We start from the raw sequence: 72,089 nt of genomic DNA on the forward strand, positions 1-72,089 counted from the left end.
CGTCCTTTACTAATCTTGAGGATCATGTAGAATCTTAAGTGATAATCCTAAATTCCTACACTCTTCCCATATTTGTAAGGATTAAGTATGATTATTTTCATTTCATTTTGATTAGGTGGGGAAAAAAAATGACTTTATCTCTTTGATCAGTTGTCCCATTTGCTGTCTTTTGCATATTACCAGAGATATGTCTACTACTTAAGCAGTTATGTTTGCTATCTTTTGCATATTACCAGAGCTTGTTCCTGTACTATGGAAATTTATGAAGCAATGCCACGAGAATCAGAAGTGATCAGCCTTGTCTGGGCATTTAACATATCTGCCGGCAGATGCACCTAGCTGGCTATTACCTTTGTCAGTTTTCTGCCCTGTATATAAGTAAGAACTTTGCTTCGACGAATATTCTTTATCTTGATTTTCATGTAGTCGTCTAAATTGATTTGGTATATATGTGTATGAACATCCTTTTTTTATGGACCAGGCATATGCTTACGATAGTTGTTAATGGGGAGTTCTACGAGCAAGAGAAGCCACTGTCTTTAAAAGTTATCAAATGCTTGATTGTTATCTTTAAGGCAGGTAATATTTGTAGTTGTAGAATCTTTAGGTCAATGTATTTCAGAGAAAATGGCTCTCTACAGTATTTGATAGTCCTTTCCCCTTTTAGGTCACTATATATCATGGCAAGGTGAAAAAGAAAGCATTGTACTATTGTTATTTCTCATCTGAGGAGTTTTTGACCTATACTGTTGATCATTTGTTGGTAGTATATCACCAGTGAAGTTTACATTATGCTCAGTGGCCTTTTTATTTCCTGACGGGCTATAAAGATGGATGTCCAGTTGCCATTTAACATTTTGGTTGCTCATTTCTGTAGGCCTTATGGCAGCTCCTGTGGTTGAATCCTGTTGCTTCCCCAAATGTATCCAAGTCTACTGTTGATGTCTTTTCTCTTAAGAGGCACCCCTTGAATTTATTCAGCATAGAGTTAGCATTGTAGCTTCCAATCTTCTATCACAGGTATATGATCTCATCTTGGTAATTGTTGGTTTGCTTTTCATAGATGGAGTATTGCTTGCTTAGCAAAAAAAATGGATTTTTTTTTAAAATCTGTGAAGCCGCCAGACAGTATAACAGTTATTGGTTAACAAAAATTATAGAACAATTGCAATGTCACCTTCATGAACTGACTTTTGTCTTAAATTATGGTTTTTATGAGTAAGCTTCCTTTTTTCTTCATTTACCTTTTGGCCAGTACCTAGTGTGATAATGCAGTACAAGTAAAACATTCTTCAATAGCTGTCACGTTACTAGTTTCTTGCATTCCCATGAACTGTGACGGATGCCACATGAAATGAAGAAATGAGAAGGTATATTCTCCATGTGCTTAATTTTTGTAAAAGAGAATGACCCGGCCTAAGCAGGCCGGATGCTACCATTGAATTTTCTGATAGTTTTAAAAGTGTGATAAAGCTTGAATTAATGTTGTTCATGTGTTGGATATGTGTCTGAAGTGTGTCCGGAGCTTGTCCATGTCTTATACGTTTCCGACACCGACACTTTGATTTTGGCGAAGTTTTGCTGCTACGTAGGTTGCATATCATCGATATTATATAGAATGACATCAAAATCTAGGTTGGGTAGCTCGCTGGGTAGCTCGCTTAGTCACTCATGAGTCATGCCATAATTCGTTATATAACAACTTGGAGCAAAATCACATTCTTTTTTAAACCTTTCGTAGGCTTGACATGTTACATAATTGCTTCTTTTTTTTATTTTTTGCAATTTTGTACAGGTAAGGAGTTGGAGTTGCTTTTTGACAGTTTACCAAGATGGAGTTGAAGACTTTTTGGTAGATAAATGGAACACTTGTTTTGAGTTCTTTTTGTCATTGGACACACCATGGATATGGATGTTTTGTAGTTTCGGTAATGCTGTTAAGTTTGAAGTGGTCATTGTTGTAGGATGAATGTTTTGAAAGGTTGTAAAGTTGGATGATGAATGTTTGACTTATTGGATATTTAATTTGAATGATATTTTGCTTCTTCGCAATTTAAGTTTTGCTAAGTTGAATCATAAAATACAAAAAAATTTGAAACTTTGTAAGCTAGTGAAAACAATATTCTTATTTTTGGTGACAAAAGAGATTGTCACGGCTGTGTACTACCACTACGATAGGTTATTGGTGACACACAATTGGATGTCATGGTAGGTACTTTTGGTGACAACTTTTGTCACAGAAAAATCTCTATTCTATGACAGCATGGTGCTGTCATCATTACTTTCTGTGACATAATCACTTTTGTCGCAGAAAATCTCTCTTTCGTGACACCATATTGTTGTCACTGTTACTTTCAGTGACAATTGTGTCACGGAAAATTTGTCTTCGGTGACACCAAATTCTTGTCACTGTTAACAACATTCCGTGACAGCTACACAATTTTATCACCCTTGACTTTCAGTGTCATGGATACAATGACACCTCTCCTTGTGTCACCAAAGATAATAGGTGACAAAATTTAGACTTTTGGTGACATTTTTACATGTCACGAATGTGTTTTTTGTTGTAGTAAAGCCAATTATAATTGTATTGCTTCCATCAATGTCTTTCCATAATCTGATTCCTTCCTTTCACTTTGTTGAATTTCTTTAGACCAACTTTCAAACCGGGCATTGGAAGTTTATTCTTCGTTCAAAAGGCCCAAAAATGAGATCCATAGAAGGTAAGAATTTGGCAAGACGACTAAAACTCTTGCTAGAAGCTCGAAAACCTGGGATATTCACTTTTGTTATTTAATGGCCTACAACTTGTGGATTCAATTAATGCTCCTATCTTTACTTTTTGGAGTTATGTACAGATGAAACCATGACCCATTAATAGATGTATAGGAGGGATCGGTACGCTTGATTGATTGCTAAAGAAAAAAGAAAATACATTCAAAATGTGTCACGCCCTCGATTTTCAACTAAAATAATAATATGTTTTCTACAAACAAAAGTTTTTTTCTCAACTATATCTTCCTTTAAATGTCGTGTAAATCCAAACAGCCAATCAAGTCGCTTCTTCTTCTTCTTTCTAAATTTTTTTTTTACATAAAGTCTCCCAAACATTTACAATTAAACGGGTTTCATAATAGTCAAGGAGAAGAGTTTATACATGGCTTTACATATATTCTAAACAAAAGGGCACAACCTTCAATTGGGAGTAAAGTACACAACATGAATTGGACTAGTTGATGAATACTTCCTTAATGATACCAATGAAGCTCTCACGAGACGTCTCAATGTGCACTCCATGCAATCCAAGCTAAGTGTCATGACGAGTACCTGAAAGGATAGGGTGAGCTACACTAGCTCGTAGAGATATCCATACCTAAATTATATGCAGAAGTGAAGACAGATCCCAAAGAAAAACATTTTCCAAAATAAAAACATATTTGTTTTGCTAAAAGGTGGAACTCAAAATACCATACACATGCTAGAAAATATTTGACTCCATGTATCAATTTCTGACGTTCCCACGCACGCACACACACTCTAGTACTTGATACCTCAGTTCACCCTTGCTGCCAAATCAACCCTTACTTTTTTTCTTTTTTTTACCTAAAAATTAATCTGAGTTCTTTAATGAAAAGCATCATTTTCTCTCTTGTCTCAAATAACTAGCCAACCTCTCACCAAAAATACACACACTACGCATGTAAAGTTAGAATATGAATTAACAATGACACATCGAATAATACCGCACCTCGACACTAAGGAAACTCACCCGTAAATCCCAAATCCTTTTCATACACCACGACTCCATATTTTATAGTAAACAAATATAACTCCTCTAGCAGAGAATGACCATAACTCTTTGAATTTCCTCATAAGATTGGTCATTAACAGTTACCTACTACAACCCACTCACACACAAAAACTCAAAAACCTACTAATGAACTCCTTAAACCTCAAAGCTTTTGATATTTATTTCAGTATCACAAGTTCTATGGCCTAATAGATCACCTCTTGTTATCGATTGGTTTACCAATTAGCTACACATCTTACACCGATACCCTCCAAACCGTATTGTTGAATCATGCTGAAATCAATCTTCATAAGAGTCCAAACAAATAACCAAGTCCAGATTAAAACTTTAGGTAACAAACAAGGCTCCCGAATTTCATACCTATTCGACATGTTCAACAATGGTGGCAAGAGCAAATAAACACAGTCTAATCTAATCACATCAGCCAAAGTTCAAGACGACTATGAATAGTATTGCTGAAGTATAAACAAGATTTACTCCATTGAATCATCCAAAAATTTCAAGAGTCATTATACACATATCTACGGCCTTTATTAATTACCCAAACTCAATGGCGTCTTCAAAACTAGTAATCGAACTAACTAGCCACTAGTCTCACTTCCCAAAATAACGTATAATACACATCACCACCTAAAGATCCTAGAATTCACCTTGCAACTTGAAGACCAACTCCATGCCCTAACCCAAAATTTAGCACCACTGAATATTCCCTTGTCATTTCAAAACCATGTCTCTAAATTATCCCCAAAAGTAAGAGTTTTAATCTTTCGCAACAAATAAACTAAGAACCCCAAAACTACTAATGATCAAGTCGGTAACACTCCATATTTACTTTAAATGGCATGATAACAACTCTAATCACATGAGTTTACCCAAACAAATTTTCTCTTTAATTTCAAAACTTCCATAATTCCACAATAGCGATACCGTAATGCATTAAACTTTTAAATCAGTGCACTCTATAACTTCACTATCTAATCACCAAACAACTTTAATAATCCCCTTCCATAGACTCAAACCAACCAAAGCACTCACTTGCTGATACAACCATAGCCCAATGCACGTCAATACCAATCAAGTGACCGTACCCTTGCCAAAGCCTATCTATTTACTATCACACCCTCAAAACCAAATAGCTACTACTACGTTTAGAAAAACCCACTTTCAATGATCAACTACTCCCACTTTATATCCAGCTAGCCGTCCAAGTTTTTTTTTTTTTGGATTGAAGAGACGAATCATAGGAATCCTAACCATCAACGAGTTCATAGGGTATTCACCTAACAACCATGCATCAAGGAATTATGGGGTAGTTCCTCAAACAAGCATAATTATTTACCTGTCATAATAGAACATAGCCAAATCTCTACTAGGATCTCAACCATAGGGACAAAGGACCGATCAAACAACAACAATTCAAGTATATCCAGGATGTACTGAGTATTACAAGTAAGAAACTCTTAGCACCCTCACACAGTTAAACTAGCCCATCCTCAATACCAAATTGAAGCAATCCTCTAAGTTACATTCTTAAGTCAATATTCTCCAAGTAGTTACCACCAATAGTAATTCTTCAGATTCAATAACATGATAGTCCAACTCCATTCAATCATTGAAGTACTCATAAAATATGTTTAACGATCCCAATATCAAATAAAATCACTCTCTACATTCTTCTCCAATACCCTATCCAAAACCTACAGAAAAATAGTGTTACCGCAATTGTATCACCCAATGACTATTATCTCTGTAATACTATGTGGGAACCAATACACATCAAATAATAAAAGTTCTTACAAATGGCAGTAGGACTCTGGGAACTTGGACCTCCACTAAATGAACATGATACAAAATCAATGCAAAAGAATTTTTTTTTCTTTTTTTTTTAAACCAAGGCTCTGATACCACAATTGTCACACTCCAAAATGAGAAGTGACCGGTCATGAACCACAAGACCAAAGCTCGTAGAACATGCAGCCTAAAAAGAAAATAAATTAAATGCCAAAGCTTTGAATCACTGAGTAGATTTTATTCAAAATAGTATCAACCCAAAAGGTTCAGACAAAAGTATGGGGCACAAACATCCCACGAACCAAATAATTCCAAGTGATCCACCAATAATAAAAAGAATTCAATAACTGACAAATGTTTCAAATGCGGAAGCGATTAATAAAATAAAAATATGATGAGACATCCTAAGGAGGTCAAACTAAAAGAAGTCCCCGAGATGCTGCCAGAGTCCTTGCCTAAATGCTCAACTTGCCTGAAAAAGAAGTTGGAATAAATCCGTCAGCTGACTAGCTTAGTGAATGACGAAGCATGTATATTAGAATAAGGTACAGAAATAAGGATCAAAATAATTTACCATGTCAACATAATTTGGCATATGCGGTGAACAACAAAATAATCCATTAATCAAATTAACGATTCATCCGATAAGTCTTAATGGTGTTCTCAATCCAATCTCCAACAACAATGGAGAACCACAACCAAAATCAATAGTACCAAGTGCCAGTGAATAAATATCTCATAATTGGATCCAATATCGAATTATAGAGTCACCACGAGGAGGCAACCCGTGGAACTTTTCCCTAAGAACGATCCGGTCAATATCAATCGTTGAGCATTAGGGTCATCGGCCTAATCCGGTTTCTTCCCTAATGGCCAAAGTCACCCGTACACAGAAGATTAACTTCCCTGGACTTCCAAAATATGTTCCCATCAATATCCACAAAGTTCTCACCAAAAGATTATTCGAATAACAAATGGTTTCACCAATACCGCATGCCAATTTAATGTAATCCAATATATCAATATGTGTTTCCAATTTCAATCATAAATTTTCCAAAACAAGAATTTAAGAGACACGGGGAAGTTCGAAAATACGTAACATGCTTAACCCCTCACCTGAGTCCAAACGTACTGCAACGGAACAATGAAAAATAAGGCTAACCTGTGAAAAACGAATTACATAATTACTAGCTATATCAACTACATAGATAACTATATAAGCTAATCAGGTCTACCAATAAAGAAATAACTAAATAACTCTAGAACTAAAACCCAACCTTAGATTGTAACCAAACCAAACTTAAAATTTCCGACGTACACCACCTGCTTCTCATCCAATACATCCAAATCACATAATTTTCTGTATTATATAATCCTATAAGCAAAAGATGCCCTCACTCTTCACAACACTAGATCACACCTCAATTCAATTTCTTGCACCACCTCCACCAACCAAATCACCGCTTCGGCCATCACAACACACGCACAGCACAACTCTCTCTCTCTCTCTCCATCACGCCACACCCACAAATAAAACCCGTTGCACTATCTCAATACCAATGCTTGATCCATGTACCCGATTGTGTTTCAAAAGAAGACATGAGAGATGAATAATAATATTACCTCAAGTGAAACCAAAAGAAAATCTCCTTCCAAGTTTTGGCCGCCGCGTCTCTCTTGCCCCGTCTCTCTTGCTGCATCTCTCTCGCAACGTCATATGTTACCTAATTATTATAACCCTAGTCTCATATACTTATTCCCCGAACCACTACTAACCCACGTACTAATAATAGGACTAGGTAATAATTACAACAAGTAGCCCTAAGTTTCCTAATATTACGGTAGCACCATGAATATTTACAACATGCACGGAATAAATAAATAGAACTCGACCATAACACCCAATTTAATAAATAGCCGATATAATTAATTAAATAATTAAAAGTACTAGGCTGTAACATCCTTCCCCCCTTAAAATAAATTTCATCCTCGAAATTGCATACTAATCTCATGCATACAAATGCGGTTACTTCTCGCGCATCTACTCATGATGCTCCCATGTAACTTCTTCAACCGCGTGATTACATTACACCACAACACTTAACCAATAGAATCTTTTTTTTTTTTTTGCTTGCAAAACACCTTGTCCTTTAAATCAAGAATCTCAACGGGTTGCTCATCATAGGTTAAATCATTGCAAACATGGAGTGGCTCATAATCAATTACATGGGACGGGCTATGCATATACTTCCTCAATATCGACACATGAAAAACATTATGAACTTTAGCTAAAGTAGGCGGCAACGCCAAACGATAAGCTACCTCAGCAATCCTTTCCAAAATCTCAAATGACCCAATATAACGAAAACTCAACACCGGATAAATCCTTTCTATGGGGACACCTTAAGAAATACCATGTCGCCTATTGCAAACTCCAAATCCCTCCTGCGACTATCCACATCACTTTTCTATCTACTCTAAGCAGTTACAGACCTTTCTCAAAAATAGTGTTTTTTTTTTTATGTACAATTTCCAAGCGGGAGTTCCGAGCCCTTCCTCTTCTTTCTCTTTACCTCTCTCCATTTCTTTGAAGATAAGATTCTCATTTCTTCTTCCATTGCCGTGAAGCGGCGAAAACTTAAAATCCTATTGTCGTCGGGGACAACCTAAGATTTAAATTCTATTGCCGTGAGGTGGCGCCCGTCGAGAACGGCACAAGGTTTAAATTCCATTGCGGTGAGGGATTTCACTTGAGCTTTCTCTTTTATTAATTCCTTAATTTTCTTTCATCATCAGAGAGAAAGACTTCAGAATTCTATCAACTTGAAATGATGAGCAATTGTACCAAGTTTTCATTCCAGGAGAGAGAGAGAGAGAGAGAGAGAGAGAGAGAGAGAGAGAGAGAGAGAGAGAGAGAGAGAGAGAGAGAGAGTTCTTGTATGTCTGGGTGATTATTTCAGTATGGGTTGATCGAACTTTAATTAATACCATCCTAGGGTGTACATTGGCCGGATAAATTGCACTTCCATTCCCATCGATGTTTTCCCACCAAATAGCAGTTATTGCTTTAAGTAGGAGAATTTTGAAGAATAGCGTGCCAATTTGTATTTGTACATGTGAAGTGACATTGGGATACGACATGAAATGAAAACCTCATTTATCAAACAAATAGTTTATGTGCAAAAGGTACAGTGAATATGGTTGACGGTAATGCTTGACTATGTCTTTGAAAAGGGGCAAGGGGACAATGGTTCAATTAGAGGCAGGAAGGAAAACTGAATAATTATCTTACTTTCGTTTGGATTTCTATTTGGCAGTGACATTTGATGGCGGTAAGAGTCGGTATGATTTTGGCAGTTGGATCTCTCTGCACTAAAGTACTTTGTAGTGGAGTAGGTGGATGGGCTTGCGCTTTCGAACTTCCTCGTTGGTAACTGGAGTTCCATGGAGTAGATGAATGGTATGGTGAAGCATTTCCAGAAGTAATTTATTCTTCGGTGGCAAGTAGCTTCAGTTGACAAGGGGTGTCATTTACCAAGGGTTGCAACTTTCTCGTTGGCGGTAGTAATTTTTCTGTTCCAGAAGTTCGTTCGACATTGTGTCGTTTACCAAGGGGCACTTGGCAGTTGGGGATAAGGGAAGGGTTGTGGCCCGTAAGATATAGGACAGGAATTCGCAAAAATTCTTGAGGGCAATTGTGAAAACTAAAAAGTAGAAAACTTCTTCGTACTTTTAAAAGAAGTAGTATAGATAAACATCATCATCGACCTCCATGGTAGCCACCTCCATTGCTGGAAGTGGTTTCTCCTCCTCCATACCTTCCCTAAAGATAGCATCTTCCATCTTGTCCGGCGCCGCCCTGGAGTAGAACATAATTTTCGCACTAACCGCCTCGGTTCCTTTGCTCTCCGCCGGCTTCGATTTCCCCCAAACACTTGCGACAATGGTAACTGGGTTTCAAAACAGAGCAATCCCATTTCTATTCAGGAAAACTTCTAATTTTGAAAACTTTGAAAACAAAATGCAATTGGGTTTGATTCCCTCTGTACTAAATGGGTTTTAAAACACAGCAATCCCACGTTTTCAATTCTTAAACCTACCTAGTACCTAACCACCATCAACCGAGTGAAATGTGGAGGCTTCGGTAATTGTCCCGGTAATATAACCGGACCACCATCAACCGAGTCCTCATATTGACATGGGCCTGTGTATATCTTTCTGTTTACTCGCTCGGCGTCAAGTCTCCTGTTTACACTTCGGTTAGTTACCGAGGTGTGCATTCCGTTTGGGTCTTTTGGCAGAATGCAGCATAGCAGGAGGGGACCATGAACGATACGTGGCGAAAAGGATCATCTGCCCATGTGCTTCATAACCGTCTTATCCCGTGGCATCATCTATGATGTCACCAAGGGCGGTTACCTAAGCGTGACCTCCACGCACTGGCTTGGAGCCCAAGTTAACCTAGGTCTATAAATACAAAGGGATATTCATCTTTGAGAGGTATGCCATCTTCCCCTAACCCTAGACCTAAAAGCAACTCTCCTTACATCTAACTTGATCGTCGGAGGGTCACAAGGCTATTCCAGCCTTAGTGACTTGTTGCAGGTCCAGCGGCGGAGGAACGGAGCAGCGGAAGTGAAGTACTAGTTCAGGCGAAGGTCCCTCCTCCTAAATCGAACCCCTACAATTGGCGACTCCGCTGGGGACCTAGCCATCCTTTCAACTTTCACTTCCCCCCATCTGCTCCGTTAAAACATCCAGAATCAAACATGGTGGAGATCGACGACGCACATCACGGTGGTACCGCCCACGGGCTCGGTTCCCTCGTGGACCACAGCCTGGCTTCTGGAGGAGCGGCGGCCCATGGAAAGAACCACATATCCATCAGAGTTGGCGCCGGAGCGTCAGCTCCAGACGCAGGCCCATCCTCCGAGCTCCACTCCTACATCCGCCATCTCGAGCGCAAAATCGATGATCTCACGACGGTTGTAGACCGCGACAGACACGTCCGAGACGAGTTGGCAGAGATCAAACACCTCCTCATCTCCCCATCTCATTCCTCCGGGAGCCGCGGCGGAAGAACAAACCGTCGCACCCCCCCACGCAGTCACGAAGCCGGTCACCTGCTAGAGCACAGATCCCGTCCTTCAGTCAAGGATCGTCTTGAGTCACCAAGACCGGTGGACACACGAGCCCCAAAAGAAACATCGCGCAGGGACCGTTCTCGCTCTCCTGCGCAACTTCGAAGGAGGCCATCGGCCTTTGACAGGCTCGGTGGTGGGACCGTCTCTGCCTCCTCCACCCACTCCGTCCTTGTGGGCAGGACAGGCCGGGAATCTACCCCTAGCCTCACAAGGGCATCCAGGGGAGATGACGGCCTTGTCGAGATCCAGACTAGAGGATACCGGGAGCGCCTGAAGGGCCCCCGAGCCAGAAGTCCCATCGTCTCGCACCCCGGCGGCGCAAACAGCAGGAGCCCGGTCACCGAGCGCCTCGAGGCTTCCGCTCGGGATAGCTACCGACATCATCGCCAGGAGCATTTTCCCAGAAAATCGGTTAGTATCGATCCAAAGAGAAAGGAGCACGAACGATTGGACAAACTCGTCCCCAAGAAGCGTACAGCGACTGAGCGTCCAGACAGCCCCGACCGTTCGATCCGACCTCATCGCGATGCGCGACTTGCACGACTCTCGACCTCTCCATTCACAAGAGAGATCGACTCGGTTACCCCCCCCAAAGGATTCTCCCAACCCAAGTTCGCAAAATATGACGGCAAGACCGAGGCGTACACTCATCTGGTCCAGTATAAAACCGTCATGTCTCTATTTCTTCGGAATGAACCCTCGGACGATGCTTTCCTGTGCAAAGTGTTTCCAGCAAGCCTCGGCAACCTGGGCCTCACCTGGTTCAATCAACTCCCGGCTCGGTCAATCTCCTCGTTCGATTCCCTCTATGACGCCTTCATGGCACGGTTCGTAACGAGCAACAAGCACGAGAAGGAGATCGACTCCCTCTTAGCCCTCCGTAAGAGGAACGACGAAACGCTTCGGCAGTACGCCGGCCGTTATTGGGAGTTGTTCAATGAGATAGAAGGTTGCGACGGTGTCATCTCTGCCTGAGGATTCAAGCTCGGTCTCACATCCCAGGACGAGCAAGTCTACGACGACCTCGCTCGCCATAAGCCGAACTCTATGACGGACCTTATGACTCGAATCGAGAACTGGTGTCAGCTCATCGAGTCCAAGGCAGAGAGAGGCATCGGGAAGCCTACAAGTTCAAAAGCGTTGAACACTTCGGTATCCATACCGGCCTCCGCACCTATTTCAACCCCGAAGAAACAGGTCAACACGATCAAGCAGTCGCCGAGGAGGGGGCCGAAGCCAAGTGACTTCAACGCCGAAAAGACCGTCTTCACCATTCCCATCTACCGGATCATTGATCAAGTGAAGGATCAGCCCTTCTTCTCCTTCCCCAATCAAAAGCTCGGAACCGAAAATGGGAAAATCAAGAATCCCATCGTTCGATGCAGCTACCATAGCGAGCAAGGTCACTTCACCACAGCATGCAAGCCCTTCAAGGCCTACTTGGAACAGCTTGTTGCTGGTGGCCACCTCGGCAACTTCATCGATCACGAGAAGACGACGGCTCGGACACAGAGGACCGAATCACATACCGAGGAAGAGGTACAGACAATCAACGTCATACACGGTCCCTTGAACCCCGAAGCCGCCCGGGTCATCCGGGCAGAATTGAATGAAGCCTCCTCCTCCAAGCAGGTCATGCTAGTTGGCCCCGAACCGAAGCGCCCCAGAACCGACGACGGCTCCAAATGGACGATAACGTTTACCGAGAAGGATCTCGACCGCATCCAGCTTCCCCACAACGACGCCCTCGTGGTCACGCTCCGCATCGGAAATTTCAACGTCCGTCGCGTCCTCGTAGACCAGGGCAGCTCTGCCGAAGTCATGTACTACTCCCTTTTCAAGGATCTGAAGATTCCCGAGACCGACCTCCGTCCTTCCGAAGTTCCCCTTATCGGCTTCAACGGAGCTCCTGTCTGGCCCATCGGTATGATCACTCTTCCTGTCCGTGCCGGCTCGGTAACGCTTGAAATAGACTTTGTGGTGGTCGACGTCCCTGGCCCTTACAACGCCATTGTTGGTCGAACCTGGCTGCATAGGCTTAAAGCGATTGCCTCCACTTATCACCAAGTGGTACATTTCATCGGCACTAACGGGCACCAGGAAGACCTGTACGGAGACCAGACCGCAGCCAAGCAGTGCTACGTCAACGCTGTCCGAAGCACCAAACAGACCGCCAGGGTGAATCTCATTGAAGCACCAGAAGCCCCAGTTTTGGAGGACGTCGGCAGATCCCCCGACGACAAAACCGTCGAAGATGTGGCCACAATCCCAATCACCGAGGACGGCTCCCGCTTCTTCCTTGTCAGTTCCTCACTTAGTGACACTGATCGGAATGAGACGGTAGCTTTTCTCAACCGAAACATTGAAGTGTTCGCCTGGACTCCCTACGAGATGCCGGGGCTCGACCCCTCTTTCATCTGCCACGAGCTCAACATCGACAAAGCCAAGCGACCGGTCGTACAGAAAGCACGACGGTCCTCTCCCATTCACTCCAAGGCCGTCATTGAAGAAGTCAACCGACTCCTAAACGCTGGGGCAATCAGAGAGGTCCAGTACCCCAAGTGGTTGGCTAACACCGTCGTAGTCAAGAAGAAGAATGGCAAATGGCGTGTCTGCGTCGACTACTCCAACCTTAACGATGCCTGCCCGAAGGACTTCTTTCCTCTTCCCCGAATCGACCAGCTTGTCGACGCCACCTCTGGTCACGAGCGACTCAGCTTTTTTGATGCGTACCGGGACTACCACCAGATCGCCATGAGCGAAGGCGATATCGAGAACACCGCCTTCATTACCCCCCACGGGATCTTCGGTTACCTCGTAATGCCCTTCGGTTTGAAAAATGCCGGAGCAACCTTCCAGCGAATGATAACCAAGATGTTCGAGCAATTACTGGGAGACACTATGCTGGCATACATTGACGACATGGTGGTTAAAAGTCTTCGCGCCGGTGATCATCTAACTCACCTTGCCGAAGTCTTTGAGATACTCAAGCGCCACAAACTCCGCCTCAATGCCGAGAAATGCGTATTCGGCGTCAGCTCCGGCAAATTTCTCGGCCATCTCGTCTCCCGGCGCGGTATTGAGGCCGACCCTTCCCAAATTCAAGCAATTGATCAGCTCTCGGCTCCCCACAACAAGCGCGATGTTCAGCGTCTAACCGGGATGGCTGCTGCTCTGAATCGGTTTATAAGTCGCTCCTCGGACAAATGTCAGCCATTTTTCGCTCTACTAAAAGGCAGCCGACGAAGCTTCAACTGGACAGAAGAATGTGACCAAGCCCTCCAGCAACTAAAGGAGTATCTTTCCACGGCTCCACTCCTCGTCACTGCAAGGGACCAGGAAGACCTGTTCCTCTATCTAGCTGTCTCCCCGCACGCCGTCAGCTCGGTGCTCGTCCGACAGGAGGGTCGGGAGCACCAGCCAATCTACTACTCCAGCAAAACCATGACTCCCGCCGAGACGCGCTACCTCCCCCTGGAGAAGCTCGTGCTCGCCCTAATCTCAGCCTCCCGAAAGCTTGCCCCGTACTTCCAGTCTCATCGCATCATCATCCTGACCGAGTTCCCCCTCAAATCTCTTCTCCGAAAGGCCGATCTCTCCAACCGAATTTCACAATGGGCCGTTGAGATTGCCAATTTCGAAATCCACTTTCAGCCTCGGACAGCAATAAAGGCTCAGGTTCTGGCTGACTTCATCGCAGAGCTTACACCGCCCAACGTATCTGCTTCGGCACCCCCACCGAGCACCGAAGCAGTACTCCAGGCCAACCCTAGCACAGCTTGGCAACTCTTTCACGGAGATGTATGGAAAATGTACGTCGATGGCGCATCCAACAGCCGAGGCGCAGGTGCGGGCGTCGTTCTTCTCTCACCCTCCGGTGTCTTGCACGAAAGCTCCTTCTCCATCAATTTCCCAGCCTCTAACAACGAGGCCGAATATGAGGCGTTGATCTCCGGACTCAAGACTGCCGAAGCCATTGGCATCGAAGAGCTCGTCGTTTACAGCGACTCCCAGTTGGTGGTTAACCAACTCTCTGAAGAATACGAAGCTCGGGATGACCGCATGCGTACCTACCTAAGCGCCGCAGTCTAGCTCATTCAACGCTTTAAAGCAATCAGAGTCGAGCATATTTCAAGGGAACAGAACGCCCACGCCGACGCCCTGGCAGGTCTCGCTTCGGCATTCTCATGCACTGGGCACCGATCCATTTCCTTCAATTCTATTGACAAGCCCAGTTTTGAACTCGAAGACCTACAGAAGGAAGTACTCAACATAGAGCTCGGTCCGAGCTGGATGGATGAAATCGTCCTTTACCTAAGGGAAGACTCCCTTCCCACCGACAAAAAGGACGCCCACCGACTCCGCAACAAAGCTGCCCTCTTCTGGCTCAATCCCAACGGCAAGCTTTACCGAAGATCGTTTACCGGGCCGTACTTATTGGTTGCACACCCACATCAAGTTCCGGGCATTATCGAAGAGCTTCACGCCGGTGACAGCGGTTGTCACTCCGGTGGACGATCGCTCGCCCACCGAGCCCTCACTCAGGGATATTGGTGGCCGACAATGAAGAAGGACGCTGAAGAGTTCGTCAAGCGTTGCAAAAAGTGCCAGATGTTCGCTCCCATTATCCATCAGCCGGCCCGGGACCTGAGCCCTCTCACCAGCCCCTGGCCCTTCTCCCAATGGGGCATGGATATCGTTGGAAAGCTCCCAGTCGCTCCGGGTGGATTCAAGTTCCTTTTAACCGCAACAAATTATTTCTCGAAATGGGTCGAGGCCGAGCCCCTGGTAACCATCGAAGAAACAGACGTCATCCGCTTTGTGTGGCGCAACATCATCTCACGCTTCGGTGTGCCGTTCGCCATAATTACTGACAATGGAGGGCAGTTTACAGGACAGAAGTACCGGGCTCTGCTTGACGAATACGGTATCAAATGGGACACGTCCACTCCGGCTTACCCCCAGGGCAACGGACAGGCTGAGGCGGCAAACAAAGCAATTTCATCCGGGCTAAAGCGACGACTCGAGTCACGGCGAGGAAAGTGGGCCGAAGAGCTGCCCAGGGTACTCTGGGGCTACCGTACGACGCCTCGGCGATCAACCGGTCGCACACCTTTTTCCTTGGCATTCGGAATGGAGGCAGTCATCCCACTCCAAGTCGGACTCCCAACAATGAGAACAGAAAATTTTGATGAATCGGTCAACAACACCACCATTGCTTCGGACCTCGATTTAGCCGAAGAAGAGCGGGACAACGCAAGGATAAAGCTCGCTTCATACCAACAGGAGGTTGCAAAGGGTTACAACCGAAGCGTGCGCCTCCGGTCGTTTAAACCTGACGATCTCGTTTGGAAAAAAGTGGTGGAGAAGTCCAAAAAGTGAAAGCTAATGCCCAATTGGGAGGGTCCTTACCGAGTTCTCAAGCACCTCGGTTCGGGAAATTACAAATTGGAGAAACTGGATGGTTCCCCCATTGCTAAGTCATGGAACGCCAACAATTTGAAGAAGTTCTACGGATAGTGCTCGGCTACCGAAGCCCATTTTGTCCTTATTACGTTGCATTTTCTTTTAAGAAAGTTTTGAGGGCAATCTGCTTATGTATTGATTGTTTAAATGAGAATCCTCTTTGGCACTATTCGTACATTGTTTAAATTACTTATACTTGGTCTATTCTTGCCCGGACCATTTTATACCGACTTCAGGGATATTGTTCTCCCATAGGTGATACCCTCAGAGAAAAATTCCCACCAAGTCGCCCGGGCCTCTTCGGTCGTCTAAATTTCTGGTCACTCGCTGTAAGGATACTCGGCCTTTTTCTCCGAGCCCCTAACACCGACCCATCAGAAATTTCTCTCTGTTCGGACTCGCCGCGTTACTAACCTATGGCAACAGCCGTACCACTTCGTGACCTCGGCCTACGTCCCTAGCAGTAATACCATCCCGCGTCTGCTCGATAAGCTCATTTCTATTAATAAGCAGGGGCGTGCAATGTCAAAAATTCATTAAAAAAGTTGCTTCTGATTCGATCCCTACCGACCCTCCTACTCGCTGGGGCTTCGGACCGAGTCACCTTTTCTTGATTAATCATCTTTTTATGCTTGGAAAAACGATTCGGTTAACGCTTCGGTTAAACTTGTTTCTACAAACTTTTCAAGTCCCACCGAAGCAGGGGCATTATAACCTAAGGAGCAAACCAATCAAACAAGCATTTCAAAGATAAAAACATTCAAGAAAAGAAGAGCATTCATTCACGAACAATAAACAAAAAGGGTACTGCTTCAAGTATCAAACGATTACAATCCCTGGAACGGCAAACTCCAAATGTCCGGAGCCGTCCAGTAAACCGACCATTCAGGCAAAAATTAAAGTACTTTTTCAGAGCTACGAAATATAAAGTTCCTATGCTTCATCAGGGAACAGGGGCGCTAAGGTCAGCTGGCTCCTCGGTCGCTTGGGGCTCCTGGTTCGGCACCTGCTCGCTTTCCTCCTCCGGTAGCACGAGCTCTTCAGGAGGGGGCTCAGGCACGGTTCGAAGCTCCGAACCCTCTGGCAGAGTAAGCTTGCTTATTAAGGCCTCGTGGCCGTACCGAAGTCCGTCCAAGAACCGATCTCTGAAAAGCTCGGCTTCTATCTCCCGGACCTGCTTCTTATATTCCACTCCGGCAGCATCCCAGCCTTCATCGTAGCCTTTGTTCCGTGCAAACTCGACCTCCCGAGCTCCAGCAGCCCTCAATGTGTCAGCATCCTCCTCAGCTTTTTTGGCCCTCCCTTCGGCAAGTACCCGCTCCCGGTCGCACCGCTGAAAGTCGGCTAGGTAGAGGTCACAAGTCTCCCTCGCCACTTTCAAGTCGTCCTCTCTCTGAGCAAGAGTCTTCCTCAGCAGCTCCATCTCCTGCTCTCGTGCCTGGCATTGTTCGTTCACAGCGAGCACCCGAGCGCCGGCCTACCAACACAATTAAAATTGATCAAAATTCCAACAAAACGATCAAAGGAGTAAGAAGAAACTTTCAGAAGTAACTTACTTTCAGAAGTGCCTGCGCTATCTCTCCTGTCAGATCCACGGTGCACCCCTCAACAGCCCGGGCATCCTTCGGAAGAATACACGACCGAAGCAGCCCAAACGCCGTCCCAATGTTAGAAGACGCGCTATCGGCGTGATGAATTAGGCGCCCCGAGTAGTGACGAACCTCGGGGGCCCAGGGGACCTCCCTCGCCGGAACACGAGTCCCCGTTTCGGTTCCTCCCCGGCTCTCCACATCTCCTTCATCTCCTCGGGTCCCCGTTTCTTCTATCAAGATCGGTTCCCCGCCCCTTCCTCGTCCGAAGCTTTCCTCCTCGGTCCGAGCCCTCTTCTCCGGAGGCTCCTGAGGAGAAACAGGGATCACCCTCGAAGCTCCAGCCCCCGGCGAGCCTATCCTGACGCCGGCACCCCGTCCTCGTGGCCTTTGGCGCCGAAGGTTGAGCACTTCTCTTCCACGGCCGCTCATCTCTCCACTAAGTCCCGTCCTTTCTGGGGTCTCCCGGTCGATTTCTTCTCGGATCACGCCTCGGGGACCAGAATCACCAACTTCGTCTTCTGTCGCCCCAGCTCCTCCTCTCCTACCTTCTCCTCTTCCTTGGCTTCTCCCTCGGCCACGTCCTCGTCCCCCTCGAGAGACTCCTTGCTGCCTCGGCTTCTTTTTCAAATAGCCGGTATAAGTCGGTTTGTATCCGAGCAGTTCAGGTGCATACCGACTCGTGATAGGAATGGCGTAAGCAGCTGTTATTTGCGCTCGGTTAGCCCTTGCCCGAAGCTCTGCAACGATTCCCTCGGCTGAAAGATAGAGAATGGAAGAATCAGTATACAATGAGGAAAGAAAAATGTGCAAACATAATAAAGCTAAGAAGATGCTTCTACCGACCAGGAGCCCCGGTTTCGAACTGAACTGTGGTGGCTGTGTCCGCGCTCTCCCTGGGCCCAAACATAAAATTCCCAGTGACCGACACATAAATACTCGCCCACTCTTCCGAGTCAGGAAGATGGTCGATAAGGAAGGTGTCGTATCCCGTCCTACAGGAGAGGTAGTGACGGTCGCTCTCCCAGTTAACTCCAACGAGGTATACACCGAAAAGCTCCTCGAGTCCGAACGTGAGGTTATATTGTCTCCTCAGCTCTATAATGCTCGTGATGATCCGGTAGGAGTTCACCGTCAGCTGAGAAGACGTGAGGGAGAGAGCTCGGAGAACCCTTCGGACAAACTGATGAAGGGGGAATCTAACGCCCCCCTCTGTGATAGCCATCAAGGGGAATATGAGTGCTCCCTCCCGGTGAGGAAGGTCCTTGGGATCGCTGTTCGGTAAAATGCGAACATCAACGTCATGAGGTACGCTATATACCCTCTTGAATTCAGCATAAGAAGCCGAGGAGCCGTCAAAGTACTGATTTCGGTATGGGCATGGCCTCATCGCCCTCCTGCGTCCCCGTACCTCCTCGGGGGCATCCGCGAACGGACCCGGACCTTGGTTCGAGGTACTTGGGGCCTCCATCTCTTGAGAATCAAATGTCGTCACCTCACGAGGAGCTCTCGAGGGTTCAAATGGTTCAACGCAGTCGATTGGAGTTCGGAAGAACGCCCTCTCCCGAAGTGTCTGGCGAATGTCCTCGGGAATTTCGATAGGAGAAGAGCCTGAACTACCGGAACTGTCCGAAGAGAGCTCGATGACCATTCGCTTCTGCCTAACCAAGGAAAGGAATGCAAAAAACCCGTTAGCTATGTGCTCAGGGAAAAATCAATGTCTAACGCTCGATGCGGAATGGTCATCGCTCCTCGGAGTCCTCGGACAATCGTTTCCTATGAAGGTGCTTCCCTCTCGGAAGAATTTCTAAAGATCAAAAAGCCCTTTCCCTTGAGATCAAGATGAGTCTAGGTCTCGGGATGAGTTTTGGCCTCGGGATGAATCTAGGTCTCGGGATGAGTTTAGACCTCGGTAATAGCGTGAACAACGCTGGAGAAGCCCAGCGCCGCCTTGAACCAGACGGTGGCGAGCGGTTGCTCAGCCGTAACAAGTGCAAGAAAACGACGAAAAAACTCAAAAACAATGATCAAAACATGAAGAATAAAGCAAGGAGGTCGACATACCTCAAGTTTGTGCAAGATCTCCCAACCAAAACGATCGAAATCTCGATTGAAAGCTGGAAATATACGGCGGCGGCGGTTCGACTTCAAAAGCAGAAGAAAGGGTGACGATCTCACCTCTGTCTCTCCTATTTATATTGGTAAAGATGGAAAGCTGCGCGGGAAACGAAGCGTCGTGCATTGAGCCGTTAGATCATCGACATGTGTTATCATCGAACGGCTAGTATCAAGGATTCTGCACCGAGGACAGGCGCCGGATATTCAGGCCTTAGGCATGTTGACGCGTGTCACCGAAGCGACGTTTCATACCAATCAACTGGCATGGCACGTGCCGAGGCAGCTTTTTGATTCTGAGATCTCGGCAACAGTTGACACGTGGCTCTTCTCTGGCGCGGGTTGAACGAAATCTACCGAAGCAACTTCACCCTTCGGTTATTCTCTAAAAAGAAAGACCAAGGCCTGATGTCTCATACGATAGGATCAAGACCCTGAAGCAGAGGTGCAACGCTCCAGGGACTTGAGGGGCTATTGTGGAGGCTTCGGTAATTGTCCCGGTAATATAACCGGACCACCATCAACCGAGTCCTCATATTGACATGGGCCTGTGTATATCTTTCTGTTTACTCGCTCGGCGTCAAGTCTCCTGTTTACACTTCGGTTAGTTACCGAGGTGTGCATTCCGTTTGGGTCTTTTGGCAGAATGCAGCATAGCAGGAGGGGACCATGAACGATACGTGGCGAAAAGGATCATCTGCCCATGTGCTTCATAACCGTCTTATCCCGTGGCATCATCTATGATGTCACCAAGGGCGGTTACCTAAGCGTGACCTCCACGCACTGGCTTGGAGCCCAAGTTAACCTAGGTCTATAAATACAAAGGGATATTCATCTTTGAGAGGTATGCCATCTTCCCCTAACCCTAGACCTAAAAGCAACTCTCCTTACATCTAACTTGATCGTCGGAGGGTCACAAGGCTATTCCAGCCTTAGTGACTTGTTGCAGGTCCAGCGGCGGAGGAACGGAGCAGCGGAAGTGAAGTACTAGTTCAGGCGAAGGTCCCTCCTCCTAAATCGAACCCCTACATGAAACAACCCACATAGCACAATTTTGTAGATCATTCTAGATGCAGAATATTCTAGAAATACTCCAAATTTTCACATATTATTCATAGTTGGAAAGAAATACAAGTTTAGGAGACAAATCCAATCGTATATCTAATCCGAGCAATCAAACAGACGCCGATATCTTATTGACATAGCACCTACAATGTATACAAGGTGGAAAAATAAGTGTATAAAAAAGATGATTCTTATTTGAACTACCGAGTCTTATGGGTACCTAATGATTGAAACAGGAATTCGATCATCATAAAGGCAAAATGGAGGAAGCAATTTCAAACAGCATAATTAACATATTGAATGCTATACTGATAATTATTGTAGGGCAATTTCAAACAGCATAATTAACATATTGAATGCTATGCTTGGGAGCCAAATTACATAACAGATTTGAATTTTTTATGCTAACTTCTGAGGTATCTGATATAAAGTTAAACAAAGAAAGAAAAAAAGAGCCGAATTTTGCCTTCTCAGATATGACTGATTCTCATTCCTCTTGGCATTTACATTTACTAAATGTGTACCTTACTCCAGAAGAGCACGTTCGGTACCAGCAATTTCTTTAATTGTCCGATTACATTCGGGACCTTAATGCTGAAGTTGTCGTTTGGGGAGATTTTAATGATATTTTGTCTCTGGAGGAAAAACGGGGAGGTATGTAACTAGTAGATTGAACATGTGTAATTAATTGTGTAACTGGTTCTCAGAGGATTCACACAGTTTTAATTTTGGTTATGAGTGTTGTAAACGTGGAAAATTTGAAGTGTTGAGCGAACCCTCTTCTGGGTTGCATGCACGCGATTATGTCTAATATGAAGAAAGACATCAACACTATCTTCAAAATGTAATACCAGATGAACTACGCTATAGGAGTTCCATTTCCAATATACCTACTAGATTGCAAAAAAATAAATAATAAACCAATATATATAGCTGTAACCTGGCTAATTCATTAACAATCGTGAAATGTAAGCATTAGGAGATCATACCTGAAAATGCTATCAATGTTTGTTACTTTCTTCTTGACACTATGTCTGTAACCATTCTCCTCAATCTTATCACGTTTTTAGGCTTTTCTCTTTCAGCAAGTCTTACAAAGAATTTAGATCTACCAATTAAGAACATCAGAGATCCCAGAAAGAGTCCAAGTGTCATTCCACACCCATAACCTATCACCACAATTTTCCAAAAAGATGCATCAATATCTGAATCATCTTCCTCCTGTTCTAACACCGCCGGCTGTACTTTTGTTCGATTATTGTCTTCACATTCCTTCGACAATGGCAACCCACATAATCCTGAATTCCCAACATATCAAACATTCTCAAATGTATTAAATTGTTGACCCCGGAGTATGGGTCCATGGAGACGGTTCCATGAAAGATTCAAGAATGCAAGAAACGGCAAACTTGTTAATCGGCTCGGAATTCTTCCGGTGAGCTGGTTAGAGGAAATGTCTAATGATTCAAGGATTTCCAAATCTCCCAAAGACGATGGAATATGGCCAGTGAGACTATTATGAGAAAAATTAAGCACTATGAGAGAATTGAGCTTTCCAATGACATTTGGAATCTCTCCACTGAAATTGTTCGATGAAAAACCGATTGTTGTGAAGATAGTTAAAATTCTTAGCAGTTCTCCCTCAAGCCCCTTTATTGTCACGATGATAGAGTAATGATAGTAACTATTCACATCACTCATGTAGTTTTTCCCCGGCATAGTTTTGTTCTTCGTAGCTTGGAAATATTCGAAATATGTCACTGGCAAATGGCCATTGAACTCATTGTAGGACAATTCAACGATTCGAAGCTTAGGAAAGGGAAATTTACTCTTTGAAGTATTTATGGGACCATGAAATCGGTTGGATCGTACGACAAGAACTTGCAACTCAAGAAGAGTCTCCAACCAATATGGAAATGTGTCGTTAATCTTGTTGTTTCCAACGTTTAGAACTTCCAAGCTTGTACAATCTGCTAATGATCTTGGCAGTGGTCCTTCAAGTTGATTTCCACTCAAATCAAGACTTCGTAATTGGTTTGCCTTTGCAAATGCCAAGGGAAGGGTCCCCGTAAATCCATTGGAACGTAGATTCAACACCGAGAGAACACTATTAAAATTTTCCAAACATTGTGGAACCGCACCACTCAATTTGTTGCGAGACAAATCAAGAATCCGAAGGGAACTCGCATTGCAAATTAAGGAAGGAATTTGTCTACTAAGATTGTTGTTTGAGATGAAAAAGATTTATATGAAGGGAGGTGGAATGGGAAGTGGTCCGTGAAGTAAATTGGAACGAAGATCAAGAGTTATTAGTCCCTCCCAGGGAAGTTGCTTCATGTTCGTTGAGAAAGTTGTGAGAAAGATTCAAATACTCCAGTGAAGCCTTCCCAATTAACCCAACCCAATTTGGAACCTGTCCATGAATTCTATTGCTAGAAAGATCCAGCACTACAAGATTCTCTAAGGTTCTTAAGAAATAAGGGAACACCTCGATGTTGCAAGATGACATTTTGAAATACCTAAGGTTGGGAAGGGTATTGTTGACATGGCTTCTAGCAACCACCGATAGATTAGTGTTGGAGAGATCAAGGGCCTCAACATTTTTTGGTTTTTGCAGGTCCACAACACCGCTCAGATCATTTGATGCAAGAAAGAGTCTGGTTAGATTTACAAGAGTTGAAATTGACTTTGGAATGGGGCCACGAAGTTTATTATTACTCAAGTCAATGGAGTCCAAAGGTAAATCATGCTGGAACTTAGGAATTTGGCCGGTTAAACGATTGGAGCTCAGGTCTACAGCTTCCAACGATGGAAGAGTAAACAACCATGGAGGTATTACCCCACTGAAATAATTACTAGATAGTCCCAGACTTTGTAGGTTTTGAAGACCACTTAAATTGGAGGGGATCGGACCTTTGAGCTGATTATATGATATATGTAGAGTAACAAGTTGTTTCAAATTCGCAACCCAGAGTGGAAATTTGCCTTTAAGGTTGTTGACGGAAAGTTTCAACTCAGTGAGTTGCTTAAGATTTGAAAGAGTATATGGGACTTCACCATTTAAATCATTCACCGATAAATCTACTTTATGGATCTGAATAAGGTTCCCTAGAGATTTAGGAATGGAACCTCGTAATTTGCACTTGCTGCTGGTCAAGGAGGTCAAAGACTTGAGATGGCCAATTGAATCAGGCAGTTCTCCAGACAAATTCGTAGAAGAAAGATCCAACTCCCTTAGAGAACTACCACTACGCCAAAATGATTCTGGCAAATTGATATCAAGATCAATGTTGCCCCTTAATAAAAGCCTCTGCAAGTTTGGAAGGTGGTAAACGCTTTCAGGCAAGTTCCTTTGTAATTCGGTCCATGACAGGTCTAGAGCTGTTAAAGAAGTAAAATTTGTCACGGAATCAGGTAAACCAGAAGATATATGTAGCCCAACAAGGACAAGTTCTTGTAACTGGGTCAGGTTTTTTAGGAGAATTTTGAAATTGAGCGGTTCAATTCTCATCAGTCATAATAAAGAAAGGTCAAGTGAAGTCAGTTTGGACAGGTGGGAGATTTCAGAAGGGATTGGAAACAATAGACCTACTCCAAATGAAGCGGATAGGTTTAGATGTGTCAAACTCGTCAAGTTGCCAAATGAAGGGGGAATGTAGGCGGGAATAAAACTATTCCAAGCGAGAGTGAGCCGTTGGAGGTGAGAGAGCTGGAAAAGGCTGCTATATGGATGGATTGTGCCAAGAGCTGGCTACAACTAAGGTCAAGCCCAATCACGTGACCTGTCAACGCATCGTAGGTGACCCTATCCCGAGAACAACAATCAGTAGCGTTACCCTTCTGATAAGTAGAATAGACCTAAGGAGCTCAGCACTACGAGAACTACAAACCTGGGGAGTATAAGCTAACCTCACCAGGGCCTCTCTAGGAACCTACCTGGAACAAAGCCAGGATTTGCCAGCTCTGCCCTTCAGACGAAGTAGGCAAAAGGTCCAAGGATCAGCTCCGGCCCCTAGCTATAACAAGGAGGATAATATCCATAATATTATCCATGGAATATACTTATTCCAATAAAGATACCACGCAAAGAAACCTAAATCCTAAGGGGTAAAGGAATGCTGACTGTAAGATGAGCATAAAATGCCAATAATATACATGATCAAAGATGGGTAAAGATTCCTAGCTAACGCAGGACGCCAATGGATTCCTAGCTAAGGCAGGACTTCACATTCCTCAAAGAGGTAAATCCGGAATCTACGAGATATAGTCCTGCAAGGACTCAACCTCCTATCAAAATGTCTATAAATATGACACTAGAACTCCAACAAAAAGGTACGCAACATATGAATTGAGAATCTCAGTTCTCTCACCACATAGCAAGTACTCTACTGACTTAGGTATCGGAGGGTGGTTGGCACGCCACCACACCGGTGACTCGAGCTCTTGCCTTGTTTTGCAGGTTCAAGTCGGAGCTGAAGACAAAGCTAATTGATCAGCTGGAGCCGTCTGTGGGAAACGAATCCATCATTCACATGTATAAGCATTTCGGACGTTATGAATTTTTCCCCAGTACTGCTTGGATTTGTTAGAAATTGGATTCACCCAGGCCGCTATGAACGACCGAAATCAACCTGAGTCGAGTAATGAATTATTCAATTAGGTTTTTGTGAGTTGACCTGAGTCTTTTGCACAAATGGACCAAATTCTAGAAACTCTAATTTATTTTTATTTTTTAGAAACTCAACTATTCGAGCCTTTTTAGTAAATTCTTTTTGTTTTTTTTTTGCAACTTTGACATTAACTCATCAAAAATCAAACTATTGTAGACTTGGATGCAAAATTGCAAATCATGATGCAACTTAACCATCCTTACATTGTAGCATAAAACCACTAATAGTCCATATACAAAATCATAAACCACCACTAATTTAAGTATCGGAGTACGTTCTCATGTCGCATGTCAGTATCGATATTAAAAGGGGGTATGAGTTTCCGTAATTTATTAATCGATATTAAAAGGGGTATGAGTTTCCGTAATTCTGAGACTTTAATGAGGCTCTTCTTGCTTGGCAAGGTTGGAGATTACTTATGAACCCTCAAGCATAAAGGGCAAGGCTCTTGAAGGGCACTAATGCTTCATGAGCTTGGACGAGCACTCTTCACGGCATAGATCTCCTCTCCAAAGGCCTTAGGTAGCCCGTGCAAAATGGTCAAGACGTTTGGTTTTCGATCGCAAGATAAAATGGATGCAATTCATTCCTAAATTTTTCTCTCCCTGTTAAATAAACAGAGAGTCATAGAGAGCTCGGTCCATGTTCAGCTTGAGTCACTCGACCCTGCAGCCAAAGAGTAGCCAAAGAGACGACGAGTGAAATTTCAGTTTTTGAATCATGCATATATATCTCAAGCATCTGTGTCATGGAAACCGTACACAAGTGGCTCTCTATGATTGCCCATGGAGTTATGCTAGCAATCAATGGTGAACGGATTCAACGGAATAGGATGAAACAAATGGACATAACAAAACTAGGGTTGGCAATGTCGAGACACGGCTGGGTATCACAATCTCTGTCCTCAATCCCGGAATCTATCTCCCATCCCTGTACCCAACCTGATTGTTGATGGTGAATTATTAGTACCCTCCATCTCCGCCCCAAAACTTGTTTATCAAAAGTAAAATCCACAAAACTGTGGAAAGAGCATACGAAAGGAATACATTCTGCTAAATTGTTGATGACCAAACAACCACTAGCTAGTCACCTAAGCCAACACCCACTCTAGTTTATAGTTTATACTACGAGAAGTTTTAAAACAAAAATATGAAATGTGGCTCAGACTCGTCATTTTCTTGCTCATCTTCTCATCCATTACTCCAACATTATCTCAAGTAGCCATAAGAGTTTTCTCCATCTTTCACTGCCACGGGAATATTAGAGAGAGAAAGAAAAACATGTTCGTTGCAATCGCAAAAGCCCCATAATTCAATAGACTTACAGTACCATTTGGTTTACTAATACCACCTATCCAACGTATTGCATTCTCACATTCCGTGCGATTGGTCGTACGTACAATGGATGTAATTCCTCCACTAATTATTGCAATCAAATGTCGGAAATGCAAGTTTATGAGCTTCGTGATCCAATCATATATCTAATTAGAGAAATCAAACAGGTCCGATATATTATTGGCATAGCATCTAAAACTAATCAAGGGGAAAAAAAAAAGTGTAGAACAATGTCCTAAGTGAACAACTATTAAGTCTTCCGGTTATCTACTGAGAGAAACAAGAATTTGGACAATACAGTTATTAACTAATTCAACAATAATGAAATGTAAAAGCATTAGCAAATCTCCTGAATCTTGTCACCTTCTTAGGCATTTCTATTTCAGCAAATCTCACGAAGAATTTAGGTCTACCAATTAAAAACATGAGAGATCCCAGAAAAAGTCTGGCCCTAGTGTCATTCCATACGCTTACCCTATCACCACAATTTTCCAAGTAAATCCATCAAAATCTGAATCATCTTCCCCTTGTAACACTGGTGGCTGTACTTTCGTTCGATTATCTTCACATTTCTTCGACAATGGCAACCCACATAATCCTACGTTCCCAGTATATGAACTATTGTCAAATGTATCAAATTGCAAACCCTGGGGTATGGGTCCATGGAGACGGTTCCACGAAAGGTTCAGAACCACAAAAAATTGTCAAACTTGCATGTTAATTAGATTGGAATTCTCCCGGTAAGGTGGTTAGAGGAGATGTCTAATAATTCAATCCCTTGTCAAGTCTCCCAAAGATTCTAGAATATGGCCTATAAGGCTATTACAAGAAAAATTAAGCACCACAAGGGGATCGAGCTTCTCAACGGCATTCGGAATTTGTGCATTTGAATCTGTCAACAAAAATTGTTGGACGAAAGGTCGATTGTTTTTAAGATAGTCAAAATTCTCGAGAATACAATCTCTCTCCCCTTTGTTGTCACTATCACAGAATCGGGATAGTAACTACTCTTACCACTCATGTAATATTGTTCGTAAGGCCTGGTATTGTTTTTCATTGCTAGGAAATATTCAAAATACCTCCCTGGCAAATGGCCTATGAACCCATTGCCAGAAAGGTCAAGAATTAGAACCCTAGGAAAAGAAAATTCACTCATCATAGTGTTTATGGGACCATGAAATCGGTTGGATCGCATGACAAGAACCTGCAACTCTTGAAGAGTTCCCAACCAATATGGAAATGTGTCATTAATCTTGTTGTTTTCGACGTTTAGAATCTCCAAGCTTGTACATGCAGGTTGTCAAAGTTCGAGGCAATAGTCCTTCAAATTGATTTCCACTCAAATCAAGACTTTGTAATTTTTGTTTGGCTTTGCAAATGCCAAGGGAAGGGTTCCCGTAAATCCATTAGAGCGCAGATTCAACACCGAGAGAACACTACTAAAATTTCCCAAACATTGTAGAGCCGTACCGCTCAATTTGTTGTCAGACAATTCAAGAATCACAAGGGAACTCACATTGCAAATCAATGAAGGAATCTCTCCACTAAGATTATTGTTTGAGATAAAAAAAAAGAAAGTATTGTATCAGCGGGGGTGGAATGGGAAGTGGTCCTTGAAGCAAATTGGAACGAAGATTCAAATATGACAGTAAACCCTTCCTGATGAACCCAACCCACTTTGGAATCTGTCCACGAATTGAATTCTGCTGTCAAAAAGATCTAGCTTTTCAAGATTCTCTAAGGCTCTTAAGAAATTGGGAAACACCTTGATGTTGCAAGATAAGAGATAGATATTCCTTAGGTTGGGAAGAGTATTGTTGACATTGCTTCTAGCGACCACTGATAGATTAGTGTTGGAAAGATCAAGGTACTCAACATTTTCGAGTGTTTGAAGATCCATAATACCACTTAGATCATTTGATGCAAGATATATAGAGCCCAGTTAGATTTACCAGAGTTGAAATTGACTGCGGAATGGGGCCACGAAGTTTATTGTCACTCAAGTCAATGGTGTCCAATTGTAAATGATCGTGGAATTCAGGAATTTGACCAGTTAAATTATTGAAACTCAAATCTATATTTATCAATGACGGAAGAGTAAACAACCATGGAGGTATTACCCCACTAAGAGAGTTGTCATACAAGTGGAGCACTCGTAGTTTTTAAAGACCACTTAAATTGAATGGGATGGGATGGGACCCGTGAGCTGATTAGTAGACTTGAGATAACCAATTGAATCAGGCAAGTTCCCAAGCAATCCGGTCGATGATAGATCTAGAGTTGTTAAAGAAGACAAATTCGTCAAGGAATCGGGTAAACTTGAATATATATCATCCCCGAAGGATGTCACCAGGTCATGTTTGTAAGGAAAATTTTAAAATGGTCATGTTTGTAAGGAAAATTTTAAAATGGAGCAGTTCAAATCTCAGTGGAGAAGAAGAAAAATCAAGTGAAATCAATATAGAGAGGTAGGAGATTTCAGATGGAAATGAACCTGAAAAAACAGAATCTGATAAGTTTAGATGTGTCAAACTTGCCAAGCTGCCAAATGCATATGAAATGCGAGAGTACCGAAAGTGATTGTGAGCCAGATTAAGCCGTTGTAGATGAAAGAGTTGGAAAAGGCTCCTATTGGGATGGATTTCGCCATAGAGCCGGCTACAACTGAGATCAAGCCCAATCACGTGACCCCATCCGAATTGCAACAATCAGTTGCATTCTCATCCCAAGAGAGGGTCTTATTTTTTTACAAGATTTGGGTCAATCTTTACATCACATGATCTCTTCATCTTGAAGAGAAGAATTGAAAAAGTTTGAAAGTCCATATAGGATGGCAGCCTTTCTCGATTATCACTTTTCGGATTATAACTTTCATCAACACAAACAATAAGATGTAAAAAATTTATATAAAGCACCCAAAAATACTGTGACAAAATGTCAGGAAAAATTAGGCCGTATACTTCCTCTATTTTGATGATTTCTATGCACTGGGAAATGCTTCAATATGATCATTGTATGGAATGTATGTTATCCTAGTGCAAATTCTGTATATTTGATGGAAGTGGATAAAAATAGAGGAAATAAATAGTCGCTTCAAGGCATGTCAATGATATTCGCTCCAACCTATTCAACTGAATTTGGTTTGCATGCATCAAGATAACAGCAAATTCGCCTCCAGAATACATTGAAGCCTAGTCCTGATTGATTATTTGTCCAACTGTATTGTGCACCAATGATGAAGAACCAGAACACCTTCGGATTTTTCAAGCTGCCAAGAACTAGAATAAGGGAAAAAGTTTTAGCGAGAGAGACCGATTAATTGTGTTATGTCTATTCCAATTGTCGTCTTTATTTACTTGGCCCCAACAGTCACACCTATGGATGTCGATCATTCATTAAGTTGTCAACTAGTTCTTCTGCTTTGCGTATGTATTTTTTTGTTTTGAAAAAAAGAAAAAGAAATATTCGATCTGTATTGCTATGTATACCTATGCTTTATTCGAATATTCAGCAAGTACAGATTTGAATGGAAGGTCACAGTTTTCTATCATTGGAAAAGCAATGAGATATAAAATGAGTAAAAGCGAAAGAACGAGGAAGTGTTTGTTTCTAAACAGGGGTCCAATACCTCACTAGCCACTACCTGTTTGATAAAAAGCCACAGTGGAAACCATTCATTGAACCCTTTAGAATCATCCATTGAACCCTTTAGATCTTAGGGAATTTTTCAAAAAATGATGTCTTAACAGTTTCGTAATAGCCAAGTTCATTGGGTGGAGCAAAACGCATGTTTCATTTAGTTCGCTTGGGAAGAGCAAAACGCATGTCCATTGGGGGCCTCACATTTAAGGAAAATGTAGTTTGCTATAACCCACAAATTATAGTAACAATAACAATACAGTTTGGAACACCTCATCATAAGCACAACTATAAATCACTCTGCACTTAAGAATTTTCATATCAGCCTCTCAATCAAACCTATGGCGGGGTATAAAAAAGAAGAAAAAAGCAACGTCGACTTGACCATTAAGATTACATAATTTTTTGTGTCATCCTGCATTTAAGAAAAGAGGTGTTTTGAAACTTCATTCTGTTATTGAATGTAGAGACTTAAAACGCAAAATTGAGCTAGAGTGCCATACTGCATTAATAAGCACAAATAAATCAACCCGCGCTTAAGGATTTTCATATGGATCTTTTATCAAACACGTGGTGGGGTATAAAAATTGCACAAACACAATTCAAATGGTACTCGAAAATGTAGCTTTCTATTTCGTTGTAAAAAACAGAGCAAATTAAAATAGAAGAAGAAGAAAGCAACAGTTATGCAAACGCCTATGCTGGTGAATACTCTCAAATTCCTTTGATTTTTACGTAAACTCTCTCTTGGTGCACAATCTGAAAGTACTACAATTTGTGAAGATGATAATCCCCTCCAACGATTTAGCCTCACATTGCATGGAGTCAATTGAACGCAACAAGATGGAATCAACTCGAAGAGAAAGAGACTTACCGTCACACTAGCAAGGATGTCGGAGTGAGTCGTCGCCGGAATGAGGTCGTTGAACCAGAACAAGCAGGGGGGAGAGAGGTGAGAGGGAGGGAGAGAGAGTCAGACGAGAGAACGTCGGTTTTTGTAGAATTCCTTGACAGGGAGAGGGAGAAAGATGGGTACTTGGTTAATTGATAGACTGGTTTATTCAGTTTCAAACCAACTGTTAAAAATTATGGTGCATACCGGTACATAATCTAGTAATTGGTGTGTACCATAGGTCTCCCAGTATGGTTTTCCTTTTGGTCAAAGCTTAAAGGTGCTTTCATTGATACGAAATCATACATTAATAACGGGTGGCCGCCCCAAGGAGAGAGGAAAGCAACCACAAATGATGCCTAAACTCATAAACAAGGGAAGTGCTACAATACACACCCCTTATTTGGGTGTGTATCATATGCACCCTCGTTGAAATACACTAAAATGTTATGATTCCCAAAATGTTATGAATGTATTATTCAAAAGTTACGAATCATATGATGAAAAGTTACGAATTTTTAGTATAAAAGTTACGATACGAAATAAAATGTTATGAATGATCGGTCCTACAAATAATTTTTTTATGAGGTGGCACAATATGAACCACACAATAGGTGCATATGGTACACACCTTAAAGGGGTGTGTATTGAAGACTTTCCCCATTAACAAACATTCAAGACCTCACACAAGACTCAGCTCCGACCTTGAAAAGCCATCAAAGCGATGTAGAAAACCCCCCACAAAAAAGAGAAGTCCCAAAAAAGCGAAGAAAACCAACAAAAACAGCAAACAAAAACTAAAGCAAAACCTGTAAGAAAAAAATAGATCAACACGCCTAAGTCCAACCGCCCAAAAACGCCGATCAAGACTATCACTGCCACTGCCACCACTGCCACAAGGGCGGCCAAGATACAACAAAGACCACGGAACAGAACCTTGATCACCACAGCATGCACACCCCACTGTACAACACCATCTCTACCTCCATCCGATCCCCATATGTTGATGAGGTCTCATTTTCTCGATTTATAGAAAGACAAGTTGATATTGAGAGGAAAATTGAGAGTTGTCTATCTACTTCAATATGACTACACTTTCTAAAGTCTCAACACGCTTTAAGGTAGACATTTTCATTCATTTCAAATGCACTTTCACATATTTCACAATATCCACACACTCAACAAATACAACCTAGAGAAAATGTTTGAAACCAAATCATTACTAGATGAAAACGAAGCAAAAAAAAAAAACCACAAACAACATCAGACCAGAAGGGTACACCACAATCGAAGCAAAATCACGAATAACCACTAGCTAGCTACACAAACACCCACTCTACTACAAGAAGTTCTCCAACAATAACATGAAATGCAACCCAAACTCATCATTTTCTTGCCCATATATCTTCCCATCCTATATTCCAATGATATGTCATGTAGCAACAAAGCTTCCTTCCTAGCTTGTACCTGCAACGGGAATTTACGAGGGTGAAAAAAATACATAAGTACGAATGCCGGTTAAACTTGATGACATGTGACGAGCCCATTTGATTCGGCCAGCTTATGATGATGAGGGTAATTACTAATACCACTTGTCCTAGTTTTGTAAACACAACTTTTGTGGGATTGGGTTTGATTCCTCTACGAATTGCAGCAATCCATGCCACGATCGAAGTGTAAGGAATTTTTAACCAAAGCAATCAAATATGATCTAACGTCTTATTGACATAATACCAACCAGGTGAAAAATAAGTTGACAAGTACAGTTTATTCGTTGTAAACTGCTGCAAGTCTTGTTTTTCACGAGCAAGCAATAATATTAAGTGGACTTGAATCAATATGAAGGCAAAATGGATGAACCAAATTCAATCCACATATTGGAATGGGATAGCAACAGATTTCCTAATTGAGAAGTCATGAAATGAAAGAGCGTTAACATGCAGCTCATACCTGACAATGCGATCAATGTTTGCTAGTTTCTTCTAACCACTATGTCTGCAACCGTTCTCCTCAATCTTATCACCTTCTTAGGCAACTTTCTTTCAGCAAGTTTGACAAAGAATCTAGGTCTACCAATTAAGAACATGAGAGATCCTAGAAAGAGTCCCAGTGTCATTCCACACCCATACCCTATCACCACAATTTTCCAAGTAAATCCATCCAAACCTGAATCATCTTCCTCATGTTGGAACACCGGTGGCTGTACTTGTGTTTGATTATCTCCACATCCCTTCGACAATGGAAACCCACATAATCCTAAGTTCCCAGCATATGAACCATTCTCAAATGTATTAAATTGTCGACCATAGGGTATGGGTCCATGGAGATGGTTGAACGAAAGGTTCAAGACTGCAAGAAATGTCAAACTTGTTAATTGGCTTGGAATTCTGCCGGTGAGGTGGTTAGAAGAGATGTCTAACGATTCAAGGCTCGTCAAGTCTCCCAAAGCTTCAGGAATATAGCCTGTAAGACTGTTATGAGAAAAATTAAGCACTTTGAGGGAATAGAGCTTTCCAACTACATTTGGAATTTCTCCACTAAAATTGTTGGATGAAAAGTCGATTGTTGTGAAGATAGTCAAAATTCTCACCAATTCGATCTCAAGCCCCTTTATTGTCACTTCGATAGAATCATGATAATAACTACTCTCCCCACTCATGTATTGTTTGTCCGGCATAGTTTTGTTCTTCATAGCTTGGAAATTTTCGAAGTACCTCGTTGGCAAATGGCCAGTGAACTCATTATAGGAGAGGTCAACAATTCGAAGCTTAGGAAAGGAAAATTCACTCATTATAGTGTTTATTGGACCATGAAATTGGTTGGATCGTACGACAAGAACCTGTAACTCAGGAAGAATCCCCAACCAATTTGGAAATGTATCATTAACCTTGTTGTTTCCGACGTTTAGAACTTCCAAGCTTCTACAATTTACCAAAGATCTTGGAAGTGGTCCTTCAAAATGATTTTCACTCAAATCAAGACTTCGTAACTGGCTGGGCTTTTCAAATGTCAAGGGAAGGGTTCCCTTAAATCCATTGGAGCGCAGACTTAACACCTCGAGAAAACTACTAGAATTACCCAAACATTGTGGAACCTCACCGCTCAATTTATTATGAGACAAATCAAGCATTTGAAGGGAACTCGCATTGCAAACCGATGAAGAAATCTCTCCATAAAGACTATTGTTTGACATCAAAAAGTACAGTATAGAGGGGGGTGGAATGAGAAGTGGTCCTTGAAGCAAATTGGAACGAAGATCAAGAGTATTTAGGTGTTCCCAAGGAAGTTTGTTTATGCCTGTTAGAAAGTTGTGTGAAAGATTCAAATACAGCAATGAAGCCTTTCCGATGAACCCAACCCAATTTGGAATCTGTCCATGAATTCTGTTTTGAGAAAGATCTAGCTCTACAAGATTCTCTGAGGCTCTTAAGAAATAAGGGAACACCTCGATGTTGCAAGATGACATACGGAAATTCCTAAGGTTAGGAAGGGTATTGTTGCCATTGCTTCTGGCGACCGCACTCAGATCATTTGATGCAAGATAAAGCTCGGCCAGATTTACAAGAGTGGAAATTGACTGTGGAATGGGGCCACGAAGTTTATTGTCACTCAAGTCAATGGTGTCCAATGGTAAACGATGCTGGAACTCAGGAATTTGACCAGTTAAATGATTGGAACTCAAGTCTAAATGTTCCAATGACATAAGAGTAAACAAGGATGGAGGTATTACCCCACTGAGAGAGTTCTTATTTAAGTAGAGTTCCCTTAGGTTTTGAAGACCACTTAAATTGAAGGGAATGGGACCCGTGAAATTGTTATCCCCTATATGTAACTTCTCCAGCATTGGGAACTCAAGAAAAGCAAGAATTCTGCCTCCAAGGTCGTTGGAGTCAAGTATTAAATGAGTGAGTTGCTTGAGATTTGAGATAGTAGATGGGACTTCACCAGTAAAATCATTTCCCGTTAAGTCTAGTTCACGGATCTGCGTAAGGTTCCCAAGAGATTTAGGAATGGAACCCCATAATTTGCACCGGGAGAGAATCAAGTAATTCAAAGACTTGAGAAAACCAATTGAATCAGGTAGTTTTCCAGATAAACTTGTCCTGGAGAGATACAAGGATTTCAAAGAATTGAGATAGCCAATTGAATCTGGTAGTTCTCCAGATAAACTCGTCGACGAGAGATCCAAGGATTTCAAAGACTTGAGATAGCCAATTGAATCAGGTAGTTCTCCAGATAAACTCGTCCACGAGAGATCCAAGGATTTCAAAGACTTGAGATGGCCAATTGAATCAGGTAATTCTCCAAACAATTTGGTTTCAGAAAGATCCAACACCCATAGAGAACCACCACTACCCCAAGTTGATTTTGGTAAGTTGATATCAAGATTCAAGTTGTCACATAAAACAAGTTTCTGCAAGTTTGGAAAGTGGAAAACACCATCTGGTAAATTCCCTGACAATTCGGTCGATGACAGGTCTAGAGCTGTTAAAGAAGTCAAATTCAACAAGGAATCGGGTGAACCAAAAGATATATTTACCCCATGAAGGACAAGTTCTTGTAATCGGGTCACGTTTTTCAAGAGAATTTTGAAATGGAGCGGATCAAGTCTTAGTCGCGCGCGCGGCTCAAGTCTTAGTAGCGACTTAAATCTTAGTCGCCCTATAACTCTTAGTTGTGGATTAAGTCTTAGTCGAATAGAAGACAGATCAAGTGAAATCAATTTGGACAGGAGGGAGAGTTCAGATGAGATTGAACCTAAAAAACCAGACTTGGATAGGTTGAGGTGCGTCAAACTTGCAAAGCTGCCAAATGCATATGAAATGCGCGAGTAGTTGAAGTCATTGTGAGCCAGATTGAGCCGTTGGAGGTGAGAAAGCTGGAAAAGGCTGCTATTGGGTTGGATTGTACCATAGAGCTGGCTACAACTGAGATCAAGCCCAACCACGTGACCAGTCAACTCATCGCACGTGACCCCGTCCCAATTGCAACAATCAGTTGCATTCTCATCCCAAGACAGGGTCTTTGGATATGAAGGAATACCGGCCCGATCGCAACGCGAAGAAGCATTGCTGTTTATGTCAAACAAATGCTTAAATTGAAGCAGTGCAGACCTCTGGTCATGACGACACAAAGGGTGTGCAGAAGAAGCAAAAGAAGAAAGAGGTGACGATGAAGAAGCAGCAACTTGATATTCCAAGAAATAGAGAAGGAATGGAAATAGCCAAGTTAATGCCCCCATTCTTTTAAAATCAAGAGAGAAACAACGGAAGAGAGAGAAGAATGATCAGTGGATTTTGGTGATGATGGGAGTGCTCATGCTCAACCCTTTTAATACAGGATGCTAGCTGCAATTACATCTTGTAGCTTAATTGCATAAGAATCCCTTTTTGACTTAGACGACTTTGAAGCAAGATTATCGGTACCGTTCCGTACTGGACGGTACATACCGTTTTTTACTGAATCTGGTACCCTACACCTCTAATTCCGTTCCAGCTCAAATACCGGTCGGTAACGGCCGGTACCAGCCAATACCGGACGGTTCTGGAGATACTAGTCAGTACCGGCCAATACCGGATAGTAACGGACTACTTTTAAATTTATTTTTTTCTTCAAGTACCGGGCAAATACCGGAATATATATATATTTTAAAAAGTGTATATTATACTATAAATTCTTTTAGGTAGGAAAATAACACTAATAGCGATCAATCCGAAACGGTACCCGATATCTCACCGGTACCGGTACGTACCGTACTAGTAAAAAAATCGATACTCTAGCAGGTACGGTATTCAAAACCTTGCTTTGAAGTTGATCACAATAACCAATTGATCACCACATTCGGAACCTGATGGAAATGAAAAAAGATTTTTATCAATCGCAGTACACAACATATCCAAAGGAAAGATAATGGAGGACACATCGGGGGCGGGGGCAAAAAGGATGAGTGTAATGACCGCTCCAGCTGACCTGCTAACTGTTCGTTTAATCACGCTGTTCAAAAAATTAACTTCAAGTTATACAATAGCTGCTCGGCCTTACATTATATTCCACATCAACTTCCAAGGAATAACCGATATGGGACTATTAGATATTTTAGATATTTTGACACTTTTCAGAGTTGTCCAAAACCTCCATTGGTGTCTTTGTTATATCAACTCCGTTTGATTGTAATATATGGGTAGGTTTGGAGGGGGGTAATTAACCATTATACTCCGTTTGTTACCCACGTACTTTGCCTTGCTCCTTCTCTATTTCTTCCTTCTCTCTCTCACAACACTTCTAGCTAGCTAAGGACAAAGAATTCAATGCACAAAATTCTTTGAAAATTCTGTGAATAAAAGCAACTGACAAAGAATTCAATGCACAAAATTCTCTTGATTTGAAGCAGCATTCGTTGCCAAAAGATCATTGACATTCACATCCGTGTACCAATAAGTTATTGGGAAAGTCTTCAATACACACCCCTCTAAGGTATAACTCTTTAGCAATAGATTCGTAACATTTTGAAAATTATAATATTTTAATGTGTTTCAATGAGGATGCATATGATACATATCCAAATAAGGGATGTGTATTGTAGCACTTCCCTAAGTTATTTGAAGACTATGAAACATGTGTCCTAGAGGGCAAGACATTATTGCAGTACTCGTTGTAACCATCCCACTTATTTTTTCTTCCCGCAAAATTTCAGAAGAAAGAAAAACATTAAAACAGCATTAGAGAATCACTTTCAACTCTGTCTCTCCATTTTTTATTTGGTCAGAACCATATCTATATGGATATATTAATTGTCTACGTTCTACCATAATGACATATATGTTATATTATAGGCTCAAAATGACCTTTGGAATACAATTTAATGTTAAACGTATATGTTAGATATTTGAAATATATATTGAAAAGTGTGTGGCTAACACCTTGCTAATCCTTGTTAATGTATATATATACAATATTGGCAATTGGTCGAAGCTTGTATTGACCTGGGTTCAAAATGCAGCAGGAGCAAGAAACTAGGATTTTTTTCCCATATGAAAATGTCTATTGGGACGAAAAAATTTGTCACCGATTCCTTATATTGGCAACATAATTTTTTTTCACTAATGGATCACCTTTGGTATTGAATTTTGTCGTCGATTCATCGCTAGAAGTAATAATTGGCAACATAAAAATTCGTTGTCAAAAAGCATTAATAGGCGAGAGAAAAAATTTCATCACAAATTATTCATTTTTTGCGACGAAATATTTCGTCATCAAAAGGCACTATTGATGACAAAACATGTTTCTTAATAATATTTTATATTCTTTATAACAAAGTGCTCTGGCATTACCCCTCATTGACTCAGACTTCCAAGTCAAGACAATATGTGGAAAATTCTTGGCCACGGAAAAAGATATTTTCATCACTTCCATCAGGGACCAGCTCCCCTCCACACTTCATTCCTCCATATTCCTCCAAACTCTAAAATTTTTACCATATCTTGAGCCCAGAACTCTGATCTGAATTATTCATCTAGTAGAACACACAAAAATATATGAGTTTACAAAATATGAGTGTGATTTGATGCTTATAGACGCACAAACACATGGAAATTAAGCTGTCATGCAAAATGAAAGGTAAATATATTCTAAAATTTAACCTTACATTTTACAAGATTAACGGTTCAGATCATAATTTTGGTCTTGAAGCAATTACCTGTGGTATGCCACGTGTTTTGATTGGTAATACTGCATACCCATATATAACTATTATATTGATAAACTAGGAAACAAAATGACGTCTAGTTTGTTATTATTAGTATGGAACATTACTCCAAAAGCACTCAATATATAATCCCTCCATGTTTAGGGTCTTTCCCAACAGTACATCCAAAGTATGGTGGTTGTCCATGTCATGTTTGGTTCTTTTCCGAAGGGGTATGTCTAATTGATTGTCATCCATGTCTATTACTGGCAAATTTATGACTAATAAATAATGTACTTTAGGCAAAAAAGATTTCAAATTTTATCTTCAAATTAAAGAACTCGGTATTATCTACTAACGTGCGGAAAAAAGTTCCAATTTAGTTTCTTACCAAATTTAATGCATCACATAGCAATGCGTTTTGCGGAGCAAACAAATATAAATTGTATCCCCTCTGTCCAATATTGCTTATTGGATAACTCTTGTTTTTATTGACAATTAGGTATTCCAGTCAACTTTTGCCCACCAGGTGTTCGGAGAAGGAAACAAACAATTAAATACAACGAAATTATTCTCATAATAAGCAATATTGTAGAAAATGTTACACTTTTTCATTGAGGAAAATGGATTGTGAAACTATATACTCTAAGAAAATTAAGGCCACAAATTAGTCTGACAAGAAAGAGGTATATTTTTTCCCCCTCATGCATGGAAAGAGAGAAATGCATACCGTGTTGTATGGAGTGGACTTAGTCTTACTATTGAACTTATATGTCATGCATTTATATTCTAAGATAAGAAAATAGAGACCACAAATTAGTCTGACAAGAAAGAGATTTTTTTTCTCTCATGGAAAGCGAGAAATACATACCGTGTTGTTTGGGGTGGATTGTGGACCCTGTATGAATCATTCACATGCACGTATACATTTTTGGACGTCTCTGTTTTGTTAATTTTTTTCCTAGTACCGTTTGGCTTTGTTGGAGATTGGATTCAAGCAGGCAGCTGTGAACGACCAGAATTAACCCGAGAGTCGAGCAATGAATTATTGAATTAGGTTTTTGTGAGTTGACTTGGGTCTTTTCTGAGCACCAGCACAAATGGGCCATATTCTGGATCTGAAAAATTGAGTCAAGCCGTTCATTTTGTTTGGTTTGTCACGCAAGTGTATAAAATCACACTAATTAGACATCGATATAGGCATGATTGAACCTTGTTTGTCTTGAAATTTTTTTAAAGACTATTATGCATTTGAGACAAAACTTCAAGATAATCAATCATGTGTCGTTCGTGCCTCTACCTTGTCTCGGATCAAAGTGATTTTTGGCACGGCTATTGCGAATTGGAGATGGGCTCATTTAGGCATCGTAGCAGGTCCCCCAGTTAGAATCTTAGTAGCTTGATTTTTTTTGGACACAGAATTCTAACTTGGGGACACCATTTCCACAATTTAGCTTCTTCAAAACGACAAAATAGCTGTTAGATTTCTTGAAGGGTTTCAACCTAAAATCAATCGACAATAGGTGAAGTAGCCTCTAGATTTTATTTATTCCAAACTTGGGCGGTTTAGATAAATGATATGAGATAAAGTCTAACACTCCCCCTCACATGTAGCCCGGATGCAAGTGGAGGTACGAACTGAAAAGACCATGAGATTTGACTCATATCCTATTACATCTCCAAATCCTCCACAAGATTACATATCCTATTACATCTCCAAATCCTACATACAAATGTTTATGGTGACACCAATTGTTCATCTAGCGATCGACATAGTTAAGGCAGAGAAGAAAAGTGGTGATCAACTGTATATCTAGCGATCGACAGAAGTTAGTGGTGATCGCCACTTTTAAAAGTTGCAATCAGTTAGTGAACATAATGAGTGTAATCAAGCTTAGAAAGGGGTTTTGAAAGATGTTCCAACAACTTGGGTTTACAACTATTCAAGCGGGAATTTGTACTCTTAGCGAAATACGTCACGACAGCATGTTCATCATCAGAAAATATCCATAGTAGATCTTAAATACTTGTTAAACTAAATTAGGATGTCTATACAATGTCTATTTCAATAGCGATGTTTGTTCATTTGACCATAATAGTTATAGCTTTTGATTTTGTCATGTCTATTCATTTGAACCAAATAGACACACCTTTCGATTTAAACCTTTTCACAAATAATAGCATTTAATACTCATTAGATATTTTTGAAATGTTCCGACATGATATGAATATTTGTGGTCTGACATATGAATTTTTAAGACTCGTGGTATGAGATTTTTACGGTTAAAACAAAGTAAATTTGTCTGAAATTTTTATGGCCCTACATATAAATTTTTGCACTCCAATTTCTGAATTTTGGTAGTCCTATTCATAAATGTTGACGGTCCAAAAGTTGTCGAATTTTTGTGGTCTGACTTACTATTTTCATGGTGTTTGAGTACAATTTGTTGTGGTGAAGGATTTGAAATTACCAAGTTAATGCCCCATAATTTGTCATAATGAAAAGAAATAGAAAAAGAGAAAAGAGAAAAAGAATAAAGATATTTTCGACAATTCCACCGGGAAAATTTTAAGTGCTGGGTGGGTATCACGTGGTATCCACTCAGCGCATCTGAGCCATTAATTTCATTTTTGGGCGGCTCGAATTTGGAAAGAGAAAAAGAAGAGAGAAAGTGTTGGTGTGAGAGAAGAGAGACTAGGGTTTCAATTCGAGCCGTCCAAAGATATATTGGACGGCCCGAATATGCTGAACGGATACCACGTAGAATATACCCACCGGACACCGAAATTTTTTCTCATTCCTCTAGGGATCATGTCAGCTCCCCTCCATACTCCATCCCTCCGTACTCCTCCAAACTCCGAATTTTTACCATATCCTGAGCCCAAAACTACTATGATTTGAAGTATTCCTTTAGTAGATCGAACATGCAAATATGTAAGAGTTAAAAAAATATTTGTGTGATTTGATGTTAATAGACGTGTAGACACATGAAAAATTGTCATTCAAAATGAACAGTAAATATATTCTATAGTTTAACCTTACAACTTACGAGATGTAAGATTCAGATCATATATATATATATATATATATATATATATATATATATATATATATATATATTGTTTTTCTCTTGAAGCGATTACATGTGGTACTCCATGTACATGTATTGTGATTGGTAAATACTGCTTACCCATAACTTCTGAATTGAAAGACTAGCTAGCTAGGAAACAAAATGGCATCTAGACAAGATATAAGTATATTTTTGTTTTCCACATGGAAGGAGAGAAATGCATACCGTGTTGTTTGGGGTGGACTTTGACTTAATTACAATTGAACTTCTATATCATGCATTTATATTCTCAGAAGATAAAGGCCACAAAAGCCAGACAAGATAGAAGTATATTTTTCTGGAATTAAGGAGAGAAATGCATACAGTGGTGTTTGGGGTAGACTCTGACTTCCAATTTAACTTCTATATCGTGCATATATAGGTCCCCTTTGTCTAATTTTAACCGGACATTTTGGCACAGTATTTTTGGTTGTTTTTTTTTTGGTCAAAGTTTAGAAGTGTTTTCATTAATACGAAAACCATACATAAAAAATGGGTAGCCACTCCGGAGGAAAGCAACAACAAAGGAGGCCTAAACTCACAAACGACTATCCAAGACTTCACACAGAAAAGTCTCGTCTCCGACCACGAAAAGCCATCAAGACGACATAGAAAACCCACCACAAAATCACCCTCTAGGTTTGAGAAAAAATCTCACGTAGGGAAAGAAAATCAACAAAAAATAGCAAATAAAAACTAAACCAAAACCTCAAACAGCATGTCTACACCCAAAAACTTTGATCAAGACCTTCACTGCCACCGCCACCACTGCGACAAGGGCAGCCGAGACACAGTAAAGACCATAGAACGGAACCTTGATCACCACAGCAACCACACCCCACCATACAGCACCACCAACTGCTATCTCCGTCCCAAGAGACTACGCCCTCATCAGGGTGCGAGCTTCTACGACACCTAGAACGACAAGAAGAGCACACAAGCAGACTGCTCTGACGATGATAGGCTCCATCGACGTAGCGGCACACTGAAATCAGGAAGGAGAGATCTATGAGAGAGAGAGAGAGAGTTATAATCAGAAAAATATAGACTTGGATTAATTTTTTACATCACATTATTAGTCTTGAAGGAAGTTATAATAAAAAAAATACAAAAATATAGACCAATTATGTTCAAAAAGTTCATATGGCAAAACAAGGCTTGATAAAAGAAGAAATTTCTGTTTAGGTCCCCTTTTGGTATGCTAAGTTTTTTTGTTTTTTTGGGTAACGTAGGAACAATCCTACCGTCAAACTATCATGTGAACCCGACTATACAATCAAAACCTCCGGCGGAGCTAGCGCGATCACACCCATTATGGCCCCCACTTTCTGTATGGTACTTATCTGGTGGGAAATCGGACCTCAGACCTTGAAGAATATTCTTCCAAAGCCGGGGCATCCACCTTAACCACTACGGCAACTCTTGGGTGTGTCGTATGCAAGTATTAATTTGTTTAGGCTTTATTCGAATGGAAGGTCACAATGAGCATTAACGAAAGAACGAAGAAGTCTTTTTTTCCCTTCTAAACAGGGGTCCAATATCTCACCAGCCACTACCTGTTTGACAAAAAGCCACAGTGGAAACAATTCATGAAACCCTTTAGAATCATCCATAGAAGAAGCAGATATAATTACTCATTTAGTTTCCTCTTTCATTTCACAAAATCGCTGTTGTTCGTAACTGCCGTTAGTACAGAAAACGAGTTTAAAAACAACGAAAGGGTTGGCCTTCGTGGTGAATGCAGTCTTAGAGTTTGGTCCCTCCTAAGGTCTCCGGTTCGAAATCTTCCAAATGCTATCAACTCCGATGGTGCCAGCCCATATGGTTCTTTGTCTCACGGATTAGTCGAGACGTGCGTAGACTGGCTCGGACACCTTGAGTTGTAGAAAAGAAAAATGAAAATGAGTTTAAACAATGTTCAGGTCGGCTCAAGGAGAACCGCAAAGAATTGAAAGACAATAAAATACTACAGAGGTGACAATACTTAGGTAGGCCCAGGTGCTATCAACTGATCCTACGGTCTTTATTTTTTTTTTTGAAACCACAAGCAAACAGATTTGCATTCAGACAAGAATTTACATGCCGTTTAGGACAAGAGTATGGGGGGTTAGGGACCTGATATTTTGCATCAAAACATCTGTCAAAAAAAGCAGCTGGCGAAGAATTAAATGCACGAAACTCGCTTGATCTATACATACATTCTTTGCTAAACGATTATTGACCGATTGGCCTCATTGTCCAAGAAGTTATTTGAAGACTTATGATACATGAGTTCTATAGGGCGAGACGTTATTGCAGTACTTGTTGTAGCATCCAACTAACGATTTTTTCCTGCAAAAGTTTGAGAAAAAGGAAAATATTAAGCCACATAGCCATAGGGAGTCGATTTCAACTCGGTCTCTCCAGTGTTGATTTGATCTTGACCGTCCGGTCACATATCTCAATGCTACCAAAAATATGCGAAACAAATCCCTTCCCTTAACGAGAAGAACTTCCAACCAACTACTAAGAAAAATAGTACACCAACCAACTATTGTAAAATTAATAGCATGAAGAAGGAAAATATGTTTGGTTTCCAATACACGTATACTCCGGGGGTATACTCCCTCCCAACTTGTGGGCTTCGTGTGAGCCCCACATGTTATATGAGGGGAGGGAGTATCCCAGAGTGTTAAATAATTTTCCTCTTGCAACTTGCAAGAAGTAATCAACTTTACTCTTTTTGATTTTCTTTCTTTTTCTTTTTTGTTTCTCTTGTACAAGATCGATGATTTCCTTCCAAGAACCTGTTTTCATTTAGCTTGGCAGGACAATTTTGAGCCATGCTTACGTGACCCTTTATATGTAATGCCTCTTGCATCTTATTGCACTTTGTTTTCATGGCTATTGTGTTCCAAGTATTGGGAGTTTGTGACTGGAATTGCCTACAATTACGAAGAAACATCTAGAACAAATTTCTTGGATACGGTTTAAGATGAATATATTTTATCTCACGAACTGCTTCGACGAAAAGTCTGAGCACTGTAGTCAATGAATTACTGAATCGACTAAGATAATGGAGATGCAGGAACTCTTGGACTGGCCGGCTGTGGCGTCCAATTCTGAGCAATGGAATAAATCCTGGACCTTCTCTTTGGAAGGGGAGTTTAATTGTACTAATAGCTTCAGAGTCCTTGGTGCTTGAATGCTTAGTTTGTTTGAGTTGTGGTCTTGAGTGAAAAGGGCAATCTAGTTACACGTACGGTTGGGGTCCCTGACTCCCTGGGGAAAATATTGCTTGTATTAGGAGACGGAAGAATGAAAATCCTAGAATTGCGCTACTGAAATATGACTTTTCCAGCATTCCGTATGATGCCTTCATATCGGGGTGTCTAAAAAAAGAGAATATAGCAGTGAATCAACTATACTTTTTCTTCTAGAGAACAACCGTTGATATTCAATGGGTGAGAGGCATTTTCCAAATTTTACAGAGAGAAAAAATTCGAGGGATTTACTGGAAAACATATATCAATACCTGATCTCTTAAAAGTTTCTTACATTTGTCACTCTAAGGATGCTCTAATAGATTTACTTGATAAGAAAGAAGAAAAAGCAAACCGCAAAGCATCAGAACAGAAGGGTACATATACCACAATCAAAGTAAAATCACGATTAACCACTAGCTACCTAAACAAACACCCACAAGAAGTTGTCCGACTGTATTACGAATTGGGCTGGCTTATTTTCTTGCTCACACCCAAACTCGTCCGTTTCTTGCTCACACCCAAACTCGTCAGTTTCTTGCATACACCTAAACAAACACCCACACCCAAACTCGTCAGTTTCTTGGTCATTTTCCCATCGAGTCTTCCAACGATATCTAACTAGCAACAAAGCTTCCTTTCTTATTATACCTGCAACAGGAATTTACGAGGGCGAAGAAAACACGTTAAGTACATGAAAAGCCCATTCGATTGGGCCGGCTTATGATCTGGAATTACTAATACATACCGCGTGTCTTAGTCGACAAGTACGGTTTGTGGGATTGGGTTTGATTCCTCTACCAATTGCAGCAATCCATGTCAGAATTGAAGTTTATGGAATTTTTAACCAAAGCAATCAAACATGATCTAATGTCAAATTGACATAATACCTAGCTACGACCAGGTGAAAAATTAGTCGACAAGTACGGTTTCTTCGTTGTAAACTGCTTTAAGTATTATATTTTTCATGAGCGAGCAGTAATATTAAGAGATTAAGAGGACTTGAATCAATATGAATGCGAAATGGATGAACCAAATTCACAAGCACAATCAACGACATAATATCATAATGGGATAGCAACAGATTTCCAAAGGGAATTTTGAAGATGACATGACATCGGAATTCTAACTCCCAAATATCAGGTATTGAAGTTCAAAGAGACACAGAATTTCATTCCTCCTCGCTATATTACATGGGAAAAGCTAAAGAGAGAAATAAAAAGCCACAGATAAGAGTTCGTTTTTTTGTTTCTCGCCAAAATAAGAAGTCTCTGCTCTTTTAGTTACTTTTTATTGACAAATTAACCTCCACAGATAGATATGTTCAAATTTTTCAAAAATTCATAGAACTCCTAGTTTACTGGATCGCTGAATCGCAAAACCAAGCTAAAAACTAGTAGGATAAACATATGTAAATGTTTTAGGATTGTCAGAAGATTCACAACAGAGTTTATACCATGTGCATGTTATAATACCGGATAATATATTACAAGTACCACAGATCGACTTATAGACTAGATTGCAAACAGTAGTCACCCAATAAAGCTTTTTCCTAATTCAGAAGTCATGAAATGCAAGAGCATCAACAGCTCATACCTGACAATGCGATTGATGTTTGCTAGTTTCTTCTAGCTACTGTGACCGCAACTGTACTGCTCAATCTTATCACCTTCTTAGGCAATTTTCTTTCAGCAAGTTTGACAAAGAATCTAGGTCTACCAATTAAGAACATGAGAGATCCTAGAAAGAGTCCCAGTGTCATTCCACACCCGAACCCTATCACCACAACTTTCCAAAAATGTCCATCAAAATCTGAATCATCTTCCTCATGTTGCAACACCTGTGGCTGTACTTTTCTCCAATTATCTTGACATTCCTTTGACAATGGAAACCCACATAATCCTAAGTTTCCGGCATATGAACCATTCTCAAACGTAGCAAATTGTTTACCCTTGGGTATGGGTCCATGGAGACGATTCCACGAAAGGTTCAAGACCGCAAGAAACGTCAAACTTGTTAATTGGCTTGGAATTTTCCCCATCAGCTGGTTAAAAGATATGTCCAATGATTCAAGGTTTGTCAAGTTCCCCAAAGATGCTGGAATATGATTAGTAAGAGTATTATGAGAAAAATTAAGCAGTATGAGGGAATTGAGCTTTCCAATGGCATTTGGAATCTCTCCACTGAAATTGTTGGATGAAAAGTCAATCGTTGTAAAGATAGTCAAAATTTTCACCAGTTGGATCTCAAGTCCCTTCATTGTTACCATGAGAGAATAATGATAATAACTATCCCCCACATTCATGTATTGTTTGCTCGGAATAGTTGTGTTCTTCATAGCTTGGAAATTTTCGAAGTAGCTCGTTGGCAAATGGCCATTGAACTCATTGTAAGAGAGGTCAACAATTCGAAGCTTAGAAAAGGAAAATTCACTCATTACAGTGTTTATAGGACCATGAAATTGGTTGGATCGTACGACAAGAACCTGCAACTCAGGAAGAGTCTCCAACCAATTTGGAAATGTATCATTAACCTTGTTGTTTCCCACGTTTAGAACTTCCAAGCTTCTACAGTTTACCAAAGATCTTGGAAGTGGTCCTTCAAAATGATTTCCACTCAAATCGAGACTTCGTAATTGGTTGGGCTTTGCAAATGCCAAGGGAATGGTTCCCGTAAATCCGTTGGAGCGCAGATTCAAAACCGAGAGAACACTACTAAAATTTCCCAAACATTGTGGAACTGCACCGCTCAATTTGTTGTGAGACAAATCAAGAATCTCAAGGTATCTCACACTGCAAATCAATGACGAAATCTCTCCGCTAAGACTGTTGTTTGAGATCAAAAATCTTCGTAGGAAGGGGGGTGCAATAGGAAGTGGTCCTTGAAGCAAATTGGAACGAAGACTCAATGTCGTCAGTGCCGGAAGTAGTCCGATGCTCGCCGGAACTTCGCCGGAAAATAGATTGAAATGCAGATGCAAAAACTCCAACTGCTGTAACTTCCCAAAATCCTCTGGAATTGATCCACTCAAATTATTATTTGATAAATCGATCTTGGTCAAGTTCAATGACTGGATAGGGGTCGGAATTCCACCTGTTAATCGATTGCTATACAAATAAGCAACACTCAAGTATTTCAGTTGAAACAGAGCTTTTGGAATTGGACCCTCTAAATCATTAGAAGACAAATCCAACCACTCAAGACTCGACAAACCCGAAAAGTTTCCTGGTATTTCGCCGATTAAATTGGCTTGGGTGATCCACAAGAAAGTCAGTTTCTTCAGTTTTTCAAACTCCGGCGGAATTTTCGCCGGAGTAAACAGGGGATTGTAAGGCATGCTCAGATCCTCTAAATTCGACAGGTTTCCGATTTCAGCCGGAAAACTGCCGTTGAACTCGTTCGTGTACAACTTCAAGAACCGCAGCTCCGGCAACCGGCCGATCACCCTCGGGATGTCACCGGAGAAGCTGTTGGCGCCAACGTCAATGTACCAGAGGGAGGAGGAGAGGCGGTCGACATTGGACGGGATGGGACCCACGAAGTAGTTTTGGGAGAGGTCTAGGTACTGAAGGTTTGAACAGTTGTAAAGAATTGTGGGGAAATATCCTGTGAAGCAATTGTAGGAAAGGTCAAGCATGGTCAGGTTTTTTAGGTCACAAATGGACGGTGGGATTGATTTGGTGATGTTGTAGTTAGTTAGGTTAAGTCCGGTGACCATGCCGCTGGTGCAGGTGATTTCCGGCCAGGAGCACGGCGGCGATGAGGTGTTCCATGAGGATAGCTGCGATGGGTTTCCCCACTGCTGTTTGATGGTGAGGAGGGTTGTTCGGGTTTGGTCTGTCGGAGATTGTGGAATTACAAGAAAGGGCATGAGAGTGAGGAGGAAGTAGTGGAGGGGGGGTGAGAAGGGGTAGGGCAGTTTGGGCATTTTGTGGGATTTGGGTTTTTCAGTTGTGAACTGATTGAGAAGTGTTGGTTTGGAGGGGAGTTTGTATCCCGGGAAAACGGGAAGAGGCAATATCTTTCAAACTTGTTGGTGGCTATATGTGTGTGTTTGTATGTGTATAGATAAGAGTATTTTGTTTATGTGTGGGGGAGAGGACAGTGGAAGTGTGCGTAATTAATTAGGAAACAAACAACCAGTCCAAATATTGGTGTCATGTTCCACCGTTAGACTTTTTTTGGTCTTCGCTCATCCTTGGATTGTTTCTTTCGGGGGTCGTCTAGAATCGGTTGATTTGTTGCATGCACATGGCTTTATCTACGTACGGCACTTGTCTTGTGCTTTTTTGTGATTTGTGATTGGTCTTTTTTTTTTTTTTGGAGAGGAGCCAAACTCGGTCCTCTCCAATCCCAAAAGAATTGGAGGATCCTCAAATTCTATTAGTGAGGTGACATATGGCAACTATAAAATCTAACGGCCAAGATCAATAATGGCCACATAATCCTTGTTATCCAGCAAAACACCAAATAATTTCACTTGCCCTTCATTATTCGAGAAACCATCGATCACCGCTGTCACACCCTTGATTTTCAACATAAATATAAAGGGATTTTCCACAATAAAACCTCACGTTTAACCATACCATGCCCCAAAAAGGGTTTGACATTTTCATTCCCATAAATTACATTTCTTTGTCCAAATGTTTACAGAAAGTACATCATCGGCTCAACGGCCCTCAAAATATACAAAAGTATCAAATGGAGTTACAAATACATCTTCCAAAAATAGGTTTACAAAGATGACTAAGTAACTCTTCAATGTTAGCTTTCAAAACCGTGTCCACATCCAAGCACTCCAAACATGTTGCTACTGCCCTGTGTTAGTACCTGAAAATGATGGAGGGTCTTAGCTACACTGGCCCAGTAGAAAGCTCTAATCTAACAACGTATGCATATGAAATGTAGGAATAGTCACGAGATGAACAATGGCAGCAAGATCAAACGGATGGACAATAATAGCAATTTTAATCCAACACTCCATTTCAAAACCAGTCGTGAGTCTTACCGAACAAACTTTGAAAAAAAACACCATATGTCAAGACGTGTCTCGTACATGTGTCATGAGCTGAAGCTCTAACTGGGCCAATTAAAGGACCCCAATGTCTTCTGTCAGGCTCTTTACCCTTTCGGGATGTCCTGAAATATCAATTATGAGCTTATAACTCATACCGGGCCAATTAAAGGACCCCGATGTCCTCTGCCAGGCTCTTTACCCTTTCGGGATGTCCTGATATATTCTCATCGTGTCCGCAAGGTTTCAAAATCCATTTTCCATCACGTTATACCGTTCAACCCAACTTTGATTCATAAAACAATTTTCGTAAAATCATGTCCAAACGAACATTTGAGTCATGGGAACGTTCAATGAGGTCTATGAATACAAATGATCAAGTTAGGGATCGTTTGGGAGGTGTTTGAATGGGTTGGAAGTGATTGAAAACCAAAATAGTGAAGTTTGAAGCAAAACAGTAAAGGCTGGAGATAAGTCAATGGTATTGATACTATGAAAAATGGTATCGATACCATTTGGTCCAGAAACATTCCAGACGCAAGGGTATCGATAACAATGGCTAAAGGTATCGATAACAAAGGCTGTTCGAGCAGATTTTCTGGGGTTTCTCATCAACAACGATATCAACAACAACAACCACGATCAATGGTACAAATCAAGCAATAGAAAACAAGTCATAAACATATATTGATAGTTAGAACTCCCTACCTCAAGATTGAATAACGAATTTAAAGGGTTTTTCAAGCCCTAGCCACAATTCTTGAAACCGAATGGAATCATCTCCACCGAGCCTAATCCAACGCAATACGGGCTACAATGTGTGAAGGAATGGAAGATTGAAGGCTGCTTTGGATGGGTTTTGAGTTGAGTGTGAGAAATTTAGAGTGGGAGCAAGAGAGAGTGAGGGAGCCAAGAGATAGAGAGATGGACGGGAGTGAGGGGTGTGAGTGTGTTTCTCACACTCCTCCTTTATATACTCACAAAAATGCATATTATTCATTCACCCAAATCTTTGAAACTCTTACACATTAAACCCCTCAAACAATTATCCAAATAATATTCGCAATTTTTTTTTTTAAAAAATTTACGAAACAATTTAACTTTATTAAACGAAATTTCAGGTCTTTACACCCCACCCTCCTTAAAGAAATTTTCTCGAAATTTAAACAACCATACCATGTTAACTAACATGTGCATCATGAATGCATATAAATATCATGATCCTTAACTTTATGCGACAAGTCAAATACTATGAAATTTTGATTCTTAAACACTCACATCAATCTATTCCGGAAATAGGTGCGGATACTTCTCCCTAACCTCATCTTCTCATTCCCACGTCGACTCCTTGCTACCCTAACTCTTCCACAACACTCGCACCAGAGGTATCGTCTTACCCCTCAACACTTGGTCATCGGTTCTTCCACATATGATGCGTCGGCTTCCAATTCGAGTTCGGACCATTCTAACACATGCGATGGATCCAGTTCGTACCTCCTCAACATAGAGACGTGAAACACATCATGCACATTTGATAATCTTGGTGGCAAGCCAAACGGTATGCAACTTCTCCAATCTTCTCGATAATGTCAAATGGACCGTTATAACGCGGTGAAAGCTTTCCCTTCTTCCCAAAACGTGATAAGCCTCGACATGGCGATACTTTAAGGAACACGTGATCTCCCACTTCGAATGATAATGGACGACGACGACGGTCGGCATAGCTCTTTTGTCGGCTTTGAGCTGTTTGTAACCTTTGGCGAATTATCTTGACTTGTTCGGTTGTTCTCTTTTGAGCCTCTAAAAGTCGTTGGCGAAGTGATCTCATACTCTCGGTAGTCTCTTTGATCATGTCCGGCCCCACTAACGTAGCCTCGCCCAATTCAGTCCAACACACGGGTGATCGACACGGTCTCCCATACAGGGCTTCATATGGCGCCATTTCGATACTCGACTGATAACTATTGTTGTACGCGAATTCGACTAACGGTAGATGGTCTTCCCAATTACCCCGAAAATCCATAACGCAAGCCTGAAGCATATCTTCCATAATCTGAATCGTTTGCTCGGATTGACCATCGGTTTACGGATGATAGGCAGTGCTTAACAAGAGGTTCGTGCCCAAAGCGGCCTGCAAACTTTGCCAAAAACGTGCGGTAAACCTTGGATCTCGATCAGACATGATAGATACGGGAATCCCATGAAGTCGAATAATCTCCCGAATATACAATCGACTAAGCGTCTCCACCGAATCGGTAACATGGATAGGTAGAAAGTGGGCGGTTTTGGTAAAACAGTCCACGATAACCCAAATGGCATCATGCCCCCTTGGTGATTTTGGCAAACCCGTAACAAAATCCATCGTCACATTCTCCCATTTCCACTCGGCCACCGGTAACGGTTGTAATTCTCCCGCAGGTCGTTGATGTTCGGCTTTTACTTGTTGACATGTAAGGCATTTGGACACAAAGATCACAACATCTCTTTTCATTCCCGGCCACCAAAATTGCCTATGCAAGTCATGACACATCTTTGTTCCTCCCGGATGAACAGCTAATGGTGAATGATGAAACTCTCGTAGGATTTCTTCCCAACACGAAACGGTTACGAATAACTTCCCTTGATGATGTAAACTTTGGTCGGTGTGAATCATCCACCCATCTCGAGCTTCACCGTTGAGGAATTACGAAATTCCTCAGCTTCTTCATCGTGTTGTTGAGCTTCCACTACTTGAGTCGATAAAGCCGATTGCACGGTCAAGTTGCATAACGTGACCCCTTCCTGAACCTCCTCGAAGTACGAAGCATAATGGCCTAAGTCGTTCACCATCTTCCACTCACGTATGGCTAGGCTTGCTAAGTGTATCGGTTTTCTGCTCAACGTGTCAGCCACAACATTCGCCGTACCCGGGTGATAATGCAATTCAAAATCATAATCTTCTAAGTGTTCCATCCAACGACGTTGATGCAAGTTAAGCTCCTTTTGAGAAAAGAGATACTTTAGGCTTTTATGGTCAGAGAATACTTCAAATTTCTCACCATAGAGATAATGACGCCAACTCTTCAAAGCAAAAACGACGACCGCGAGTTCTAAGTCATAAGTCGGATAGTTTCGCTCATGAGTCTTTAATTGTCTCGAAACATATGCTACCACTCGCCCTGCTTGCATCAATACGCATCCCAATCCTTCCTTAGACGCATCACAATATACGGAGTAGCCAGCTCCACGTTCAGGCACAATCAAAACTGGTGTGGTTGTCAATCGCCTCTTTAATTTCTCAAAAGCTGCCTCACACGAGTCACTCCAAACGAAACGGTTTCCCTTACGCGTTAATCTAGTCATCGGTGCCGCTAGACGAGAAAAGTCAAGAACAAAACGGCGGTAGTATCTAGCCAACCCCAAAAAGCTTCGGATTTCAAACACGTTCTTCGGTCGCTGCCAGTTCATAATGGATTCTATCTTCCCTGGATCGACAGATACTCCCCTCTTCGAAACCACATGACCCAGAAATTTAACTTCAGGTAACCAAAACTCGCACTTACTAAGCTTGGCGTATAAACGGTGCTCTCTCAGGAGTTTAAGAACGATGGTAAGATGAATTTGGTGCTCCTCTTCCGTGGATGAATAAACAAGAATGTCGTCGACGAATACAACCATAAAGTGATCGAGGTACGCACGGAAGATACGGTTCATTAGATCCATAAAAGTAGCTGGAGCATTCCTCAAACCGAATGGCATCACAACGAATTCGTAATGGCCATACCGAGTACGGAAGGCGGTTTTTGGAATATCCTCCCTACGAACCCTCAATTGGTGATAACCGGACCTCAGGTCGATTTTGGAAAAGCAAGTGGCACCTCGGAGTTGATCAAATAAATCATCGATTCTTGGCATGGGATACTTATTCTTAACGGTTACACGGTTGAGCTTACGATAATCAATGCACAAACGAAGTGAACCATCCTTCTTTTGGGCAAACAAAGCCGGTGCTCCCCACGGTGATGTACTAGGACGAATAAACCCCAAATGTTCTAACTCCTGCAGTTGAACCTTCAACTCTCTAAGTTCAGCGGGTGCAAAACGATAAGGAGGAATCGAAATAGGAGCGGTGCCTGGAAGCAAGTCTATCGTGAACTCGATTTCTCTCTCGGGAGGCAAACCGGGTAACTCTTCCGGAAATACATCGGGAAACTCGCGAACTACCAAGGGTAACTCCCCACGCGTAGACATATCCTCATCTAATGTCAAGCTCGCTAACAAAGCATAAATCGACTCTCTTTCCCGAGGCCCACACAGGTACGATACTATCGGTTCCCGACGTTCCCCATGGAATTCGAAACAAACACCCTCAGGCGGACATATGCGAACACGAAGCTTAAAACAATCGATCGTAGCGTGGAATGTAGACAGCCAATCCATCCCCAGAATGAGGTCAAATCCCGACATATCCAGCACAATGAAATCGAATACGAAGTGATGATCACAAATAACAAACTCACAACCTTTACAGATACGACTCAGAGATGACCTTCCCCCTAATGGTGTCTCGACGGATAATGACAAATCAAGATTCTCGGTGTACAATTCCAATGCACACACAAATGATGTAGCGATGAAAGAATGGGATGCTCCAGAATCAAATAGTACTCTAGCAAAAGAATTGAATAGAAGTAAAGTACCCCTTACAACCAATGTCTCTGGAGCCTGAGAAACAGAAGGTGATACATTGGTGTTGATGTTGAAAACATGCCCCTGGGTACCCTGACCCTGCACAAAACCTCCTCCATGACCGGAACCTTGAGAAGGTGCGGACAAACTCGCTCCCCGGTCGACTCCAGAACTCTGAACTGACGATGTTTGGCGGAAATGAGACTGTTGCTACCTCTGAGTACCCCTGAAAGACTGATGGTCAACACCACGCCCCGCCCTTGACTGTTGTATCGAGCCCGACTCATTACGCGCTCCCGCCCCTTGAGGGCAATTCCAAGCAAGATGATCCGTCTTACCGCAATTATAGCACGCCTTAGAAAGCTAAGGACACTGAGTACGGACGTGCCCGGGTTGGTTACACTTGTAACACACAATCGGGGGTCTAGACATGGCACCCCGAGTTCCCGAAGAAGTAGGCACCCTAAAATTGGATTGATTGGGTGGTTGTTGAGACAGTTCCCTCTGCCTTTTTCGTCCTTGGCTACCAAAACTACAGGAATAAGAACTCAAACTTCCCACTGGTTTCCTTGGTTCCCACGCCCTTGCATTTCGTTGAGCTTCCTTTGGTATTTCAATACTTCTCGCGCACTCCACCACTTCAGAAAACTTCATCTTACGTTGGACCATCACCATTCTTCTCACGGTGTTATGCAACCCCTTCTCAAACCGTCGACACTTCCTCTCCTCCGTCGCCACCAACTCTGGAGCGAAACGAGACAAGGATTGAAATTTCTGTACATACTCCGAAACGGTCATATTACCTTGCTCAAGTTTCTCAAATTGATCCCTTAGATTCTCACGTGAAGTTTCCGAAAAGTATTGGTCCTCAAAGAGAGTCTCAAATTCAGCCCATGTCAGATTTTCAATGTCCGGTTCGTTCACTTGAGCCGCGGTTCTCACCACCCTTCTTGCATCTTTCCTACTCTCTAAAACGGATTCCCACCATTCACCGGCCTCACCAACAAGTTGAACGGCCACGATACCCACTCTGATATTATCTTCAGTGATGTTAAGAGCTCTAAAAAACTTGCGAATTTGAGCTAACCAATGGTCGGCTACCAAAGGATCGCTACTAGTCCCATCGAATACCGGAGGGTTCCTACGGCTAAACTCCCTCATTGCTACCATAGCGCGATCCTCGACGCTCTCCCTAGGAGCTTGGTTCAGAAGATTTACAGCCGTAAGTGCTGCGACGAGGTCCCTAGCAAACTGAGTTTGATTTGGAGGTACTCCTGCACCTCGACCGACCCCAGCCCCCGAATTCCCACTAGGATTCTCCCCAAGCTGACTAACTTCATCCTCAGGTGGCATCCCACGGCCACAGCCCCTACCACCCTGATTTCTTGCCGCACTTCGTCTACCACGCGTCTTCGGAGGCATTTTACTACACGATATAAGAAAGGAAGACTATTAATCACAACACTATTACCATGAGGTCAAGCCCCACCTTTCCAACGCGGGTTAACAACTCTACACCACTCTACGATAATGAAAATGCAATGCCAAGTAGTCTCATGAAAGTTAGTCACATAAGCATGTACAAGTTATGTTAGAAGGCGCGACATTTTGAACCCATGAGACGAAACGTCTCCCCATGGTCTCTAGGTGTTCTAAACTTAAGCTCTGATACCAAGTTGTCACATCCTCGATTTTCAACATAAATATAAAGGGATTTTCAACAATAAAACCTCACGTTTAACCGTACCATTCCCCAAAAAGGGTTTGACATTTCCATTCCCATAAATTACAATTCTTTGTCCAAATGTTTACAGAAAGTACATCATCGGCTCAACGGCCCCCAAAATATACAAAAGTATCAAATGGAGTTACAAATACATCTTCCAAAAATAGGTTTACAAAGATGGCTAAGTAACTCTTCAATGTTAGCTTTCAAAACCGTGTCCACATCCAAGCACTCCAAACATGTTGCTACTGCCCTGTGTTAGTACCTGAAAATGATGGAGGGTCTGAGCTACACTAGCCCAGTAGAAAGCTCTAATCTAACAATGTAGGAATATAAAATGTAGGAATAGTCACGAGATGAACAATGGCAGCAAGATCAAACGGATGGACAATAATAGCAATTTGAATCCAACACTCCATTTCAAAACCAATCGTGAGTCTTACTGAACAAACTTTGAAAAAAAACACCATATGTCAAGACGTGTCTCGTACATGTGTCATGAGCTGAAACTCTAACTAGGCCAATTAAAAGACCCCAATGTCCTCTGCCAGGCTCTTTACCCTTTCGGGATGTCTTGAAATATCAATTATGAGCTTATAACTCATATCGGGCCAATTAAAGGACCCCGATGTCCTCTGCCAGGCTCTTTATCCTTTCGGGAAGTCCTGATATGTTCTCATCATGTCCGCAAGGTTTCAAAATCCATTTTCCATCACGTTATACCGTTCAACCCAACTTTGATTCATAAAACAATTTTCGTAAAATCATGTCCAAACGAACATTTGAGTCATGGGAACGTTCAATGAGGTCTATGAATACAAATGATCATGTTAGGGATCGTTTGGGAGGTGTTTGAATGGGTTGGAAGTGATTGAAAACCAAAATGGTGAAGTTTGAAACAAAACAGTAAAAGCTGGAGATAAGCCAAAGGTATTGATACCATGAAAAATTGTATCAATACCATTTGGTCCAGAAGCATTCCAGACGCAAGGGTATCGATAACAATGGCTAAAGGTATCGATAACGATTGATTTTCTAAGTTTTGGAACACAAAGGTATCAATAACAACGGCTGTTCGAGCAGATTTTCTACAGATTTTCATGGGTTTCTCATCAACAACGATATCAACAACAACAACCACGATCAATGGCACAAATCAAGCAATAGAAAACAAGTCATAAACATATATTGATAGTTAGAACTCCCTACCTGAAGATTGAATAACGAATTTAAAGGGTTTTCTAAGCCCTAGCCACAATTCTTGAAACCGAATGGAATACGTCTCCACCGAGCCTAATCCAACGCAATACGGGCTACAATGTGTGAAGGAATGGAAGATTGAAGGCTGCTTTGGATGGGTTTTGAGTTGAGTATGAGAAATTTAGAGTGGGAGCAAGAGAGAGTGAGGGAGCCGAGAGATAGAGAGATGGACGGGAGTGAGGGGTGTGAGTGTGTTTCTCACTCCTCCCTTATATACTCACAAAAATGCATATTATTCATTCACCCAAATCTTTAAAACTCTTACACATTGAACCCCTCAAACAATTATCCAAATAATATTCGCAATTGTTTTTTCATTTACGAAATAATTTAACTTTATTAAACGAAATTTCAGGTCTTTACAACCGCCCCTTCCCTCCATTTCCGTCCAGCCCTCCACTAGCCATCATCACCGCCCATTCCCTCTGCATCCCTCTGCACCTCCGCCATTTTGTTGCCCACTTAAGCCGCTAACAAATTAAGGATACCGGTGCCACTAGACTTCTCCAACCTCCAACCCCCTGGCATCAGAATCACAGTTTGTGGGTTCTGCGGAGCGAAAATCTCGTCGCCAATTAGTATACCAACTCTATACTTCGGACTTTTGTATCGCCTTTTTAGATCTGGTATTTGAATTCCACGGAATGTGTTTTTCGATCTATTTTTTTTCAGTTCAGTTTCAATCTAATTTTGAAATTCCAAGGAGTACAAACCCACCATTCTAATTTATCTCCAGAAAAATCGGGGTGTACATGTCCTACTGCTATAGATAATTTTTTAGTTCATTAAAAGATCTGGTTCATTAAAATTGTCACTGGCCGTGCATGAAAGAGATGGGTAAATAATTATGTGTGTTCATCCTCATGTCCTTTAGAGAGGTTGTGTTCAGTGTTACATTCTTAGCCATTAGATTAGAATTGGAGGATCCTCCAATTCCCTTAGGATTGGAGAGGAGCCAAACTCGGTTCTTGTCTCCTATAAAAATATATATAATTTTGAAGTTCTTGACATGAGCCAATTTAAAAAAAATATATGAAAAACTCAATTGTGTGGTAAGTCATACTCCAGTATTAGGCCTCACGATCATAGAAGAGAGATTTTTGCTGTATTTTAGGTTTTATTCGTCAAAATTATGGTGAAAGGTCCTTTAAGAATTGCGTTACTAGTACATGTGATTTGGTTTCTCCACTTAAGAATCTTGTATCCGCCAATGGTATTAAGGATTTGGTAGTTAATGAATGAAAAAAAGATACATTATTATAAATCTTAAGGTGTTTTTGTAGTGTGTTGAATCACATGAGGAACCCCTTCCCTCTCAATATATTTTGATTATTCTATCAAGCAGAAAGAATTAAGGTGGGAAAGAATTTAGGTATGAGTGTGTCTTTGAAAAATAAAAGACAAAATTCTGGAATAGTCTCTCTAGTTTGCATTTTGTCTCAATTTGGTCCCTTTAGAAGCAAAATGTCAATTTCGCCCATGAATTCCGCTAGTTCTACTAACAGTGTTTGTGAGAGGGACCAAATTGAGAAAAAAAAATATAAATTATAGGGTTAAAAATGGCACAATTAATACTAGAGGAATAAAATCGAGATTTCATGCAAACTAGAGGGGCTATTTTTAAAATTAACCCAAAAAGAAAAGAAAAAGGTGACTATAGTTGATGTTCAAAAAGGAAAAAAAATAAAGGAGAGTGAAGTTGGAGAAAAATTTCCTTACGGATGTTTCCGTAAAGAAAGTTTACGAAAGTGAATCGTTGTCGTTCAAAAGTGTTTTGAACGGTCCAAATTTTAATGAAACTTTTTCGGAAAAAAGTTAATTGTGACTGGTCATAATTGAAAACGAATCTTAGCCATTGATTGAGGGAATGGACGGCTGAGATTGCGCCGCTCTGTAAACACCCTATTCACGGAGCGGCCATGAAAAAGTCTATCTCATGAAGAGGGAGATCCAAGAGAGAGAAAGGAGATTAAAGTTGACGTTCAAAAAAGGAGAGTGAAGTTGGAGAAAAATTTCTTTACGGAAGTTTCCATATATAAAGAAAGTTTATGAAAGTGAATCGCTGTCATCCAAACGTGTTTTGGACGGTCCATATTTTAATGAAACTTTTTCGGAAAAAAGTTAATTGTGATTGGTCATAATTGAAAATGAATCTCAGCCATTGATTGCGCGAATGGACGGCTGAGATTGCGCCGCTCCGATCCGTAAAAACCCTATTCACGAAACGGCCGTGAAAAAGTCTATCTCATGAAGACAGAGATTCAAAAGAGAAAAAGGAGATTAAAGTTGACGTTCAGAAAAGGAGAGTGAAGTTGTAGAAAAATTTCGTTACGGAAATTTCCATACATAAAGAAAGTTCATGAAAGTGAATCGCTGTCGTCCAAATGTGTTTTGAACGGTCCATATTTTAATGAAACTTTTTCGGAAAAAAGTTAATTGTGATTGGTCATAATTGAAAACGAATCTCAGTCATTGATTACGCGAATGAACGGCTGAAATTGCGCCACTCCGTAAACACCCAAATCACAGAGCAGGCGTGAAAAAGTCTATCTCATGAAGTTGATGTTCAAAATAGAAGTTGAGGGTGGTTGTCGATGCCGTTTATAAACTTTTGCACTATTACTCTATGGTCATGTAGTGTAGACACGGCTTATTTATAAAATAAAATAAAATAAAACCTTTATTAATTCAATAAACAAGAGTTATTATTTGTCGGGTATACCTAACATGTTGTGTTCATTTTTCAAGGACTCTCATTATTTTGAAAACAAATTATACAGAAATTATATACTATCTGAAGGTGGGATTGGTTCTCTAAAGAACCGTTGATGTTCACTTCTAGCTAATTAAGGACACTAAAATTGGTTCAATATATAAAAAAGCCCCTTTAAAAGTCGATTTGTGTATATATGGAATTAAAAAACTGATCAAACTAAAGTTGATGTTCAAAAAAGAAAAAAAGGAGATAGAAGTTGATGTTCAAAAAAGATAAAAAGGGATTCAAAAAAGAAAAAGGAGGCTAAAGGTTGATGTTCAAAAATGAAAGGAATTGATATTCACAACCCCTTTTTTGTTATCCACACTTTTTTTTTGTCTTTTAACAAAAAATATACTCCATACGATTTCAACACTATAAAAAACAAGAGTTATAAAAAATGATGGTATTTCAAATATAAAAAAATGAGGGTATTTCAAAAACTTTACTAGTTCAATAAAGAAGAGTTATTTGTCGGGTGTAGCTGAAATATTATATTCATTTTCCAAGGACTCTCATTATTTTGAAAACAAATTTTATAGAAATTGTATATATTTGAAGGTGTGATTGGTTCTCTAAAGATCCGTTGATGTTCAACAAAACTGATACCTTGAGTTATTCAAAAACTAAATGGTTCTTAACATTATTTTTACTCATGCCATGGCTTATCTTCCAATGTGAAAGATTAGACAGATTGACTTGGAAATCGGACTCAGATCCCCTGTCCTATCTCTCTGTCCACCCTTCTATATGTGTTTCATGGCCATGTTTTAGTTGAGTGAACGATCCGTCGTGCAAGCAAGCAAATGATGGTCCATTGTGTTGGGAATGCCTTGAATATTTTGTCTTACATTGGTTAATTATGTTGATCTTATTTTTATACCCTATTATAAATAAGGGGTTTAAGGGCTACTAGTATTATGGTTTTTTGTTCAAGGGTTTAGATATTAGGGTTTTATTCATCTCTTAGGGTTCCACTAAGGGTTTGTGTCTCCCTTTTGGGTTCCCACTAGCGATTTGTCTCTAGATATCTGTTTGATGCTTCAAGTAGAGTTACGAGTATAGCCGGCTCTTTGTTTCTCTCTCCGTTTATAGTGAATCCTCTTACTCTTTTTCCCGTAGAGTACGTTCTTGTTTTATGTTTGAGTGGAACTTCATACATCCTTTGTGTTCTCGTTTATCACTTGTTGATTTGTTACATTCTCAATTTTGTGTTCGGCACAACAAATTGGTATCAAAGCTAGGTTTTAATCCAACGCTTTCGTTTTTTGCTGCGTATTGTGCAATTGGTGAGCCTTTCAATTAATGGCGGCTCGTTTCGAAATTGTGAAGTTCGATGGGCAGAGCACTAGCTTCAGTTTTATGGTGTATTAAGATGAAGGCTTTGCTAGCTTGTTCAACAAGGATTGCACAAGACTTTGTTTGGGAAATCGAAGAAGCTAGCTGATATGTAGGATAGTGTGTTTGAGGATTTCGATGCGAAGGCACTCAGTTCGATTTGGTTGTGTTTAGCCAATGATGTGCTTCTCAAGGTTGGGGGGAGGATACGGCTGCCGGTATTTGGTTGAAGTTGGAAAGCATCTATATGACGAAGTCTCTTACCAACTGGTTGTATTTGAGGCAGCGCCTTTATACGTTTCGTATGAAGGAAGGTACACTTGTAAAAGACCATCTAGATAAGTTAAATCAAATTATTATGGATTTAAAAAATATTGATGTTGTGATTGATGATGAAGATCAGACCCTTATTGTTTTGTGTTCTTTGCTTGCATCTTGTGAGCACTTTGTTACTACCTTATTGTATGGGAGGGATACGATTTCCATGGAGGACGTTAAGTCTAGTTTTATTCGAAAGAATTGACAAAAAAAGTATCCGACGAGGGTGGTGATTTTGATGCTCAGGGTTTAATGGTGCACGGAAGAACTTCTGAGAGGGATAGTAGAGGGGTTTTTGGCTCTCGTGCTTCGTTCGCTCCGATGTAAGAGATAACGCCCCAAGCGTAGGGCCTAATATGTCAGTTGAAGCATGATAATCCGGAAGTCCGGGATTGTGCCCAAGGGAATAATTAATACGGCTTTGCTAGATTTGTAGATGCAAGAAAGGACTTTCGGCTTTTAGACAGCCAACTTGGTTTTACGTGCGTAGTGGAAATTAAAAGGGGCTAAATTGAAAAGCTAATAAACTAAGATAAAAGACAGGTTAGGTCTAGGAATTACTAACACTCACGACTCAAATTAAACTATATTTCTCACCCGATTACACGATTCAGGATACACGGTCAAGGTTCCCAAATCAGAAAATAGAATGGTTCGATTATCAAGCTAGCTCTAGAATTTAATTAGCAAATGTCTCATGCGACAGAGCTCCAAGTATCATGTGTGGTAGGTAGGTGATGCTCCTACCTACACATGATCAAGGAGATTAACACCTTAGCGATTTGACGAATAAACCCGAATCCCACATCGAATCTTGAACCAAAGGTTTAAACTTTATGGTGAAAAATGCAATTCTACTTGAGTCATAAAGTGCTAATCACCCCATGACCTAACCTTGGAAAATTACTCACATATCTATTGAGATAGGAGCAAGCAACGATCTACTTAACATAATTGAATTAACAACACTAGAAGAAAATTGGATTAAAAGATAGATCGAAAGATTCACTACAACTTTAATGAAGAAGATAATATCAAAAACTAATTAATGAAGACAGAAAATAAAGATTCAAGACTGGAAATGAAGAACATTCAAAAACAAAACCAAATCTAGATCTAGATCTACAATGATGTAAGAAAAATCTATTCTACTTCGTACACCACCAATATTCTTCAGGAGATGCCTTGAAATCACCCTCCTAATAGCCTCGGCATCGATGGAGAAGGGCTCAGGCTGCTGTGCCAAAGGCCTCGGCATCGATGTAATGTATTTTCTTCCATCGATGCCGAGCAACTTAGGCCAGATTTCACTAATTGCTTCGGCATCGATGTAATGTAATACTTCCCATCGATGCCGAACCCATTAACTGCCTGACTGGATAATCATCTCGGCATCGATGTAACATTTCCCTTCCCATCGATGCCGAGCAGCTTAGCCCCAGCACTTGGTCTTGGTCGCTGCTTTGCCTTGCCTTGCGAGCCGTCGGGTCACCTTCATCTCTTGACATGCCTTGGGCCTTAAAAACACCTATTAAAAGGCAAATTCCTACAAAACAAAGTTACGCTACCTCACGAGCAAAGCAATTAAAAACCACTAAATTAACGAAAGAAATAACTAAAACTAGACAACTAGCGCACCCTTAATTGTATTATCGGGTGCTTATCATCTCGTTCCACAAATCAAGAAGTAAAGTGTTTTTACTATAGGAAATACGGGCACAAAGTGAGATATTGTCCTAGGTTAAAAAATAAGGACAATTTTGAAGAGAAGCTTGTTATTGGTATTGTTGAAGAGGATTCCGACGATTCACTTATGGTTCTTTCTGTGAGTGTCGGTGATGTATGTTCGAATACTGAATGGATTTTGGACTTCAGATGTTCTTACCACATGTGTCTGAATAAGAATTGGTTCGATACTTATAAATCGGTTAGCTATGGTACAGTTCTTATGGGGAATAATATGCTCTGTAGAATTGTTGGGATTGGAACAGTTAAAGTCAGAATGCTTGATGGGTTTGTGAGAACATATACCAAATTTGAAGAGGAACCTTATCTCTTTGGGTACTTTTGACTCTTTGGGTTTGAAGCATACCGCTGAAGGTGGAGTCTTGAGGGTTTGGAAGGGTGCTCGTGTTTTGATGAAGGGTCGAAAATCGAATAACTTCGATGTGCTTGATGGTAGTATGATTGTGGGTGCTACATCTTTTGGTTCTTCATCGGTGAATTCGAGGTTGACTCAGTATTGAGTTTTTAACTCCGTGGTGGAGTCGATAATTAACTCCGTGGGGAGTTTGAGCAGATCTTCGTATGTATCCGAAAGGGATGCGTTGGGTGAGAGGTGCCCCTTGAAAGATATTGGCTCAATTTGGAGGCATGTGCGGTTGGGTTTCCTGAGTAGCGTTTACAAGGTCAAGCAGACGTGCTTGAGCTTTGCTCGTTTGTACCATTAGTGATTGCCCCGTGGGGGGTTTTTGGGGAGATGAGCGATTGAAGGAGAGGATTGCCTATAGTATTGAGTTCGAGGGAATTCAAGTCAATATGAAGAATTGTTAAGAATGCCTTGAATATTTTGTCCCATATTAGTTAATTATGTTGTTCCCGTTTTTATACCCTATTATAAATACGAGGTTTGGGGGCTACTAGTTTTATGGTCTTTTGTTTAAGGATTTAGATATTATGGTTTAATTTGCTGATCTCTTAGGGTTCCACCAAGGGTTTGTGTTGGGTTCTACCAGAGATTTGTCCTTAGATATCTGTTTGGTGCTTCAAGTAGAGTTATGGATATAGCCGGCTCTTTGTTTCTCTCCCTGCTTATAGTGAATCCTCTTGCTCTTTTCCCCGTAGAGTACGTTCTTGCTTTGTGCTTGAGCGGAACCACGTATATCCTTGTGTTATTGTTTATCGCTTGTTGATTTGTTATATTCTCAATTCTGTGTTCAGCACAACACATTGGACCTCTCGTTCGCATTATTATCACAAGAATAAGACTTCCACCAAATGGTACTGGTGGTTAACATTTTTTTTCATCTATATATGTCTGTTGTATTGGTTGCATTCTCACAAGTCTGAGTCGTCTGACTTTACTTTCGATCTTTCTCCCCTCCTCTCAAAGTTTATAGCTTTTGATTTTTTACTTTTCGGCAATCGTCTTGAATCATTGGCGATCGACATAAAAAAGAATGGCGATTGTAACAAGCACCGGCGATTGTCACAAATACTGGCGATCGCCACATACTAACTGGTGACCGCTACTTAATGTCGAACGGTGACATATGCAATATACAACAATTGGCGACAACCACAAAGTTGTGAAACTTTGCGCTTGAAGGCTTGGTTTTTCGGAAGACCTTTGGTTCGAAACCTTGGTGATGCAAGAAAGTAGGATTATTTTGTCCATATGAAAACGTCTTTTTTGACGAAAAATTTCATCACCAGTGGGTCACCTTTGGCAAGAAATTTTTTTCGCCTCCAAAAGAAATAATTGGTGATGAAATTTTTTGTCGTGTAAAAGCACAATAGGCGAGAAAAAAATCTCATAAGTAATTATTCCTATTTTGTAATGAAATATTTCATTATGACAAGGCACTATAAGAGACGAAAAACATATTTTGTCACCAGGTGAGAATCAATGATGACCTTTAGTCGAAAATTTTTTCCATCACCCATACTATTTGTGACAAAAAACACGCAATCTGTGACAATTGTCATTCGTCTTCAAAGACCAAATTTCTTGTAGTAGGTGGTTGCCGCCGCCGGTTGTCCCCTGACTCTATCCTTGGCTGAAATCATATATATCTGACGGTTGCATTGGATTTGTTGATGTGCGAATAAATTGACTCGGATACCTTGAATTATTAGAAAATTAATTGGTTCTTGATATTTATTTTTGACTCATACCACGACTTATCTTCCAATGTGAATGATAAGACGGATTGAGTTGACTTGGAAATCTCTATCACTGGGTCATACCTCAGTGTATGAATGAAGACCTTGCCTTTAAGTTTAAGTCAGAAAATGTGTTTCATGACCATGCTTTAAAATTGAGTGGACGACCCGTCGTGCAACTGCAAGCCAGCAAATTAATGATGGTCCATTGGACCCGTTGTGCAACTACTTGTTAACGTTTTTCTCATTTATGTATATATTCTATTGGTTGCATTCTCACTAGTTTGTGTCGGTTGTTTGACTTTGCTTTTGACCTTTTTCTCCTCCTCAATGTTTTTAATAAAAAATGAGGTTTTTTCAGAAACTTTAATAGTTTAATAAACAAGAGTTATTTGTCCGGTGTAGTTGAAATGTCATGTTCACATTCCAAGGACTCTCATTATTTTAAAAGAATATTATAGCAGAAATCATATATATCTGACGGTTGGAGTGGTTCTCCAAAGATCTGTTGATGTGCGATTAAACTGACTCGGACACCTTCAAGTTATTAAAAAATTATTTGGTTCTTGATATTATTTTTACTCGTACCCTAACTTGTATCTTCCAATGTGAAAGATTATATGAATTGATCACTGACCTGGATGCCTCAATCACTAGCCAAGTTAGTGGATGATATATACCTCAGTGTACGAATGAAGATCTGACCTTTTAAGGGGTGTTTTCATAGTGAATACGTTGTTGAGAAATGTCAAGTTGTTTCCGGTAGTTGAATATTTTTTTCGTTTTTGCCTGTTTCCTATTGGTTGCATTCTCACAAGTCTGAGTTGTGATCTAGCTTTGCTTTCGATCTTTTTCCCCTACTATCAATGTTTTGAGCTTTTAAATTTTTTACTTTTCGGCAATCGTCTTCAACACGAACATCAAATGAAAAAAAAAAAAGGCGGAATACGGTTAATTAGTGATATTTAAGACTAAGGTCACACCCTCCCTCCGCTCATGGGATACACTTAGGTTGTGTCTCATCGGTGAGATTAGGGGAGCGAGGCCCGAAAAATCTGAAGAACTAGTACTGCATGTGTTGGTATCTACACGAATTATGGAGCGTGTTTCATTTGTGTCTTAGTCCTATTATCATACTGCATTCCAGCATGGTTTGTTCAGATAACGAACGACCTTGGACAAATTTTCGACGACCCAAGAAGAAGTCGAGCTCGGGTAGTCTTTGTTTTGCTTCACCACCACTGTACATAACTGGAGACGTTACAAAACAGGACTTGGATTGAACTAGGAAGATGGTTTGTTTATTCTGCAGATTACACATTCCCATTGCCTGGGTAAGTAAAGCATAAAATCAAGTTTCATGATACCAGAAACTGGACCCTGTACGTAGCTTATTGAATTTAGTTTTGGAATACTTTTTTGGGTTTCCTTTCTTGAAAAAAATATAGAAGATTTAGGACTAGTATAAAACAAAAAATAAAGAAAAAAAATCTAGCAGTGGCGAGACTATATATGTTGAGGATAATTTCTTTTACATATAATAATTGCAATTTCTAAAATTCTTGTCGTGGCTGTTGCCGCCACTAGACCCCCTCTGATTCCATCCTTGCAATCACAATAAGCAAAATGGATTGTGAAACTATATATTCCCCAAATATAATTAAGCCCACAAAAGTCGGACAATAAAGAGGTAGAGAAATATTGCATACCATGGTGTTTGGGGTGGACTGCAACTTACAATTGAATTCCTCAGTAAAGGCCACAAAAGTTGGACAAGATAGAAGTATAGTTTTTTCCACATGTATATGGAAGGAAAGAATATGCATACCTTGGTGTTTGGGGTGGACAAACTTCATACTCCCTCCGTCCATTTTTAAGTGTTCTGCTTCGTAATTAGGGTTGGCAATGGGGCGGGTAGGGGGTGGATACCACTATCCCCGTCCACTACAAGAAAAATGAAAATTGGTGACGAAAAAGTGACGACGAAATTTAATTTCGTCACTAAATGAGTATATTTGGCGACGAAAATATAAATTCGTCACTGTTTTAACAACTTCCGTGACAAAATAATTTCGTCACCAATTATACCCGTTTAGCGACGAAAAAAATATTTTCGTCACCAAAGGGTACCCATTTGGTGACGAAATACATTTTTCATCACCGGAAGCTTAAAAAAGGTGACGAAATTATTTTTCGTCACCAATGATAATCATTTGGTGACAAAATATATATTTTGTCGCCAAATGAAACCAATTTAGTAACGAAATATTTTTTTTGTCACCAAATGCTTAAATTTGGTAACGAAAAATAATTTCGTCACCATTTTAACACTTTCATTGACGAAAAATATATTTTGTCATTAAATGGGTACCTTTCGTGACGAAATTTATGAATTGCACTTTGTCAATAAATATATTTCGGACATTACTCTTTACTAAAAACTCTAATTGAGATAATTCAAATTGGGTTTGAACAATAACTCAATTGCCTACAACTTTCATGTTTATCAAAATTGCTAATTTTAATGTTTAAAGGTTCAAAATTACATTCGAAATATATTTTCATGTTAAACATATATGTTATATATTAAATATTTCAAACATTTACTGAAAAGTGTGTGTAGTGCAGTTGGTCAGGGCTTATGCAAAAAACTCAAGGGATTCGGGTTCAAAACCCAGTAGGAGCAAGAGAAGAAGGATTTTTTTCGCATATAAAAACTTCTTTTGCAACGAAAAATTTCGTCACCGATTTCTTATATTGGTGACGAAAATTTTCGTCACCGATGTAACCCATTAGTGACGAATTTTTTCATCGTCAAACAGCACAATAAGCGAGGAAAAAAATTTCGACACCAATTATTCACTTTTTGGTGACAAAATATTTCGTCATCAAAAGGCACTATAGGTGACGAAAAATAGATTTCGTCACCAGGTAAGAATCCTCGACAACCTTTAGTCGACAAATTTTTTTTCGTCACCCATATTACTTGTGACGAAAAACATGCAATTTGTGACAATTTTCGATCGTCACCCAATACAATTTTTCTTGTAGTGGTCCCCGATCCCTGAATCCAAATCCATCCCCATCCCCTCCCCGATCCCCACTGGAGAATTATTTTTACCCTCCATCCCCTCCCCAAACGGGGAACGGGGATCCCCATGGGGAATCGGGGATCCAACTGGAACCACAGGCAAAATCGATATTCTTAATCCGGTATCCCTCCTGCAACAAGACGCCAAGAACAAACAACACACGCAAAGCTCTTTAAAGCTTCGTTTCTTAGTCTCTCAACACGATGCTATTTCATGAGTTTCCGACGTGAACAATATTTATCAGACTAGAACTATAGATTTGAGCTCTTTTTTCTACTAATCTTCTATCCGTGGTAAGTGAATTCAATTACTTCTATGTTAATTGACAGTGAGATTTAGTTTCTTTCTTTTTTCCTCACTTATGTATATATAGTACTCCTATATAATTTTCATTTATGTATATAACTTATTTATTATATATATATATATATACACACACACACACATACATACATACAAACGGGGCGGGGCGGGGCGGGGCGGGACTCATACCTATCCCCTACCCGTTCCCCATTTTTTTAAAAAAATTATCCCCATCCCCTACCCGATCCCGAAAAATCCCCGAATTCCCAATCCATTTGGGGCGGGGAATGAGGCAAGGGCGGGGTGGGGTGGCCGGGATTGCCATCCCTATTCGTAATTTCAACTTATTAAAAAAATATCATTATTACACCTTTCACATCAATTTTTACCTTCATTTTCCCTCATTACCCTCTATGGAAATATCATCATTACATTTTTCCTTACTAACTTTTCAAAATAAAATATACTTTTAGGAGCAAAATGGAAATTAAATTCACCAATTTTTACTCACTAACTTTACAAAATGGACACTTATAAGGGAACAGCCCAAAATAAAATACTGGACTCTAAAAAAGGGACAGATGGAGTATTTAACTTTTTACATCATGCATTTAGGGCCCCATGCGCTAACTTTTTCCAGATTTTTTGGTGTGATATTTTTGTTGTTATGTCTTATTTCTTATTAGATTTAGGTCAATCTTTACATCACATGATGCGAAAATTTCAAAATGGCACCTGAATTTTCGCTCCAATGTCACAGAAACATCTAAACTTCACTTTATATCAATTAAATACCTAGACTTCCAAAATCCCCAAACTAAGATACCTGCCTTTATTTTCCGTCCAATTTGTCAACAAACATGGTGACGTGGCATTTTTCTCCCATTAACTGCCCCAATTGTACACAACAATCAGTCATTACAAAGCACACGATCAAAATCCCCTTTTCTCTCTCTCTCCGCGCCCCCTCCCTCTTTCACCGGAACTCATTTTTCTACACGCCTCTCTCACTCTGGTTAATCAATTCGATCTATTTCAACAGCCAAACTTTTTTCTTTTCCACAAATAATTTTCCTGTTCTTTTTCCCCAATTTGTTCCACAAAACACAAAACCCACCAAAACCCAGGAACAGAAAAACCACAAAAAGTATCACAACTATCCAAATCAAAATCTTTCTCTGGTTATTACTGGAATTGGAGGAATTTGACAAATTGAAACTGAAGAAACACTGAGCCATACCGTGATTGGCGGAGCCATACTGTGATTGGCGGAGCCAAACCGGTTCGCGAAGGTAGCATCGTAAATCGACAGGTACATGGCAATCAGAGAAGTTCCTGATGGATCCTCTAGTTAGGTAGTACGCTGGTGGCTCATGGTACACGACGCACATGGTGCGTTGTTGTATAGTGACTGGGATTTGGTGGTGATGTACAGAGAAAAAGAGAGAGTGAGAGATGCAATAGAGTTAACCGCTGCTACGGCAGCCTCGGAGGAGGAATAAGAGTGGAAGGGAGTTGGGCGGTGGATGCGAGGAGGGAGGATCGAGAGAGAGAGAGAGAGAGAGAGAGAGAGAGAGAGAGAGAGAGAGAGAGAAAGTAGGGGTTTACCAAAAAAAAAAGAGAGAAGAGGGGGATTGTGTGCAATGAGTTTACTTCCTAACATGTCTAGTGGGCCCATTTAACGCCTGAAATATGCCACATCAGCAGATTTGTGAAGGAAATATATGGAGGCTAACGACAGGTGTCTTAATTTGGGGATTTTGGAAGTCTAGATATTTAATTGATATAAAGTGAAGTTTAGGTGTTTTTGTGACATTGGAGCGGAAGTTCAGGTGCCATTTTGAAAATTTTTCTTCCTTTTATACCAATCTGCTATGACAACTACCATAGCGAAGTGCAAATTTGCTGGCAGAGTTGGCGAGTTTGATAAGGTTTCCCACTGGTGTTTCCCTTAGGTGCAGCCGGTCTTTGTCTAACAGCTTGTGGTGATCTTGAGGCAGGTGTTTGCTGTGGTACGATTTCGGCCAATTCTATTTCTAGTGTTGTTGGTGTCGGCTTTGCGAGTGTTGATGCTATCCTGGTCCAGGTAGTGGCGGACCTGGAATTTGCCTCACATGGGGGCACATTGTGCTAATAACCTTTACCAAAAATTAAAATTAAGCACAAAGCCACGAACTA

At 41.0% G+C, this 72,089-nt stretch overlaps 4 protein-coding genes and 1 long non-coding RNA gene across 6 annotated transcripts in view; 1 reads left to right on the plus strand and 4 right to left on the minus strand.

Moving 5' to 3' along the window:
* LOC131300813 (uncharacterized) overlaps positions 1-2,826 on the plus strand; it is a 4,382-nt gene extending 1,556 nt beyond the window's left edge. The window contains exons 2-4 of one of the 2 annotated variants that reach the window (XR_009191077.1): positions 239-378; positions 482-1,020; positions 2,654-2,826. This is a non-coding gene — a long non-coding RNA (uncharacterized LOC131300813). Of the gene's footprint in view, positions 1-238; positions 379-481; positions 1,021-1,795; positions 2,041-2,653 lie in introns of those variants that run through there. The other variant, XR_009191075.1, reaches the window with a different exon arrangement.
* A 19,166-nt stretch (positions 2,827-21,992) lies between these two features.
* LOC131327700 (receptor-like protein 35) lies at positions 21,993-24,492 on the minus strand. The gene is made up of 3 exons (XM_058360845.1): positions 23,354-24,492; positions 22,391-23,193; positions 21,993-22,279 (listed from the first exon to the last, which is right to left on the minus strand). The coding sequence occupies exons 1-3, from the start codon at positions 24,490-24,492 to the stop codon at positions 21,993-21,995; spliced, it is 2,229 nt and encodes a 742-aa protein (XP_058216828.1).
* Positions 24,493-26,706: 2,214 nt separating this feature from the next.
* LOC131300831 (receptor-like protein 52) lies at positions 26,707-49,593 on the minus strand. Its single transcript, XM_058326837.1, has 2 exons — positions 47,149-49,593; positions 26,707-26,897 (listed from the first exon to the last, which is right to left on the minus strand). Exon 1 carries the CDS (start codon positions 49,478-49,480, stop codon positions 47,171-47,173), a length of 2,310 nt encoding a protein of 769 aa, XP_058182820.1. The 5' UTR covers positions 49,481-49,593; the 3' UTR covers positions 26,707-26,897; positions 47,149-47,170.
* On the minus strand, positions 32,612-36,895 carry LOC131300822 (receptor-like protein 49). The gene is made up of 2 exons (XM_058326824.1): positions 33,467-36,895; positions 32,612-32,983 (listed from the first exon to the last, which is right to left on the minus strand). Exon 1 carries the CDS (start codon positions 36,756-36,758, stop codon positions 33,489-33,491), a length of 3,270 nt encoding a protein of 1,089 aa, XP_058182807.1. The 5' UTR covers positions 36,759-36,895; the 3' UTR covers positions 32,612-32,983; positions 33,467-33,488.
* A 6,004-nt stretch (positions 49,594-55,597) lies between the features above and the next one.
* LOC131327723 (uncharacterized) lies at positions 55,598-56,656 on the minus strand. The gene has a single exon (XM_058360863.1). The coding sequence runs from the start codon at positions 56,654-56,656 to the stop codon at positions 55,598-55,600; it is 1,059 nt and encodes a 352-aa protein (XP_058216846.1).
* Between the last annotated feature and the right edge of the window lie 15,433 nt (positions 56,657-72,089).

The sequence above is a fragment of the Rhododendron vialii genome, chromosome 1a (genome assembly GCF_030253575.1).
Source record: "Rhododendron vialii isolate Sample 1 chromosome 1a, ASM3025357v1".
Classification (NCBI taxonomy): Eukaryota; Viridiplantae; Streptophyta; class Magnoliopsida; order Ericales; family Ericaceae; genus Rhododendron; species Rhododendron vialii.

Bases quoted from the DNA above. Each gene is read 5' to 3' on its own strand.
- LOC131327700 (XM_058360845.1), bottom strand. From the start codon at position 24,492: ATGAGAATTGAACCGCTCAATTTCAAAATTCTCCTAAAAAACCTGACC. The intron at 23,194-23,353 runs GTATTTGAATCT...CAATCTTAGTAG, and splicing joins ATTGGGAAGGCTTCACTGGA to ACAAATTCCTTCCTTAATTT. The intron at 22,280-22,390 runs GTTTGCCGTTTC...TTGGGAATTCAG, and splicing joins AATTCCGAGCCGATTAACAA to GATTATGTGGGTTGCCATTG.
- LOC131300822 (XM_058326824.1), bottom strand. From the start codon at position 36,758: ATGGGGGCATTAACTTGGCTATTTCCATTCCTTCTCTATTTCTTGGAA.
- LOC131300831 (XM_058326837.1), bottom strand. From the start codon at position 49,480: ATGCCCAAACTGCCCTACCCCTTCTCACCCCCCCTCCACTACTTCCTC.
- LOC131327723 (XM_058360863.1), bottom strand. From the start codon at position 56,656: ATGCCTCCGAAGACGCGTGGTAGACGAAGTGCGGCAAGAAATCAGGGT.